Below are 72,089 nucleotides of genomic sequence, written 5' to 3' on the forward strand. Positions count from 1 at the left end.
TTTGCATCAAATTGTTCTAAAATTCATACTCACATTTGCTCATATTCACATACCCAAAGATCAAGTTTGACCAAAAGTTGACCAAATTTAACCACGGTTGACTAGGTTCAAAAAGAGTTTTGAAATAATTAAATAAAATTTTTTAATTAAATCTTGTACTTACTTCTAATTAATTAAGCGAAGTTATTTAATTAAATGAGAAGCCATTCCTAATTAATTAAATGAAGTTATTTAATTAAATAAGAAAAGTGTCTCTAATTAATTAAGGATTATTTAATTAAATAGAAAAAGTAATTATGAGAGCATATCTCATTTTATTAAATTAAATATCTCAACAAAATCTCTCTTTAGTTCAAAAAGGGAAATTTCCTGTTCACTATTGATCAAAAAAGAGTTAAATCATTTAACTCCTTTTTCTACTCAAATTGAATCAGTTAACTCCTTATTTTACTCAAATTAAATCTGTTAACTCCCTTTAATTTGGAAATCTCCCTTTATGACTGAACTTCACCTTGAATCCTGACCGTTGATTGAAATCAATCTCAACCGTTGATGAATTCCAAGAAAGTCTATTTAAGAGACCCTCATCTCTTCATTTTGAAAGGTTGAATGAGAATTTGCATCGAATTGTTGCTGGAATTCATACTCACATTTGCCCATATTCACGTATGCAAAGATTAAGTTGGACCAAAAGTTCACCATATTTAACCACGGTTGACTTGAGTTGACTAGTTTCAAATTTTTTTTTAAAATAATTAAACAAAATTATTTAATTAAATGGAGTACTTACTTCTAATTAATTAAACAAACTTATTTAATTAAATGAGAAGTCATTCCTAATTAATTAAACGAAGTTATTTAATTAAATAAGAAAATTGTCTCTAATTAATTAAAGATTAGTTAATTAAATAGAAAAAGTAATTATGAGAGGATATCTCATTTTATGAAATTAAATATGTAAACAAAATCTCTCTTCAGTTCAAAAAGGAAAATTTCCACTTCAATATTGATCAAAAATGAGTTAAATCAGTGAACTCCTTTCTCTAATCAAATTGAATCAGTTAACTCTTTATTTTACTCAAATTAAATCTGTTAACTCCCTTTAATTTGTAAATCTTCCTTTATGACTGAAGTTCCCCTTTAATCCCGACCATTGATTGAAATCGATCTCAACCGTTGATGAATTCCAAGATAGTCTATTTCAGAGACCCCCATCTCTTCATTTTGAAAGGTTCAATGAGAAATTGCATCGAATTGTTGCTAGAATTCATACTCCCATTTGCTCATATTCACATACACAAAGATTAAGTTTGACCAAAAGTTGACCAGATTTAACCATGGTTGAATTTAGTTGACTAGTTTTGAAAAGAATTTTCAAATAATTATATAAAATTATTTAATTAAATGGAGTACTTACTTCTAATTAATTAAATAAAGTTATTTAATTAAATAAGAAGTCATTTCTAATTAATTAAATGAAGTTATTTAATTAAATAAGAAAAGTGTCTCTAATTAATTAAGGATTACTTAGTTAAATAGAAAAATTAATTATGAGAGAATATCTCATTTTATTAAATTAAATATCTGAACAAAATCTCTCTTCAGTTCAAAAATGGAAATTTGCAGTTCACTATTGATCAAAAATGAGGTAAATCAGTTAACTCCTTTTTCTACTCAAATTGAATCAGTTAACTCCTTATTTTACTCAAATTAAATCTGGTAACTCCCTTTAATTTGGAAATCTCCCTTTATGACTGAACTTCACCTTTAATCCTGATCGTCGATTAAAATCAATCTCAACTGTTGATGAATTCCAGGAAAGTCTATTTAAGAGACACTCATCTCTTCATTTTGAAAGGTTGAATGAGAATTTTCATCGAATTGTTGCTGGAATTCATACTCACATTTGCTCATATTCACATATGCAAAGATCAAGTTTGACCAAATCTTGACCAGGTTTAACCACAGTTGACTTGAGTTGACTAGTTTCAAATTTTTTTTTTGAAATAATTAAATGAAATTATTTAATTAAATGGAGTAATTACTTCTATTTAATTAAACAAAGTTATTTAATTAAATGAGAAGCCATTCCTAATTAATTAAATGAAGTTATTTAATTAAATAAGAAAAGTGTCTCTAATTAATTAAAGATTACTTAATTAAATAAAAATAATAATTATGAGAGCATATCTCATTTTATTAATTTAAATATTTCAACAAAATCTCCCTTCAGTTCAAAAAGGGAAATTTCCAGTTCACTATTGATCAAAAAAGAGTTAAATCAGTTAACTCCTTTTTCTACTTAAATTGAATCAGTTAACTCCTTATTTTACTCAAATTAAATCTGTTAACTCCATTCAATTTGGAAATCTCCCTTTATGACTTAGCTTCACCTTTAATCCTGACCGTTGATTGAAATCGATCTCAACCATTGATGAATTCCACGAAAGTCAATTTAAGAGACCCTCATCTCTTCATTTTTAAAGATTGAATGAGAATTTGCATCGAATTTTTCTGAAATTCATAGTCACATTTGCTCATATTTACATACCCAAAAATCAAGTTTGACCAAAACTTGACCAGATTTAACCACAGTTGACTTGAGTTGACTAGTTTCGAAAATAATTTTGAAATAATTAAATAAAATTATTTAATTAAATGGAGTACTTACTTCTAATGAATTAAAAGAAGTTATTTAATTAAATGAGAAGCCATTCATAATTAATTAAATGAAGTTATTTAATTAAATAAGAAAAGTGTCTCTAATTAATTAATGATTATTTAATTCAATAGAAAAAGTAATTATGAGAGCATATCTCATTTTATTAAATTGAATATCTCAACAAAATGTCTCTTCAGTTCAAAAGCGAAAATTTCCAGTTCACTATTGATAAAAAATGAGTTAAACCAGTTAACTCCTTAGTTTACTCAAATTAAATTTGTTAACTCCCTTTAATTTGGAAATCTCCCTTTATGACTGAACTTCACCTTTAATGCTGACCGTTGATTGAAATCGATCTCAACCATTGATGAATTCCAGGAAAGTCTATTTAAAAGACCCTCATCTTTTCATTTTGAAAGGTTGAATGAGAATTTGCATCGAATTGTTGCTAGAATTCATACTCACATTTGCTCATATTCACATACGCAAATATCAAGTTTGATCAAAATTTGACCAAATTTTACCATGGTTGACTTGAGTTGACTAGTTTCGAAAAGAATTTTGAAATAAATTAAATTATTTAATTAAGTGGAGTTCTTACTTCGAATTAGTTAAAAAAAATTATTTAATTAAATGAAAAGTCATTCCTAATTAATTAAATGAAGTTATTTAATTAAATAAGAAAAGTGTCTCTAATTAATTAAAGATTACTTAATTAAATAGAAAAAATAATTATGAGAGCATACCTCATTTATTAAATTAAATATGTCAACGAAATCTCTCTTCCATTCAAAAAGGGAAATTTGCAGTTCACTATTGATAAAAAATGAGTTAAATCAGTTAAATCCTTTTTCTATTCAAATTGAATTAGTTAACTCCTTATTTTACTCAAACTAAATCTATTAACTCCCTTTAATATGAAAATATCTCTTTATGACTGAACTTCACCTTTAATCTTGACCGTTGATTCAAATCGATCTCAACCATTGATGAATTCAAGGAAAGTCTATTTAAGAGACCCTCATCTCTTCATTTTGAAAACTTGAATGAAAATTTTCATCGAATTATTTCTGGAATTCATAGTCACATTTTCTCATATTCACATACGCAAAGATCAAGTTTGACCAAATTTAACCACGGTTGACTTGAGTTGACTAGTTTCAATTTTTTTTTGAAATAATTAAATGAAATTATTTAATTAAAATTGAGTACTTACTTCTAATTAATTAAACAAAGTTATTTAATTAAATGAGAATCCATTCCTAATTAATTAAATAAAGTTATTTAATTAAATAAGAAAAGTGTCTCTAATTAATTAAAGATTACTTAATTAAATAGAAAAAGTAATTAATAGAGCATATATCATTTTATTAAATTAAATATCTCAACAAAATCTCTCTTCAGTTGAAAAAGGGAAATTTCCAGTTCACTATTGATCAAAAATGAGTTAAATCAGTTAACTCCTTTTTCAACTCAAATTGAATCAGTTAACTCCTTATTTTACTCAAATTAAATCTATAACTCCCTTTAATTTGGAAATCTCCCTTTATGACTGAAGTTCACCTTTAATCCTGACCGTTTATTGAAATCGATCTGAACTGTTGATGAATTTCAGGAAAGTCTATTTAAGAGACCCTCATCTCTTCATTTTGAAAGGTTAAATGAGAATTTGCATCGAATTGTCGCTGGAATTCATACTCACATTTGCTCATATTCACATACACAAAGATCAAGTTTGACCAAAAGTTGACCATATTTTACCACAATTGACTTTAGTTGACTAGTTTCGAAAAGAATTTTGAAATAATTAAACGAAATTATTTAATTAAATGGAGTACTTACTTCTAATTAATTAAATGAGAAGCCATTCCTAATTAATTAAATGAAGTTATTTAATTAAATAAGAAAATTGTCTCAAATTAATTAAAGATTATTTAATTAAATAGAAAAAATAATTATAAGAGCATATCTCTTTTAATTAAATTAAATATTTCAACAAAATCTCTCTTCAGTTTAAAAAGCAAAATTTCCAGTTCTCTATTGATCAAAAATGAGTTAAATCAGTTAACTCCTTTTTCTACTCAAATTAAATTAGTTAACTCTTTATTTTACTCAAATTAAATCTGTTAACTCCCTTTAATTTGGAAATCTCCCTTTATGACTAAACTTCACCTTTAATCTTGACCGTTGATTGAAATCGATCTCAACCGTTGATGAATTCCAAGAAAGTCTATTTAAGAGACCCTCATCTCTTCATTTTGAAAGGTTGAATGAGAATTTGCATCGAATTGTTCTGAAATTCATACTCACATTTGCTCATATTCACATACCCAAAGATCAAGTTTGACCAAAAGTTTACTAGATTTAACCACTGTTGACTAGTTTCAAAAAGAATTTTGAAATAATTAAACGAAATTATTTAATTAAATCTTGTACTTACTTGTAATTAATTAAGCAAAGTTATTTATATAAATGAGAAGCCATTCCTAATTACTTAAATGAAGTTATTTATTTAAATAAGAAAAGTGTCTCTAATTAATTAAAGATTATTTAATTAAATAGAAAAAGTAATTATGAGAGCATATCTCATTTTATTAAATTAAATATCTCAACAAAATCTCTCTTCAGTTCAAAAAGGGAAATTTTCTGTTCACTATTGATCAAAAAAGAATTAAATCAGTTAACTTCTTTTTCTACTCAAATTGAATCAGTTAACTCCTTATTTTACTCAAATTAAATCTGTTAACTCCCTTTAATTTAGAAATCTCCCTTTACGATTGAACTTCACCTTTAATCCTGATCGTTGATTGAAATCGATCTCAACCATTGATGAATTTCAGGAAAGTCTATTTAAGAGACCCTCATCTCTTCATTTTGAAAGGTTGAATGAGAATTTCCATCAAATTGTTGCTAGAATTCATACTCACATTTGCTCATATTCACATATGCAAAGATCAAGTTTGACCAAAAGTTGGCCAGATTTAACCACGGTTGACTTGAGTTGACTAGTTTCGAAAAAAATTTTGAAATAATTAAACGAAATTATTTAATTAAATGGAGTACTTACTTCTAATTAATTAAACAAAGTTATTTAATTAAATGAGAAGCCATTCATAATTAATTAAATGAAGTTATTTAATTAAATAAGAAAATTGTCTCTGATTAATTAATTAATGATTACTTAATTAATTGCAAAAAGTAATTATGAGAGCATATCTTATTTTATTAAATTAAATATCTTAACAAAATCTCTTTTAGTTCAAAAAGGGAAATTTACAGTTCACTATTGATCAAAAATGAGTTAAATAAGTTAACTCGTTTTTCTACTCAAATTGAATCAGTTAACTCCTTATTTTACTCAAATTAAATTTGTTAACTCCTTTTAATTTGGAAATGTAATGCCCCGCCAAGGGATCCAAAGAATTCCACTAAGTTTTCCAAACAATTTTTTTTTTAAACATGAAAGTAAAACTATACACAACACTTGCAGAAGCAATAGTAACATCCAACTGAAAATAACATAACATAAGAGATTACATTCTTTAAAGATCCTTTAACGTTGAATTACTTCTAATCATAACTTATTCATATAACATTACATCCTTAACAATGAAATAACAATGATACATCCAATGTTCTTAAACAATATACAAGTGTACATTTTAGATTGCTCAATCATCCACTATACATGTTACCAGGTATGAAAAGCTTAAAAGAATAAACATCCATGTAAATAAAATACATCATCATCTAATATTAATCCATGATGCAATAACATAAATGAAACCACATATCATACATGATACATCATCATAGAAGATGTAAACATCCATCATAAAAGATAACCATATATCACAACATAACTAACTAAGTGCACGGTTCCTCCCAACCGTAGATAGCATCATTAGACCATCGTGGATCTTAGCCATCCCTCCGTGCAAAAAATTTCAAAGCACCGAAGAGATCATCGACTAGAAATATAGTAGGAATGTCACGCCTAAAACATCCTACTAACATACCAACCAAGAATGCTCCAGCCATGGTGTCTCAGATGGATCTCAAATGATAAGAGTGGAAAAACACTACCACCTGATCGCGTGGAACCTAAGTGGTCCACTCCCACCGTGCTGAGGAGATAATCTCAAGTCCCAAATATGATATCAAAACCACATGTCACAAATCTCTATAACTCTAAGAATCCTAAAAGTATACTAACTCAAAGGTTCCATCACACAAAACTGACATCTAATTCCCAGAGGCACACAATGACATGTAGGAAACTTACTCTGCAAGCGGGAAAGTGTCATTGCATTTATCTCGTACAAGTTACCCTGGTCATTAGCTAAACTCCACGGGTCCATACAGATCTCATGCGGCCACTAGTATCCTCTCATACTGACGATGCATACTATGGAATGCAAGGTCACAACTATGCATTCTCACTACTCCCATACTAGCTTGTACAAGTGCTCAAGGCATGGGCGAGAACATCAAAACAATTATCTTTTTAGGTTCATTTAATCCCCATTTAGTTGTGTAAATATTATCACTTATTAACCAAACTTACAATGAGTTACCTTGGCAGCCACTTAGGGCCCCGGCCCCCATTGCAAGCCACTTCCCAACACTACAAGTAGATTACTTACCCTAAGCTCATGCAATCATAATCACCACAGTCCTGTACAAGTGACTGTAAAGAAAATCCAAAAGATAATTCATAAAAAGAATCATCAAATATCCATGATAAAAGCGTCAAATATCCACAATAAGAATCATCAAATCTCCAAGATAAGAATCATCAAAATCTCCATGAGCATCTGGAAAAACTTCCATAGAAAATCATGACCACAACAATTCTCTACTGTCAACTGAATGTATCACTGATAATCATATGTATCAATTGGTTCTCAATAACCAAAATAAATCATCACATCCATTGGTTATCAAAAAGCAACCAAGAATATCTCAAAATCATCCTGATCGAAGACTCCAAAATGGTTGAGTCAAACATGTCACAACATGACATCATCAAGAATAAATCCACATTATAGTCCCATCATGGTGACTAGAAAATAAACCAAAGATAACTGATCGATGACTCAAAAATGATTAGCTCAAGTATCTCATACACATACATCTTAGCTTCACACATGAAGACTGATGAACAAATACAAACATTTTATAGAGCATACGATCACATTACCATGGTTGGGCTTATAAAGATCGAGACCAAATAAGATCAACATGCCAACACATCTCATAACCTCCGAGCCTTTGGTAACAACCTAGGATTGGTCATCACTAGTCAACCCAAAAAACCCAAAGCAAGAAGCATATAGAATACACGATGCAAACACATGTTTTGGTTTTTCTATTATCTCATGGTTGAATTAAGTGTAGAGCTTCGGTTTTCATTTCAAGTATACTTCAAGTGTCTAAGTTTCATCATTTGACCTACAAGTCAACCCATTTGTTCTTCCGATAGCATTATCCTTCTATTATTAAGAATTATATTCTAAGAATAACTTAAGGATAAATATTCACCAAACTGATCATCATTGACCCTTAATCAACTTGTTCTTTTTGATTAACTTTCCTATAATGTTACTTTAATTTTTAACATAACCCAAGGATCATTATTCGTCAAAATGTAAGAAAGTCAATTACTAGTCTTCGAATAAGAAGATTATAACTTTATTAAAATGATCAATTTAACCAATCAATTAACATAGATATACCATCCATGACCTATCAACATTCTAATAGTCTTCAATTAGAAACTTAATTAAGTATTACTAAAGTTTGAGTCTTTTAATTTAATCATTATCATCGTTGACAACCATATAACATCTAAGGTCATAATTCAAGTCATAAAACTTATCAATTTTGATATCAATATTTCTACAATCTCATTAAAAGAATTATATCAATTAAATCTCTACTACGTAACTTAATTATTAATTAAATCTAATTAACTCTCATTAATTTAATTAATAATTACATATCCAAGGCAACGTTCCAATTAATATCAGTTGACTAATAACTAACTAAAATTCTGTAAGATAAAAGTCAACTATAATTCAATACTCAAATGATCATATTAATAATTCAATAGTAATAATTTGTTAATATTTATTAACAAGCTATATTGAAAATCTTAATAATAATCTTGTAACATCCATATTCGTCTTACTAATATTTTCTTAACAATTTCGTATTAATGATAATAATTTTGAGTTAAAACTCTATCGCATTTAATTATATTGACAATTCATTAATTGATTAAGATCAATCATAACCCAAATCCATAAATTATTATCTTTTGCAAAACTTCAATCAATAAATAATCTCCACTAGATTAACTTTAATCAGATTATTTGATATATATTTAAACTATTTATTATTTATTAATAGTTTGTTAGACCCAACAAACATTAATAAATAAACTAATCACAACTATAAATAGTCGATCTAGAGAATCTTTACATAAACTTCATTAGTTAATATTTAACTAACTCTTACTATGATTAAGGTATAAGAATAAGATACCTAATAATTCAAATGTATTAACATTATCATAACAATGTTATAATGTAACCATGACCCCTGGTTAATAGATCTTAACCAATATCGTTAAAGTCTCTTCATTTAAAAAACATAATACAAAATTACCATATCTAAATTATATATTAAATAGTATTTAATATACATTATAAAAATTCCACTATATAAACTGTATTAAAATATCTTTTCTCTTAATTTTCTTTCATTTAAAAAATCAATTTACTTAGATTGACTAATAATTAATTACACTTTTTCTACTATTTACTAATCTTAATTAAATTTGATTTAAATAGATTAGATAATAAACCATATAAAACTAATGCATATTAATAAAATTTCTAATAAAGAAAGACTACAATAACATCTTTAATTCATTCCATGCTTTGATATATTATTTTTGTTAAGTTTAAGCATAAAGAACTCTTGGTTATGGAAAATGAAAAAATATCTGTCATTGAATAAAATAGTCTCAGTACGACAGCATTATCTCCCCAATAAACTATTCGATCGGGCTAAAATTTAAATATGTTGGAGAGGGCCAAGTTGTGCCAATTCAGACTGAAGCGATTGAATAAATTCGATCACAATAAAAAGTTATGAATGACTGAGTTTGGGTCTATCCAAGGGGCAGTGACAGGACAATTTGTGATGAATTAAGAATTTCTCCTAAAAGGCAATTGTTCTCTAAATTTATCCAATAATTTTACTAATGGATTTGGCCATAAATCTTGAAACCATTTTTAAATCTATTTCAATTTGATTCTAATTAGAACCCAAACCCGTTTAGATCTAATTTCCTTCCTATATTGAAACTAGGGTTTTCCTATTGTTTTCTTTGCAACCAAATAGAATATCTAGATACCAATTTTCAATTATAGATTCAATCACAAGAGTATTCAGACACATAGACATGATAAAGACAAGAAGAGAAATAGTGCAAAGAGAATATGTGATTATCACGAGTGCACCTGGACACTGATGCTAATGTTTTCATGCCTCAGAAGTCCATAGAAAATCTTTTCCTTCTCCATCATTCGCAATCCCTCGAAGATCCAAGCCAATCGAATCCTCCAAGTGACTAGAAATGCTAGAAGGAGCATAGAGCAAGTAGAAAATATATGAACTTATGAATCCTCTCCAATGCATGTAAGCTTTGAAGCTTCCATTTTAGCTTGAAGCTTGTAGTTTCCATTAAGCTTCCATAAGGCTTTCATTTTTGCTTGTCCAAACACACTAGGGGAGCCTCTATTTAAAGGCCTCTAAGATGCATCTAGAGTGTCTTTACAGACAACTAGAAGATAAGTATGACAACCAAGTATGGGTCTTCTCCAACCTTCTAGATAATTCCTAAGGTTGTAGACACCATGTGCTCAAATAAAATGCTAACTTCTAAGTGTAGACAATTTGTGCAAACTTAGAGTGCAAACTCCAGTGTTGTCTACATGACAACTCTCAAGAATTTGCCAACTCCTATGAGAGAAAATATTAAAATAATACACATTAATTAATATAATAATTAATTTATTCTTCCCAATTTAATTTATTTATTTATTAAATCTCATGCACAAACTTTAATAATTCCACTTTTCAATCTTAATATATTTATATTTTAGTCATATAAAGTTTAGAATCTTTTATTAGTTTTAAATATATTTTTCACTTTTAAATTTTCTATTCCAAAACCTAATTGCTAAAATATTTATTAGCTTTAATAATATTATTATTTAGACATTTATTTAAAAATGAGCTCCAAATATACTATTATTAAAATAAATATTGCCACATTCCAAGTTTAAACTTTAAACTTTTATTTTCAAATTTAATTATTTTATTTAATTAATTTTCTAATTAATTAAATAAAATAAATATTAAAATATCATATTAATTTTCCATTTAATTAAACCATCAATTAAATCTTTTAGTTAGGCTTAATTTATAGAAAATACATCAAAGACTCACAAGGTAAATATATGAAAACCCATCATAGCCAAAATACATACAAAATCAAACCAAGGGTTAATATCACGAATTACGTTATCCAACGTATTCAGAGGGTACTCAACTCAGATACTTGTCCTAATTTTTCAATTAGAACAAATGGCTTAAAGGGTTGGGATTTGGACTTGAGAATTTATCTCCCCTCTCTTATCATTGAGATAATGTGACAGGGTACGCTCATCCTGAAAATTCAAGGAAGTCGATACCCGGTACCTGCAACCTGCATAAAAACCACGCATGTACAAGCAAAATATATACTAAGCTAAACAGGCAATGGCAAAAAGTGGTGCGTCGTGTAGATCCTGATTAGCAGGTGACTACGACTCCCTTCTTTAACCACATCAGACACGCCATTTAAAAGTAAACACACACACCATACACATGCAAGTATGGGGTAAGTATCCATAATAAAACACATCTGATAATAAATCATCTTACTAATCATCATTAATAACTACAAACACTGAAAATAATCATCATACATACATGAAATGTAGAGTCTAAGTAATCTCATCACATAATAAAATGAATCCATAGCACAATATCTGATAATCGCAAAACAATGCTCCTAAACATCAACATAAAACTAGCTCCAAAAGAGTTCAGCAATGATAACAAAATGCGAACTAGGGTCAGGCACTACAGGAAATCTCTCTTTATGACTGCACTTCAACTTTAATTCTGACCGTTGATTGAAATCGATCTCAACCATTGATGAATTCCAGGAAAGTCTATTTAAGAGATCCTCATCTCTTCATTTTGAAAGGTTGAATGAGAATTTGCATCACATCATTGCTGAAATTCATACTCACATTTGCTCATATTCACATACGCAAATATCAAGTTTGACCAAAACTTGACTAGATTTAACCACGGTTCACTTGAGACTACTAGTTTCGAAAAGAATTTTGAAATAATTAAACGAAATTATTTAATTAAATGGAATACTTACTTCTGATTAATTAAACAAAGTTAATTAAATGAGAAGCCATTCCTAATTAATTAAATGAAGTTATTTATTTAAATAAGAAAAGTGCCTCTAATTAATTAAAGATTATTTAATTAAATAGAAAAAGTAATTATGAGAGCATATCTCAACAAAATCTCTCTTCAGTTCAAAAAGAGAAATTTCCAGTTCACTATTGATCAAAAATGAGTTAAATCAGTTTAATCTTTTTTCTACTTAAATTGAATCAGTTAACTTCTTATTTTACTCAAATTAAATCTATTAACTCCATTTAATTTAAAAATATCCCATTTATGACTGAACTTCACCTTTAATCCTGACCATTGATTGAAATCGATCTCAACCGTTGATGAATTTCAGGAAAGTCTATTTAAGAGATCCTCATCTCTTCATTTTGAAAGGTTGAATGAAAATATGCATCAAATTGTTGCTAGAATTCATACTCACATTTGTTCATATTCACATACGCAAAGATCAAGTTTGACCAAAAGTTGACCAGATTTAACACGGTTGACTTGAGATGACTAGTTTCAAAATTTTTTTTAAAATTATTTTAAAAAATTATTTAATTAAATGGAGTACTTACTTCTAATTAATTAAACAAAGTTATTTAATTAAATGAGAAGCCATTCCTAATTAATTAAATGAAGTTATTTAATTAAATAAGAAAAGTGTATCTAATTAATTAAAGATTATTTAATTAAATAGCAAAAGTAATTATGAGAGCATGTCTCATTTTATTAAATTAAATATCTCAACAAAATCTCTCTTCAATTCAAAAAGAGAAATTTCCAGTTCACTGTTGATCAAAAATGAGTTAAATTAGTTAACTCCTATTTCTACTCAAATTGAATCAGGTAACTAGTTATTTTACTCAAATTAAATATGTTAACTCCAATTAATTTGGAAATCTCCCTTTATGACTTAACTTCACCTTTAATCCTGATCGTTGATTGAAATTGATCTCAACCGTTGATGAATTTTAAAAAAGTCTATTTAAGAGACCCTCATCTCTTCATTTTGAAAGGTTGAATGAGAATTGGCATCGAATTGTTCCTAGAATTCATAATCACATTTGCTCATATTCACATACGCAAAGATCAAGTTTGACCAAAATTTGACCAAATTTAACCACAGTTGACTTCAGTTGACTAGTTTCGAAAAGAATTTTAAAATAATTAAATGAAATTATTTAATTAAATAGAGTACTTACTTCTAATTAATTAAACAAAGTTATTTAATTAAATGAGAAGCCATTCCTAATTAATTAAATGAAATTATTTAATTAAATAAGAAAGGTGTCTCTAATTAATTAAAAATTAGTTAATTAAATAGAAAAAGTAATTATGAGAGCATATCTCATTTTATTAAATTAAATATCTCAACAAAATCTCTCTTCAGTTCAAAACGAAAAATTTCCAGTTCACTATTGATAAAAACTGAGTTAAATCGGCGAACTCCTTCCTCTACTCAAATTGAATCAGTTAACTCCTTATTTTATTCAAATTAAATCTGTTAACTCCCTTTAATTTGGAAATCTCCCTTTATGACTGAACTTCCCCTTTAATCGCGACCGTTGATTGAAATCGATCTCAACCGTTGATGAATTCCAGGAAAGTCTATTTTAGAAACCCTCATCTCTTCATTTTGAAAGGTTGAATGAGAAATTGCATCGAATTTTTGTTGGAATTCATACTCACATTTGCTCATATTCACATACGCAAAGATTAAGTTTGATCAAAAGTTGACCAGATTTAACTACGGTTGACTTTAGTTGACTAGTTTCGAAAAGAATTTTAAAATAATTATATAAAATTATTTAATTAAATGGAGTACTTAGTTCTAATTAATTAAAAATAGTTATTTAATTAAATGAGAAGCCATTCTTAATTAATTAAATAAAGTTATTTAATTAAATGAGAAAAGTGTCTCTAATTAATAAAAGATTACTTAGTTAAAAAGAAAAAGTAATTATGAGAGCATATCTCATTTTATTAAATTAAATATCTCAACAAAATCTCCTTTTAGTTCAAAAAGGAAAATTTGAAGTTCACTATTAATAAAAAAATGAGTTAAATCAGTTAACTCCTTTTTCTACTCAAATTGAATAAGTTAACTCCTTATTTTACTCAAACTAAATCTGTTAACTTCCTTTAATTAGGAAATCTGCCTTTAAGACTGAACTTCACCTTTAATCCTGACCGTTGATTGAAATCGATGTCAACCGTTGATGAATTCTAGGAAAGTCTATTTAAGATACCCTCATCTCTTCATTTTGAAAGGTTCAATGAGAATTTTCATCGAATTGTTGCTAGAATTCATACTCACATTTGCTCATATTCACATACGCAAAGATCAAGTTTGACCAAAATTTGACCAGATTTAACCACGGTTGACTTGAGTTGACTAGTTTCAAATTTTTTTTTGAAATAATTAAACAAAATTATTTAATTAAATGGAGTACTTACTTCTAATTAATTAAAAAAAGTTATTTAATTAAATGAGAAGCCATTCTTAATTAATTAAATGAAGTTATTTAATTAAATAAGTAATGTGTCTCTAATTAATTAAAGATTACTTAATTAAATAAAAAAAGTAATTATGAGAGCATATCTCATTTTATTAAATTAAATATCTCAACAAAACCTCTCTTTGGTTCATAAAGGGAAATTTCCAGTTCACTATTGATTAAAAGTGAGTTTAATCAATTAACTCCTTGTTCTACTCAAATTGAATTAATTAACTCCTTATTTTACTCAAATTAAATGTGTTAAATCCTTTTAATTTAAAAATCTTCTTTTATGACTAAACTTCACATTTAATCATGACCGTTGATTGAAATTGATCTCAAACGTTGATGAATTCCAAAAAAGTCTATTTAAGAGACACTCATCACTTCATTTTGAAAGGCTGAATGAGAATTTTCATCAAATTTTTGCTAGAAATCATACTCACATTTGCTCATATTCACATACGCAAATATCAAATTTGACCAAAAGTTGACCAGATTTAAGCACGGTTGACTTGAGTTGACTAGTTTCGAAATAAATTTTGAAATAATTAAACAAAATTATTTAATTAAATGGACTACTTACTTCTAATTAATTAAAAAAAGTTATTTAATTAAATGAGAAGCCATTCTTAATTAATTAAATGAAGTTATTTAATTAAATTAAAAAAGTGTCTCTAATTAGTTAAAAATTATTTAATTAAATAGAAAAAGTAATTATGAGAGCATATCTCATTTTATTAAATTAAATATCTCAACAAAATCCCTCTTCGGTTCAAAAAGGGAAATTTCTAGTTCACTATTGATCAAAAATAAGTTAAATCAGTTAACTCCATTTTCCACTCAAATTGAATCAGTTAACTCTTTTTTTTACTCAAATTAAATCTCTTAACTCCCTTTTATTTGGAAATCTCCCTTTATGACTGAACTTCACCTTTAATCATGATCGTTGATTGAAATCGATCTCAACCGTTGATGAATTCCAAAAAAGTCTATTTAATAGACCCTCATCTCTTCATTTTGAAAGGTTGAATCAGAATTTGCATCGAATTGTTGCTGGAATTCATATTCACATTTGTTCATATTCACATACACAAAGATCATGTTTGACCAAAAGTTGAACAAATTTAACCACAGTTGACTTGAGTTGACTAGTTTCAAAAAGAATTTTAAAATAATTACACGAAATTATTTAATTAAATGGAGTACTTAATTCTAATTAATTAAAAAAAGTTATTTAATTAAATGAGAAGCCATTCTTAATTAATTAAATGAAGTTATTTAATTAAATAAATAAAGTGTCTCTAATTAGTTAAAGATTATTTAATTAAATAAAAAAAGTAATTATGAGAGCATATCTCATTTTATTAAATTAAATATCTCAACAAAATCTCTCTTCAGTTCAAAAATGGAAATTTCCAGTTCACTATTGATCAAAAATAAGTTAAATCAGTTAACTCCTTTTTCTACTCAAATTGAATCAGTTAACTCCTTATTTTACTCAAATTAAATCTCTTAACTCCCTTTAATTTGGAAATCTCCCTTTATGACTGAACTTCACTTTTAATACTGACCGTTGATTGAAATCGATCTCAACCATTGATGAATTTTAGGAAAATGTATTTAAGAGACCCTCATCTCTTCATTTTGAAAGGTAGAATGAGAATTTGTTTTGAATTGTTTCTGAAATTTATACTCACATTTGCCCATATTCACATGCGCAAAGATCAAGTTGGACCAAAAGTTGACCAGATTTAACCACAGTTGACTTGAGTTGACTAGTTTCAAAAAGAATTTTGAAATAATTAAGCGAAATTATTTAACTAAATAGAGTATATACTTCTAATTAATTAAATAAAGTTATTTAATTAAATGAGAAGTCATTCCTAATTAATTAAATGAAGTTATTTAATTAAATAAGAAAATTGTCTCTAGTTAATTAAAGATTATTTAATTAAATAGAAAAAGTAATTATGAGAGCATATCTCATTTTATTAAATTAAATATCTTAACAAAATCTCTCTTTAGTTCAAAAAGAGAAATTTGCAGTTCACTATTGATCAAAAAATGAGTTAAATCAGTTAAATTCTTTTTCTACTCAAATTGAATCAGTTAACTCCTTATTTTCCTCATATTAAATTTGTTAACTCCCTTTAATTTGGAAATCTCCCTTCATGACTGAACTTCAACTTTAAACTTGATCGTTGATTGAAATCGATCTCAAATGTTGATGAATTCCGGGAAAGTCTATTTAAGAGACCCGCATCTCTTTAGTTTAAAAGGTTGAATGAGAATTTACATCAAATCGTTGTAGGAATTCATACTCACATTTGCTCACATTTACATACGCAAAGATCAAGTTTGACCAAAAGTTGACCAAATTTAACCACAGTTGACTTGAGATGACTAGTTTCGAAAAAAAATTTGAAATAATTAAAATAAATTATTTAATTAAATGGAGTACTTACTTCTAATTAAATAAACAAAGTTATTTAATTAAATGAGAAGCCATTCCTAATTAATTGAATGAAGTTATTTAATTAAGTAAGAAAAGTGTCTCTAATTAATTAAAGACTACTTAATTAATTGGAAAAAGTAATTATGAGAGCATATCTCATTTTACTAAATTAAATATCTCAACAAAATCTCTCTTTAGTTCAAAAATTGAAATTTTCAGTTCACTATTGATCAAAAATGAGTTAAATCAATTAATTCCTTTTTCTATTCAAATTGAATCAGTTAACTCCTTATTTTACTCAAATTAAATCTATTAACTCTTTTTAATTTCGAAATCTCCCTTTATAACTGAACTTCACCTTCAATCCTAGCCGTTGATTGAAATCGATCTCAACCGTTGATGAACTCCAGGAAAGTCTGTTTCAGAGACCCTCATCTCTTCATTTTGAAAGGTTGAATGAGAATTTGCATCGAATTGTTGCTAGAATTCATACTCACATATGCTCATATTCACATACGCAAAGTTCAAATTTGACCAAAAGTTGACCAAATTTAACCACAGTTGACTTGAGTTGACTAGTGTCGAAAAAAATTTGAAATAATTAAAAGAAATTATTTAATTATATGGAGTACTTACTTCTAATGAGTTAAAAAAAGTTATATAAATAAATGAGAAGCCATTCCTAATTAATTAAATGAAGTTATTTAATTAAAAAAGAAAAGTGTCTCTAATTAATTAAAGATTACCTAATTAAATAGAGAAAGTAATTATTAGAGCATATCTCATTTTATGACTGCACTTCAACTTTAATTCTGACAGTTGATTGAAATCGATCTCAACTATTGATGAATTCCAGGAAAGTCTATTTAAGAGACCCTCATCTTTTCATTTTGAAAGGTTGAATAAAAATTTGCATCACATCGTTGCTGGAATTCATACTCACATTTGCTCATATTCACATACGCAAATATCAAGTTTGACAAAAACTTGACCAGATTTAACCACAGTTCACTTGAGACTACTAGTTTTGAAAAGAATTTTGAAATAATTAAACAAAATTATTTAATTAAATGGAGTACTTACTTCTGATTAATTAAACAAAGTTAATTAAATGAGAAGCCATTCCTAATTAATTAAATGAAGTTATTTATTTAAATAAGAAAAGTGCCTCTAATTAATTAAAGATTATTTAATTAAATAGAAAAAGTAATTATGAGAGCATATCTCAACAAAATCTCTCTTCAGTTCAAAAAGAGAAATTTCCAGTTCACTATTGATCAAAAATGAGTTAAATCAGTTTAATCTTTTTTCTACTCAAATTGAATCAGTTAACTTCTTATTTTACTCAAATTAAATCTATTAACTCCATTTAATTTAAAAATCTCCCATTTATGACTGAACTTCACCTTTAATCCTGACCATTGATTGAAATCGATCTCAACCGTTGATGAATTTCAGGAAAGTCTATTTAAGAGATCCTCATCTCTTCATTTTGAAAGGTTGAATGAAAATATGCATCAAATTGTTGCTAGAATTCATACTCACATTTGCTCATATTCACATACGCAAAGATCAAGTTTAACAAAAAGTTGACCAGATTTAACACGGTTGACTTGAGATGACTAGTTTCGAAATTTTTTAAAAAATAATTAAACAAAATTATTTAATTAAATGGAGTACTTACTTCTAATTAATTAAACAAAGTTATTTAATTAAATGAGAAGCCATTCCTAATTAATTAAATGAAGTTATTTAATTAAATAAGAAAAGTGTATCTAATTAACTAAAGATTATTTAATTAAATAGCAAAAGTAATTATGAGAGCATGTCTCATTTTATTAAATTAAATATCTCAACAAAATCTCTCTTCAATTCAAAAAGAGAAATTTCCAGTTCACTGTTGATCAAAAATGAGTTAAATCAGTTAACTCCTATTTCTACTCAAATTGAATCAGTTAACTAGTTATTTTACTCAAATTAAATATGTTAACTCCAATTAATTTGAAAATCTCCCTTTATGACTTAACTTCACCTTTAATCCTGATCGTTGATTGAAATTGATCTCAACCGTTGATGAATTTTAAGAAAGTCTATTTAAGAGACCCTCATCTCTTCATTTTGAAAGGTTGAATGAGAATTGGCATCGAATTTTTCCTAGAATTCATAATCACATTTGCTCATATTCACATACACAAAGATCAAGTTTGACCAAAACTTGACCAAATTTAACCACAGTTGACTTCAGTTGACTAGTTTCGAAAAAAATTTTAAAATAATTAAATGAAATTATTTAATTAAATAGAGTACTTACTTCTAATTAATTAAACAAAGTTATTTAATTAAATGAGAAGCCATTCTTAATTAATTAAATAAAATTATTTAATTAAATAAGAAAGGTGTCTCTAATTAATTAAAAATTAGTTAATTAAATAGAAAAAGTAATTATGAGAGCATATCTCATTTTATTAAATTAAATATCTCAACAAAATCTCTCTTCAGTTCAAAACAAAAAATTTCCAGTTCACTATTGATAAAAACTGAGTTAAATTGGCGAACTCCTTTCTCTACTCAAATTGAATCAGTTAACTCCTTATTTTATTCAAATTAAATCTGTTAACTCCCTTTAATTTGGAAATCTCCCTTTATGACTGAACTTCCCCTTTAATCGCGACCGTTGATTGAAATCGATCTCAACCGTTGATGAATTCTAGGAAAGTCTATTTTAGAGACCCTCATGTCTTCATTTTGAAAGGTTGAATGAGAAATTGCATCAAATTTTTGCTGGAATTCATACTCACATTTGCTCATATTCACATACGCAAAGATTAAGTTTGATCAAAAGCTGACCAGATTTAACTACGGTTGACTTTAGTTGACTAGTTTCAAAAAGAATTTTGAAATAATTATATAAAATTATTTAATTAAATGGAGTACTTAGTTCTAATTAATTAAAAATAGTTATTTAATTAAATGAGAAGTCATTCATAATTAATTAAATAAAGTTATTTAATTAAATGAGAAAAGTGTCTCTAATTAATCAAAGATTATTTAGTTAAAAAGAAAAAGTAATTATGAGAGCATATCTCATTTTATTAAATTAAATATCTCAAAATCTCTGTTTGATTCATAAAGGGAAATTTCCAGTTCACTATTGATTAAAAGTGAGTTTAATCAATTAACTCATTTTTCTACTGAAATTGAATCAATTAACTCTTTATTTTCCTCAAATTAAATGTGTTAAATCCTTTTAATTTGAAAATCTTCTTTTATGACTAAACTTCATATTTAATCAATACCGTTGATTGAAATTGATCTCAAACGTTGATGAATTCCAAGAAAATCTATTTAAGAGACACTCATCTCTTCATTTTGAAAGGCTGAATGAGAATTTTCATCAAATTTTTGCTAGAAATCATACTCACATTTGCTCATATTCACATACGCAAATATCAAGTTTGACCAAAAATTGACCAGATTTAAGCACATTTGACTTGAGTTGACTAGTTTCGAAATGAATTTTGAAATAATTAAACAAAATTATTTAATTAAATGGACTACTTACTTCTAATTAATTAAAAAAAGTTATTTAATTAAATGAGAAGCCATTCTTAATTAATTAAATGAAGTTATTTAATTAAATTAAAAAAGTGTCTCTAATTCGTTAAAGATTATTTAATTAAATAGAAAAAGTAATTATGAGAGCATATCTCATTTTATTAAATTAAACATCTCAACAAAATCCCTCTTCAGTTCAAAAAGGGAAATTTCTAGTTCACTATTGATCAAAAATAAGTTAAATCAGTTAACTCTATTTTCCACTCAAATTGAATCACTTAACTCCTTTTTTTACTCAAATTAAATCTCTTAGCTCCCTTTAATTTGGAAATCTCCCTTTATGACTGAACTTCACCTTTAATCACGATTGTTGATTGAAATCGATCTCAGTCGTTGATGAATTCCAGGAAAGTGTATTTAAGAGACCCTCATCTCTTCATTTTGAAAGGTTGAATGAGAATTTGCATCGAATTGTTGTTGGAATTCATATTCACATTTGTTCATATTCACATACGCAAAGATCATGTTTGACCAAAAGTTGAACAAATTTAACCACGATTGACTTGAGTTGACTAGTTTCAAAAAGAATTTTAAAATAATTACACGAAATTATTTAATTAAATGGAGTACTTAATTCTAATTAATTAAAAAAAGTTATTTAATTAAATGAGAAGCCATTCTTAATTAATTAAATGAAGTTATTTAATTAAATAAATAAAGTGTCTCTAATTAGTTAAAGATTATTTAATTAAATAGAAAAAGTAATTATGAGAGCATATCTCATTTTATTAAATTAAATATCTCAACAAAATCTCTCTTCAGTTCAAAAATGGAAATTTCCAGTTCACTATTGATCAAAAATAAGTTAAATCAGGTAACTCCTTTTTCTACTCAAATTGAATCAGTTAACTCCTTATTTTACTCAAATTAAATCTCTTAACTCCCTTTAATTTGAAAATCTCCCTTTATGACTGAACTTCACTTTTAATACTGACCGTTGATTGAAATCGATCTCAACCATTGATGAATTTTAGAAAAGTGTATTTAAGAGACCCTCATCTCTTCATTTTGAAAGTTTGAATGAGAATTTGTTTTGAATTGTTTCTGAAATTTATACTCACATTTGCCCATATTCACATACGCAAAGATCAAGTTGAACAAAAAGTTGATCAGATTTAACCACAGTTGACTTGAGTTGACTAGTTTCAAAAAGAATTTTGAAATAATTAAGCGAAATTATTTAACTAAATAGAGTATATACTTCTAATTAATTAAACAAAGTTATTTAATTAAATGAGAAGTCATTCCTAATTAATTAAATGAAGTTATTTAATTAAATAAGAAAATTGTCTCTAGTTAATTAAAGATTATTTAATTAAATAGAAAAAGTAATTATGAGAGCATACCTCATTTTATTAAATTAAATATCTTAACAAAATCTCTCTTTAGTTCAAAAAGAGAAATTTGCAGTTCACTATTGATCAAAAAATGAGTTAAATCAGTTAACTTCTTTTTCTACTCAAATTGAATCAGTTAACTCCTTATTTTTCTCATATTAAATTTGTTAACTCCCTTTAATTTAGAAATCTCCCTTTATGACTGAACTTCAACTTTAAACTTGATCGTTGATTGAAATCGATTTCAAATGTTGATGAATTCTGGGAAAGTCTATTTAAGAGACCCGCATCTCTTCAGTTTAAAAGGTTGAATGAGAATTTACATCAAATCGTTGTAGGAATTCATACTCACATTTGCTCACATTCACATACGCAAAGATCAAGTTTGACTAAAAGTTGACCAGATTTAACCACGGTTGACTTGAGATGACTAGTTTCGAAAAAAAATTTGAAATAATTAAAAGAAATTATTTAATTAAATGGAGTACTTACTTCTAATTAATTAAACAAAGTTATTTAATTAAATGAGAAGCCATTCCTAATTAATTGAATGAAGTTATTTAATTAAGTAAGAAAAGTGTCTCTAATTAATTAAAGATTACTTAATTAATTGGAAAAAGTAATTATGAGAGCATATCTCATTTTACTAAATTAAATATCTCAACAAAATCTCTCTTCAGTTCAAAAATTGAAATTTTCAGTTCACTATTGATCAAAAATGACTTAAATCAATTAATTCCTTTTTCTATTCAAATTGAATCAGTTAACTCCTTATTTTACTCAAATTAAATCTGTTAACTCTTTTTAATTTGGAAATCTCCCTTTATGACTGAACTTCACCTTCAATCCTGGCCGTTGATTGAAATCGATCTCAACCGTTGATGAACTCCAGGAAAGTCTATTTCAGAGACCCTCATCTCTTCATTTTGAAAGGTTGAATGAGAATTTGCATCGAATTGTTGCTAGAATTCATACTCACATATGCTCATATTCACATACGCAAAGTTCAAATTTGACCAAAAGTTGACCAAATTTAACCATAGTTGACTTGAGTTGACTAGTGTCGAAAAAAACTTTGAAATAATTAAAAGAAATTATTTAATTATATGGAGTACTTACTTCTAATGAGTTAAAAAAAGTTATATAAATAAATGATAAGCCATTCCTAATTAATTAAATGAAGTTATTTAATTAAAAAAGAAAAGTGTCTCTAATTAATTAAAGATTACCTAATTAAATATAGAAAGTAATTATTAGAGCATATCTCATTTTATTAAATTAAATATCTCAACAAAATCTGTCTTCAGTTCAAAAAGGAAAATTTCCAATTCACTATTAATAAAAAATGAGTTAAATCGGTTAACTCATTTTTCTACTCAAATTGAATCAGTTAACTCCTTATTTTACTCAAATTAAATTTGTTAACTCCATTTAATTTTGAAATCTCCCTTTATGACTGAACTTCACCTTTAATCGTAACCGTTGACTGAAATCGATCTCAACCATTGATGAATTCAAAGAAAGTCTATTTAAGAGACGCTCATCTCTTCATTTTGAAAGGTTGAATGAGAATTTTTATCAAATTGTTGCTAGAATTCATACTCACATTTGCTCATATTCACATACGCAAAGATGAAGTTTGACAAAAAGTTGACGGAATTTAACCACGGTTGACTTGAGTTGACTAGTTTCAAAAAAAAATTGAAATAATTAAATAAAATTATTTAATTAAATAGAGTACTTACTTCTAATTAATTCAACAAAGTTTTTTAATTAAATGAGAAGCCATTACTAATTAATTAAATGAAGTTATTTAATTAAATAAGAAAAGTGTCTCTAATTAATTAAAGATTATCTAATTAATTAGAAAAAGTAATTATGAGAGCATATCTCATTTTATTAAATTAAATATCTCAACAAAATCTCTCTTCAGTTCAAAAAGTGAAATTTCTAGTTCACTATTGATAAAAAATGAGTTAAATTAGTTAAGTCCCTTTTCTATTCAAATTGAATCATTTAACTCCTTATTTTACTCAAATTAAATCTGTTAACTCTTTTTAATTTGGAATTCTCCCTTTATGAATGAATTTCACCTCCAATCCTGACCATTGATTGAAATTGATCTGAACCGTTGATGAATTCCAGGAAAGTCAATTTCAGAGACCCTCATCTCTTCATTTTGAAAGGTTGAATAAGAATTTGCATCGAATTGTTGATAGGATTCATACTCACATTTGCTCATATTCACATACGCAAAGATCAAGTTTGACCAAAAGTTGACCAGATTTAACCACGGTTGACTTGAGTTGACTAGTTTCGTAAAGAATTTTGAAATAGTTAAATAAAATTATTTAATTAAATGTAGTACTTACTTCTAATTAATTAAACAGAGTAATTTAATTAAATGAAAAGCCATTCCTAATTAATTAAATAAAGTTATTTAATTAAATAAGAAAAATGTCTCTAATTAATTAAAGATTACTTAATTAAATTGAAAAAGTAATTATCAGAGCATATCTCATTCTATTAAATTAAATATCTCAACAAAATCTCTCTTTAATTCAAAAAGGGAAATTTCTAGTTCACTATTGATCAAAAATGAGTTAAATGAGTTAACTCTTTTTTCTACTCAAATTGAATCAGTTAACTCTTTATTTTACTCAAATTAAATCTGTTAACGCCCTTTAATTTGGAAATCTCCCTTTATAACTGAACTTCACCTTTGATCCTGACCGCTGATTGAAATCGATCTCAACCGTTGATAAATTCCAAGAAAGTCTATTTAAGAGACCCTCATCTCTTCATTTTGAAATGTTGAATGAGAATTTGCATCGAATTGTTCCTGAAATTCATACTCACATTTGCTGATATTCCCATACGCAAAGATCAAGTTTGACCAAAAGTTGACCAGATTTAACCACGGTAGACTTTAGTTGACTAGTTTCGAAAAGAGTTTTGAAATAATTAAATGAAATTATTTAATTAAATAGAGTACTTACTTCTAATTAATTAAACAAAATTATTTAATTAAATGAGAAGTCATTCTTAATTAATTAAATGAAGTTATTTAATTAAATAAGAAAAGTGTCTCTAATAAATTAAAGATTACTTAATTAAACAGAAAAAGTAATTATGAGAGCATATCTCATTTTATTAAATTAAATATCTCAACAAAATCTCTCTTCAGTTCAAAAAGGGAAATTTCCAGTTCATTATTGATCAAAAATGAGGTAAATCAGTTAACTCCTTTTTCTGCTCAAATTATATTAATTAACTCCTTATTTTACTCAAATTAAATCTGTTAACTCCCTTTAATTTGGAAATCTCCTTTTATGACTGAACTTCACCTTTAATCCTAACCGTTGATTGAAATCGATCTCAACCGTTGATGAATTTCAAGAAAGTCTATTTAAGAGACCTGTTAGTGTAGTTTTTTATTTTTTCCTATTTTGCTAGGTTTTTCCTACACTTTTAATAATCTCGCTTAGGTTAATAAAGCATGTCTTATTAGGTGAATGGTTGTGAGCTGTCACCTTCCTACATGTGAGCATTCATTAGCTATCTTGGGAAGATACTTTGCTATCTTTAGTCCGATAGATGGTTGCTCCTCATTGGTTGGTGTTGCCACCTCCTCTCTCTTCCTAGCCTATATAAGCATGCTACCTGGCTTGTATTGATATCTCTTGTTTTTGCATCCTCTTAATGCTATTTTGCTTCCAGCATTTGCATTACTCTCTTGGAGACTAACTCTATGATGCTATTTTGATTTTGTATCATTTGCATTCATAGTTTAGATATTTACTCTTTGCACTAGTTTTCTGGGTTATTAATCTTTTCAGATTCTAACATGGTATCAGAGCTTTTCTATGTGCAAGAGTAGATTTTAGTTTCCTTATTTGAGAGATTCGGGGGGGGGGGCAAATAAACTTTATTTTAGTTTTTTGAAAAAAGAAGTATGCTCTTCTCTTGCATCTTTGGATGACCTTGAGAATCAGAAAAGTTTTGATAAAAATAGTTTTTCTCTGGGGTTTCAATCTCAAATCTGACAACCAACTTGCATATTTGGAGTTTTCAATCAGTTTTGCAGGTTCCAGCATGCCATTGATGGACTTGAGAAGCTGATCTAGCATTTGCATGTCAAATTTTGGTTGCTGGGGTCGTTTTCTGATTTTTGGAGCCATTTTTTTCTGTTAAAGGCGTCTGATTTACACTATAGCAACATCTTCTGTTCATCAAGAAGAAAAACGCTTTCTGGGTTTTGTTCGCAGCCCCAAAAAACCATCTGGGTATCTTTTAGATTTTGCATGCAAGCTGCATATTTTTTAAAATCGAGCATGCAAAGCTACAGCCATACCCCTCTCCGTTGGCAGCCGCAGATTTGAATGCAGTTTTCAAATGTCTCGTTCTTGCTCATACGGACTCCGATTTTGATGATTCTTGTTATGAACTTGGCTATTTTTTTGTGCTCTATCCACTATTGGAGTTATTTTTTGATTTTCATGCATGAATTCTTCAGAAATTGTAGATTCTCAGCCGTGACTGTGCACAATTCTTGTTTTGGAAACTTCGGAGGATCATAACTTTCTCATACGACCTCATATCGAGGCGATTCTTTTTTTGAAAGTGCATGATTTTTTGAGTAGATCGCAGTGGTGCTATTCATTTCCTTGATTATTGTGCCCAAGTTTCACTTTTAACATATGCTCTTCATGAGGGTTTGTAATGCATTGAAATCAAGACCTACTTGTGGTTTTTTGGCCATAAATTTTGCATATGGAGGTATTTTTTCGATCCGAAAAAATAGCCAGAAAGCTGGTTCTGAGATGGAGATGCTGGTACAGGTGTTTTTGAGTTTTGATTTAGTTTGGTTGCCTGTTATGGCAGTCGAAGCCGGATGTTCTATTTTGCACTCCGGGAGGCGTATCTTGAGATTTTGATCTCCAATTTTGGACTTCTTTATATCATTGGAAAGCTCTTTCTGTGATCTTTCCAGTGATGCTTGTTGTTGTTCCAGATTCTATTCCAAACACATCCTATTCAGTCTTTTGCATTTTAGCATTCTGGTGGATATTCTGTTTGTTTCAGCTCCGGAGATCGATTTTGTTACTTCAGTTGCTTCATTTTGGGCTTTAATTTCTATTGTTTCAGCCTTATATTTTTTTTGATCATTGTTGATATTCACTGTAAGCATCTTTATGCAACGCACTGAAATAAAGTGCCACTCTTGCATTTTGGGATCCTTTTCATCATTGTGATTCGTTGTACTCGCACTATTATATAAAGTGCCATGGGGGGGATAGTTGTTTGCTGCTTATAGGCTCTCTTTCTCTAATTCCTCATGCAGTTTCGACGATACATGCCTTTATTTGTGTTTGTACCTCACTCTCGTGAGTTTGGCTCCTGTGTTGTAGGAGATTTTTGGCCCATCTTTTCAGCTGCCTGTCACCTCACCTACCTTAAGGGGAGGTTATATTGTTGTTCTATGCTTCTTTGGTTGATGGTTCGTGCCTTCTATTTCCATGGAGGTTCCTTTGGTTGATGGTTCGTGCCTTCTATTTCCATGGGGGTTCTACAAATCAGCATTTTGACAGAGTTTTGTAGTTCTTCATGCTTCAGTGATGCTGCTTCTTCATGATCACTCCTTGTTCCTATTTTAGGGGACAATTTCCTTAGCGGGAGACTTCTTCAGTTCTTCACTAGGTTCTTACCTCTTTTTGGGGGAGAGATTTTCCCTTGTGGTTTTCTCTCTTTCCCCCCTTTCAGAGGTTGCATCTTCTTGCATTGTACTTGGGTACCTAACATGGCCTCGTTGCTGGGACCCATTTCTACATCCACCTAAGCTTCGCTTATGGGGGGGTGTTAGTGTAGTTTTTTATTTTTTCCTATTTTGCTAGATTTTTCCTACACTTTTAATAATCTCGCTTAGGTTAATAAAGCATGTCTTATTAGGTGAATGGTTGTGAGCTGTCACCTTCCTACATGTGAGCATTCATTAGCTATCTTGGGAAGATACTTTGCTATCTTTAGTCCGATAGATGGTTGCTCCTCATTGGTTGGTGTTGCCACCTCCTCTCTCTTCCTAGCCTATATAAGCATGCTACCTGGCTTGTATTGATATCTCTTGTTTTTGCATCCTCTTAATGCTATTTTGCTTCCAGCATTTGCATTACTCTCTTGGAGACTAACTCTATGATGCTATTTTGATTTTGTATCATTTGCATTCATAGTTTAGATATTTACTCTTTGCACTAGTTTTCTAGGTTATTAATCTTTTCAGATTCTAACAAGACCCTCATCTCTTCATTTTGAGAGGTTGAATGAGAATTTGCATCAAGTTGTTATTGAAATTCATACTCACATTTGCTCGTAATCACATACGCCAAGATCAAGTTTGACCAAAAGTTGACCAGATTTAAACACAGTTGACTTGAGTTGACTAGTTTCGAAAAGAATTTTGAAATAATTAAAAAAAATTATCTGATTAAATGGAGTACTTTCTTCTAATTAATTAAACAAATTTCTTTAATTAAATGAGAAGCCATTCCTAATTATTTAAAGATTACTTAATTAAACAAAAATAATAATTACAAGAGCATATCTCATTTTATTAAATTAAATATCTGAACAAAATCTCTCTTCAGTTCAAAAAGGGAAATTTTCAGTTCACTATTGATCAAAAATGAGTTTAATTAGTTAACTCCTTTTTCTACTCAAATTGAATCAGTTAACTCCTTATTTTACTCAAATTAAATCTGTTAACTCCCTTTAATTTGAAAATCTTCCTTTATGATTGAACTTCACCTTTAGTCCTGACCCTTGATTGAAATCGATTTCATTTATTGATGAATTCTAGGAAAGTCTATTTAAGAGACCCTCATCTCTTCATTTTGAAAGGTTGAATGAGAATTTGCATCGAATTGTTGTTGGAATTCATACTCACATTTGCTCATATTCACATACGCAAAGATCAAGTTTGACCAAATGTTGTCCAGATTGAACCATGGTTGACTTGAGTTGACTAGTTTCGAAAAGAATTTTGAAATAATTAAACAAAATTATTTAATTAAATGGAGTACTTATTTTTAATTAATTAAAAAAAGTTATTTAATTAAATGAGAAGCCATTCCTAATTAATTAAATGAAGTTATTTAATTAAATAAGAAAAGTGTCTCTAATTAATTAAAGATTATTTAATTAAATAGAAAAAGTAATTACGAGAGCATATCTCATTTTATTATATTAAATATCTCAACAAAATCTCTCTTCAGTTCAAAAATGGAAATTTCCATTTCATTATTGATAAAAAATGAGTTAAATGAGTTAACTCCTTTTTCTACTCAAATTGAAGCAGTTAACTCATTTTACTCAAATTAAATCTGTTAACTCTTTTTAATTTGAAAATCTCTCTTTATGACTGAACTTCACCTTTAATCCTGAGCGTTGATTGAAATCGATCTCAACCGTTGATGAATTCTAGGAAAGTCTATTTAAGAGACCTTTATCTCTTCATTTTGAAAGGTTGAATGAGAATTTGCATCGAATTGTAGCTAGAATTCATACTCACATTTGCTCATATACACATATGCAAATATCAAGATTGACCAAAAGTTGACCAGATTTAACCACGGTTGACTTGGTTGACTAGTTTCGAAAAGAATTTTGAAATAATTAAACGAAATTATTTAATTAAGTGGAGTACATACTTCTAATTAATTAAACAAAGTTATTTAATTAAATGAGAAGCCATTCTTAATTAATTAAATGAAGTTATTTAATTAAATAAGAAAAGTGTCTTTAATTAATTAAAGATTATTTAATTAAATAAAAAATGTAATTACAAGAGCATATCTCACTTCATTAATTAAATATCTCAACAAAATCTCTCTTCAGTTCAAAAAGAGAAATTTTTAGTTCACTATTGATCAAAAATGAGTTAAATCACTTAACTCCTTTTTCTACTCAAATTGAATCAGTTAACTCCTTATTTTACTCATATTAAATCTGTTAACTCCCTTTAATTTGGAAATCTCCCTTGATGACTAAACTTCACCTTTAATTCTAACCGTTTATTGAAATCGATCTCAACCGTTGATGAATTTCAAGAAGGTCTATTTAAGAGACCCTTATCTCTTCATTTTGAAAGGTTGAATGAGAATTTGCATCGAATTGTTGCTGGAATTCATACTCACATTTGCTCATATTCACATACGCAAAGATCAAGTTTGACCAAAAGTTGACCAGATTTAACTATGGTTGACTTGAGTTGACTAGTTTTGAAAAGAATTTTTAAATAATCAAACTAATTAAATGGAGTACTTACTTCTAATTAATTAAACAAAGTTATTTAATTAAATGAGAAGCCATTCCTAATTACTTAAATGAAGTTATTTAATTAAATAAGAAAAGTGTCTCTAATTAATTAAAGATTATTTAATTAAATAGAAAAAGTAATTACAAGAGCATATCTCATTTTATTAAATTAAATATCTCAACAAAATCTCTCTTCAGTTCAAAAAGGGAAATTTTCAGTTCTGAAGCAGGAGCATCTTGCATGAGAAAAAAAAAAAAAAAAATTTGGAGGAGAGAGAAAGTGACGAAAATTAGAGGAGAAATAATAAAAAAATAAAAAAAAGGAAAAAGGGAGAAAAGAAAGAAAAAGGTGTTTTCTATTTTCGAGGTGCATAGGTGGCATAATAGAAAAAAATAAAAAAAGTAAACGGTTGTCATTCCATTTATCGAGGTGAGTGGATAGAATTCTAGAAAGTTATGAATATTGTAGAAAGTTTTGGAAGTTGTAGAAGGTTGTGGAGGAATTCTAGAATGTTGTGGATAAGTCATGCATAGGGTGGTAAGTGCCTATTTAAGCAAGGCATATGAGCATTTCTAATTAAGCTCAAAGAGAAGTTTGAAGAGTGGAAGCTCAAGGAGAAGCTTGAGAGGTGGAAGCTCAAGGAGAAGCTTGAGAAGGGGAAGCTTGAGGAGTAGAAGCTCAAGGAGAAGCTCGAGAAGGAGTAGCTTGGGAAGTAGAAGCTTAGAAGGCTTCAAGGTGTAAAAGAGAACTAGGAAGTGAAGAGTGAGTTTTCCTAAGTCTGTGGACAGAGTGCCGAATGTGAGGCAGTTTACAGCAGGATTATGGTAGAGTTGTGAGTGTAGACAGAGCACCGAATGTGAGGCAGTTTACGCTTGGATCTTGGATAAAGTTGGAGAAGAGCTAGTGACTGCGGTTTAGAAACAAGGAGTTTGCTTAGTGGCTTGCGAGCACAAGTTGAGATCTCAGAGGTTTCTACCAAAGTGTGGATCTGGACTAGCTTGGGTTTGGATTGGATCTTGAGAGATCTTGGAAAAATGTTATTGTAATTGCTATTGAATTTTCAGGTATAATAAAATTGTCTTCATATTGTTGCATTATTGGTTGTGAGTTGGTAAGGGTGGTGTGGCCCTTCGTCAGTTGTATCAGAGCGTACCTACATTAGTGGTATCAGAGCAGGAGATCCTGAGTGTACAAGTAGATCACCGAAGTGTGAGGCAATTTGTATCAAGACCTTGGTTGGGTGAAATTTATCAGAGCAAGAGTTGCTGAGTGTACAAGAAGATCGCCGAAGTGTGAGGCAGTTTGTACCAGGATCTTGGTTGGGTGAAGTTTATCAGAGTGGGAGTTCTTGAGCGTGTAAATAGATCGCCGAAGCTGAGGCAGTTTGCACCAGGACCTTGGGAGGTCATGTAGATTGATCGATGGATGCAGAGATGGAAGACTAAATTTTTTGAGGCATGATTGTGGAGAGCTGGTGGATTGTAGATCTGTTGTCCTAGACTTGTGATGTGGTTCTTGATTGTTCGTGCGAGGTGGCAGGTTGCAATCTGACTTGCAAACAATTTGAGGTTGTCACAAGGAGCGTGGGAAGGATTTGTTGCAGAGGGTTTACAAAGATCTTGAGAGATAGCTCCAAGACGATTGGACCCAAGATGATTGCGAAAATCCATGATATAGTGGAGAGGAATTTTTCTAAGATGTTTGCTTGGTTGGATGCTAAAGCTAAGAAGGTCAAGGTGGAAGAAGATGGTTTTGCTGATCAATTTGTGGAGCTTGATACAGAACCTGTAGAGAAACTAGAGGTTGTTGCTAAAGATATTCCTAATGTTGTTGATGTTGGGACAGATGTTGGTTTTCATGATCAATTGGTTGAGGAGATTGTGGAGCACTCGGTTGTGGATGATCTAGTTGATGTTGGTGGTGACTTGTATGTTGCAAAGCACTTGGTCGTGGATGATCCAATTGTTGGAGGTGAGTTATGTATTGCAGAGCATCTTTTTGTAAGCAATGAGGTTGTTGATGTTGAGATTTTGGAATGTGTTGATGGAGATCTACATGTGGCTGCTGATGAGGAGTTTATTGTTGCTGATGTGGGGTTCGTTGCTATGGGTGTGAATTCACTAGTTGCTGATGTGAATGAGGGTTTGTTGATGAAGAATTATGTTCAGTTTGTTTCTGGGAGTGAGCACGCTGATTGGATGGTTGAGATTCTGGTGTTTGATAGAGTGATGCAGATGTTGAAGATTTGTATGGTGGTTTTCTTGTCTCTATTGAGTTGGAAACCTTTGGTGAAGATGAAGATGGTGGTAGATATTTCTTTTGGCATCAAAGTGTGGGACACACTTTTCTATTTATCGGGGGAGTTTGATGCAGGAGCATCTTGCATGGAAAAAAAAAAAAAAATTGAAAAAAAAAAAAAAAAAAATTGTGGAGGAGAGAGAAAGTGACGAAAATTAGAGGAGAAATAATCAAAAAATAAAAAAAAGGAAAAAGGGAGAAAAGAAAGGAAAAGGTGATTTCTATTTTCGAGGTGCATAGGTGGCATAATAGAAAACAATAAAAAAATAAATGGTTGTCATTCCATTTATCGAGGTGAGTGGATAGAACTCTAGAAAGTTATGAATATTGTAGAAAGTTTTGGAAGTTGTAGAAGGTTGTGGAGGAATTCTAGAAGGTTGTGGATAAGTCATGCATAGGGTGGTAAGTGCCTATTTAAGGCATATGAGCATTTCTAATTAAGCTCAAAGAGAAGTTTGAAGAGTGGAAGCTCAAGGAGAAGCTTGAGAGGTGGAAGCTCAAGGAGAAGCTTGAGAAGGGGAAGCTTGAGGAGTAGAAGCTCAAGGAGAAGCTCGAGAAGGAGTAGCTTGGGAAGTAGAAGCTTAGAAGGCTTCAAGGTGTGAAAGAGAAGTAGGAAGTGAAGAGTGAGTTTTCTTGAGTCTGTGGACAGAGCGCCGAATGTGAGGCAGTTTACAACAGGATTATGGTAGAGTTGTAAGTGTAGACAGAGCGCTAAATGTGAGGCAGTTTATGCTTGGATCTTGGATAAAGTTGGAGAAGAGCTAGTGACTGCGGTTTAGAAACAAAGAGGTTGCTTAGTGGCTTGCGAACAAAAGTTGAGATCTCAGAGGTTTCTACCAGAGTGTGGATCTGGACTAGCTTGGGTTTGGATTGGATCTTGAGAGATCTTGGAAAAATGTTATTGTAATTGCAATTGAATTTTCAGGCATAATAAAATTGTCTTCATATTGTTGCATTATTGGTTGTGAGTTGGTAAGGGTGGTGTGGCCCTTCGTTAGTGGTATCAGAGCGTACCTATATTAAGTTCACTATTAATAAAAAATGAGTTAAATCAGTTAACTCCTTTTTCTACTCAAATTGAATCAATTAACTCCTTATTTTACTCAAATTAAATCTGTTAACTCCCTTTAATTTGGAAATCTCCCTTTATGACTATTTAAATATCTCAACAAAATCTCTCTTCAGTTCAAAAAGGGAAATTTCTAGTTCACTATTGATCAAAAATGAGGTAAATTAGTTAACTCCTTTTTCTACTCAAATTATATCAGTTAACTCCTTATTTTACTCAAATTAAATCTGTTAACTCCCTTTAATTTGGAAATTTCTCTTTATGACTGAACTTCACCTTTAATCCTAACCGTTGATTGAAATCGATCTCAACCGTTGATGAATTTCAGGAAAGTCTATTTAAGAGACCCTCATCTCTTCATTTTGAAAGGTTGAATGAGAATTTGCATCAAGTTGTTGTTGGAATTCATACTCACATTTGTTCATAATCACATACGCAAAGATCAAGTTTGACCAAAAGTTGACCAGATTTAAACACAGTTGACTTGAGTTGACTAGTTTCAAAAAGAATTTTGAAATAATTAAAATAAATTATCTAATTAAATGGAGTACTTACTTCTAATTAATTAAACAAATTTATTTAATTAAATGAGAAGCCATTCCTAATTATTTAAAGATTACTTAATTAAACAGAAAAAATAATTACGAGAGCATATCTCATTTTATTAAATTAAATATCTGAACAAAATCTCTCTTTAGTTCAAAAAGGGAAATTTTCAGTTCACTATCGATCAAAAATGAGTTTAATTAGTTAACTCCTTTTTCTACTCAAATTGAATCAGTTAACTCTTTATTTTACTCAAATTAAATCTGTTAACTCCCTTTAATTTGGGAATCTTCCTTTATGATTGAACTTCACCTTTAGTGCTGACCCTTGATTGAAATCGATTTCATTCATTGATGAATTCTAAGAAAGTCTATTTAAGAGACCCTCATCTCTTCATTTTGAAAGGTTGAATGAGAATTTGCATCGAATTGTTGCTGGAATTCATACTCACATTTGCTCATATTCACAGATGCAAAGATCAAGTTTGACCAAATGTTGACCAGATTTAACCACGGTTGACTTGAGTTGACTAGTTTCAAAAATAATTTTGAAATAATTAAACAAAATTATTTAATTAAATGGAGTAACTATTTCTAATTAATTAAACAAAGTTATTTAATTAAATGAGAAGCCATTCCTAATTAATTAAATGAAGTTATTTAATTAAATAAGAAAAGTGTCTCTAATTAATTAAAGATTATTTAATTAAATAGAAAAAGTAATTACGAGAGCATATCTCATTTTATTATATTAAATATCTCAACAAAATCTCTCTTCAGTTCAAAAATGGAAATTTTCATTTCATTATTGATAAAAAATGAGTTAAATCAGTTAACTCTTTTTTCTACTCAAATTGAAGCAATTAACTCCTTATTTTACTCAAATTAAATCTATTAACTCCTTTTAATTTGGAAATCTCTCTTATGACTGAACTTCACCTTTAATCCTGGCCGTTGATTGAAATTGATCTCAACCGTTGATGAATTCTAGGAAAGTCTATTTAAGAGACCTTTATCTCTTCATTTTGAAAGGTTGAATGAGAATTTGCATCAAATTGTAGCTGGAATTCATACTCACATTTGCTCATATACACATACGAAAATATCAAGATTGACCAAAAGTTGACAAGATTTAACCACGGTTGACTTGAGTTGACTAGTTTCGAAAAGAATTTTGAAATAATTAAACAAAATTATTTAATTAAGTGGAGTACTTACTTCTAATTAATTAAACAAAGTTATTTAATTAAATGAGAAGCCATTCCTAATTAATTAAATGAAATTATTTAATTAAATAAGAAAAGTGTCTTTAATTAATTAAAGATTATTTAATTAAATAGAAAATGTAATTACGAGAGCATATCTCATTTTATTAATTAAATATCTCAACAAAAACTGTCTTCAGTTCAAAAAGAGAAATTTCTAATTCACTATTGATGAAAAATGAGTTAAATCACTTAACTCCTTTTTCTACTCAAATTGAATCAGTTAACTCCTTATTTTACTCATATAAAATCTGTTAACTCCCTTTAATTTGGAAATCTCCCTTTATGACTAAACTTCACCTTTAATCCTAACCGTTGATTGAAATCGACCTCAACCGTTGATGAATTCCAAGAAGGTCTATTTAAGAGACCTTTATCTCTTCATTTTGAAAGGTTGAATTAGAATTTGCATCGAATTGTTGCTGGAATTCATACTCACATTTGCTCATATTCACATACACAAAAATTAAGTTTGACCAAAAGTTGATCAGATTTAACTATGGTTGACTTGAGTTGACTTGTTTCAAAAAGAATTTTTAAATAATCAAACTAATTAAATGGAGTACTTACTTATAATTAATTAAACAAAGTTATTTAATTAAATGAGGAGCGATTCCTAATTACTTAAATGAAGTTATTTAATTAAATAAGAAAAGTGTCTCTAATTAATTAAAGATTATTTAATTAAATAGAAAAAGTAATTACAAGAGCATATCTCATTTTATTAAATTAAATATCTCAACAAAATCTCTCTTCAGTTCAAAAAGGGAAATTTTCAGTTCTGATGAAGGAGCATCTTGCATGGAAAGAAAAAAAAAAATTTGTGGAGGAGAGAGAAAGTGACGAAAATTAGAGGAGAAATAATAAAAAAATAAAAAAAAGGAAATAGGGAGAAAAGAAAGGAAAAGGTGATTTCTATTTTCGAGGTGCGTAGGTGGCATAATAGAAAAAAATAAAAAAATAAATGGTTGTCATTCCATTTATCGACGTGAGTGGATAGAATTCTAGAAAGTTATGAATATTGTAGAAAGTTTTGGAAGTTGTAGAAGGTTGTGGAGGAATTCTAGAAGGTTGTGGATAAGTCACGCATAGGGTGGTAAGTGCCTATTTAAGCAAGGCATATGAGCATTCCTAATTAAGCTCAAAGTAAGTTTGAAGAGTGGAAGCTCAAGGAGAAGCTTGAGAGGTGGAAGCTCAAGAAGAAGCTTGAGAAGGGGAAGCTTGAGGAGTAGAAGCTCAAGGAGAAGCTCGAGAAGGAGTAGCTTGGGAAGTAGAAGCTTGGAAGGCTTCAAGGTGTGAAGGAGAAGTAGGAAGTGAAGAGTGAGTTTTTCTGAGTCTGTGGATAGAGTGTCGAATGTGAGGCAGTTTACAGCAGAATTATGGTAGAGTTGTGAGTGTAGACAGAGCACCGAATGTGAGGCAGTTTACACTTGGATCTTGGATAAAGTTGGAAAAGAGCTAGTGACTGCGGTTTAGAAACAAGGAGTTTGCTTAGTGGCTTGCGAGCACAAGTTGAGATCTCAGAGGTTTCTGCCAGAGTGTGGATCTGGACTAGCTTGGGTTTGGATTGGATCTTGAGAGATCTTGGAAAAATGTTATTGTAATTGCAATTGAATTTTCAGGCATAATAAAATTGTCTTCATATTGTTGCATTATTGGTTGTGAGTTGGTAAGGGTGGTGTGGCCCTTCGTTAGTGGTATCAGAGCGTACCTATATTAAGTTCACTATTAATCAAAAATGAGTTAAATCAGTTAACTCCTTTTTCTACTCAAATTGAATCAATTAACTCTTTATTTTACTCAAATTAAATCTGTTAACTCCCTTTAATTTGGAAATCTCCCTTTATGACTATTTAAATATCTCAACAAAATCTCTCTTCAGTTCAAAAAGGGAAATTTCCAGTTCACTATTGACCAAAAATGAGGTAAATTAGTTAACTCCTTTTTCTACTCAAATTATATCAGTTAACTCCTTATTTTACTCAAATTAAATCTGTTAACTCCCTTTAATTTGGAAATCTCTCTTTATGACTGAACTTCACCTTTAATCCTAACCGTTGATTGAAATCGATCTCAACCGTTGATGAATTTCAGGAAAGTCTATTTAAGAGACCCTCATCTCTTCATTTTGAAAGGTTGAATGAGAATTTGCATCAAGTTGTTGTTGGAATTCATACTCACATTTGTTCATAATCACATACGCAAAGATCAAGTTTGACCGAAAGTTGACCAGATTTAAACACAGTTGACTTGAGTTGACTACTTTCAAAAAGAATTTTGAAATAATTAAAATAAATTATCTAATTAAATGGAGTACTTACTTCTAATTAATTAAACAAATTTATTTAATTAAATGAGAAGCCATTCCTAATTATTTAAAGATTACTTAATTAAACAGAAAAAATAATTACGAGAGCATATCTCATTTTATTAAATTAAATATCTGAACAAAATCTCTCTTTAGTTCAAAAAGGGAAATTTTCAGTTCACTATCGATCAAAAATGAGTTTAATTAGTTAACTCCTTTTTCTACTCAAATTGAATCAGTTAACTCTTTATTTTACTCAAATTAAATCTGTCAACTCCCTTTAATTTGAGAATCTTCCTTTATGATTGAACTTCACCTTTAGTGCTGACCTTTGATTGAAATCGATTTCATTCATTGATGAATTCTAAGAAAGTCTATTTAAGAGACCCTCATCTCTTCATTTTGAAAGGTTGAATGAGAATTTGCATCGAATTGTTGCTGGAATTCATACTCACATTTGCTCATATTCACAGATGCAAAGATCAAGTTTGACCAAATGTTGACCAGATTTAACCACGGTTGACTTGAGTTGACTAGTTTCGAAAATAATTTTGAAATAATTAAACAAAATTATTTAATTAAATAGAGTACTTATTTCTAATTAATTAAACAAAGTTATTTAATTAAATGAGAAGCCATTCCTAATTAATTAAATGAAGTTATTTAATTAAATAAGAAAAGTGTCTCTAATTAATTAAAGATTATTTAATTAAATAGAAAAAGTAATTACGAGAGCATATCTCATTTTATTATATTAAATATCTCAACAAAATCTCTCTTCAGTTAAAAAATGGAAATTTTCATTTCATTATTGATAAAAAATGAGTTAAATCAGTTAACTCCTTTTTCTACTCAAATTGAAGCAATTAACTCCTTATTTTACTCAAATTAAATCTGTTAACTCCTTTTAATTTGGAAATCTCTCTTATGACTGAACTTCACCTTTAATCCTGGCCGTTGATTGAAATTGATCTCAACCGTTGATGAATTCTAGGAAAGTCTATTTAAGAGACCTTTATCTCTTCATTTTGAAAGGTTGAATGAGAATTTGCATCAAATTGTAGCTGGAATTCATACTCACATTTGCTCATATACACATACGCAAATATCAAGATTGACCAAAAGTTGACAAGATTTAACCACGGTTGACTTGAGTTGACTAGTTTCGAAAAGAATTTTGAAATAATTAAACAAAATTATTTAATTAAGTGGAGTACTTACTTCTAATTAATTAAACAAAGTTATTTAATTAAATGAGAAGCCATTCCTAATTAATTAAATGAAATTATTTAATTAAATAAGAAAAGTGTCTTTAATTAATTAAAGATTATTTAATTAAATAGAAAATGTAATTACGAGAGCATATCTCATTTTATTAATTAAATATCTCAACAAAAACTGTCTTCAGTTCAAAAAGAGAAATTTCTAATTCACTATTGATGAAAAATGAGTTAAATCACTTAACTCCTTTTTCTACTCAAATTGAATCAGTTAACTCCTTATTTTACTCATATTAAATCTGTTAACTCCCTTTAATTTGGAAATCTCCCTTTATGACTAAACTTCACCTTTAATCCTAACCGTTGATTGAAATCGACCTCAACCGTTGATGAATTCCAAGAAGGTCTATTTAAGAGACCTTTATCTCTTCATTTTGAAAGGTTGAATTAGAATTTGCATCGAATTGTTGCTGGAATTCATACTCACATTTGCTCATATTCACATACGCAAAAATCAAGTTTGACCAAAAGTTGATCAGATTTAACTATGGTTGACTTGAGTTGACTTGTTTCAAAAAGAATTTTTTAAATAATCAAACTAATTAAATGGAGTACTTACTTATATTTAATTAAACAAAGTTATTTAATTAAATGAGGAGCGATTCCTAATTACTTAAATGAAGTTATTTAATTAAATAAGAAAAGTGTCTCTAATTAATTAAAGATTATTTAATTAAATAGAAAAAGTAATTACAAGAGCATATCTCATTTTATTAAATTAAATATCTCAACAAAATCTCTCTTCAGTTCAAAAAGGGAAATTTTCAGTTCTGATGAAGGAGCATCTTGCATGGAAAGAAAAAAAAAAAAATTGTGGAGGAGAGAGAAAGTGACGAAAATTAGAGGAGAAATAATAAAAAAATAAAAAAAAGGAAATAGGGAGAAAAGAAAGGAAAAGGTGATTTCTATTTTCGAGGTGCGTAGGTGGCATAATAGAAAATAAAATAAAAATAAATGGTTGTCATTCCATTTATCGACGTGAGTGGATAGAATTCTAGAAAGTTATGAATATTGTAGAAAGTTTTGGAAGTTGTAGAAGGTTGTGGAGGAATTCTAGAAGGTTGTGGATAAGTCACGCATAGGGTGGTAAGTGCCTATTTAAGCAAGGCATATGAGCATTTCTAATTAAGCTCAAAGTAAGTTTGAAGAGTGGAAGCTCAAGGAGAAGCTTGAGAGGTGGAAGCTCAAGAAGAAGCTTGAGAAGGGGAAGCTTGAGGAGTAGAAGCTCAAGGAGAAGCTCGAGAAGGAGTAGCTTGGGAAGTAGAAGCTTGGAAGGCTTCAAGGTGTGAAGGAGAAGTAGGAAGTGAAGAGTGAGTTTTTCTGAGTCTGTGGATAGAGTGTCGAATGTGAGGCAGTTTACAGCAGGATTATGGTAGAGTTGTGAGTGTAGACAGAGCACCGAATGTGAGGCAGTTTACGCTTGGATCTTGGATAAAGTTGGAAAAGAGCTAGTGACTGCGGTTTAGAAACAAGGAGTTTGCTTAGTGGCTTGCGAGCACAAGTTGAGATCTCAGAGGTTTCTGCCAGAGTGTGGATCTGGACTAGCTTGGGTTTGGATTGGATCTTGAGAGATCTTGGAAAAATGTTATTGTAATTGCAATTGAATTTTCAGGCATAATAAAATTGTCTTCATATTGTTGCATTATTGGTTGTGAGTTGGTAAGGGTGGTGTGGCCCTTCGTTAGTGGTATCAGAGCGTACCTATATTAAGTTCACTATTAATCAAAAATGAGTTAAATCAATTAACTCCTTTTTCTACTCAAATTGAATCAATTAATTCCTTATTTTACTCAAATTAAATCTGTTAACTCCCTTTAATTTGGAAATCTCCCTTTATGACTATTTAAATATCTCAACAAAATCTCTCTTCAGTTCAAAAAGGGAAATTTCCAGTTCACTATTGATCAAAAATGAGGTAAATTAGTTAACTCCTTTTTCTACTCAAATTATATCAGTTAACTCCTTATTTTACTCAAATTAAATCTGTTAACTCCCTTTAATTTGGAAATCTCTCTTTATGACTGAACTTCACCTTTAATCCTAACCGTTGATTGAAATCGATCTCAACCGTTGATGAATTTCAGGAAAGTCTATTTAAGAGACCCTCATCTCTTCATTTTGAAAGGTTGAATGAGAATTTGCATCAAGTTGTTGTTGGAATTCATACTCACATTTGTTCATAATCACATACGCAAAGATCAAGTTTGACCAAAAGTTGACCAGATTTAAACACAGTTGACTTGAGTTGACTAGTTTCAAAAAGAATTTTGAAATAATTAAAATAAATTATCTAATTAAATGGAGTACTTACTTCTAATTAATTAAACAAATTTATTTAATTAAATGAGAAGCCATTCCTAATTATTTAAAGATTACTTAATTAAACAGAAAAAATAATTACGAGAGCATATCTCATTTTATTAAATTAAATATCTGAACAAAATCTCTCTTTAGTTCAAAAAGGGAAATTTTCAGTTCACTATCGATCAAAAATGAGTTTAATTAGTTAACTCCTTTTTCTACTCAAATTGAATCAGTTAACTCTTTATTTTACTCAAATTAAATCTGTTAACTCCCTTTAATTTGGGAATCTTCCTTTATGATTGAACTTCACCTTTAGTGCTGACCCTTAATTGAAATCGATTTCATTCATTGATGAATTCTAAGAAAGTCTATTTAAGAGACCCTCATCTCTTCATTTTGAAAGGTTGAATGAGAATTTGCATCGAATTGTTGCTGGAATTCATACTCACATTTGCTCATATTCACAGATGCAAAGATCAAGTTTGACCAAATGTTGACCAGATTTAACCACGGTTGACTTGAGTTGACTAGTTTCGAAAATAATTTTGAAATAACTAAACAAAATTATTTAATTAAATGGAGTAATTATTTCTAATTAATTAAACAAAGTTATTTAATTAAATGAGAAGCCATTCCTAATTAATTAAATGAAGTTATTTAATTAAATAAGAAAAGTGTCTCTAATTAATTAAAGATTATTTAATTAAATAGAAAAAGTAATTACGAGAGCATATCTCATTTTATTATATTAAATATCTCAACAAAATCTCTCTTCAGTTCAAAAATGGAAATTTTCATTTCATTATTGATAAAAAATGAGTTAAATCAGTTAACTCCTTTTTCTACTCAAATTGAAGCAATTAACTCCTTATTTTACTCAAATTAAATCTGTTAACTCCTTTTAATTTGGAAATCTCTCTTATGACTGAACTTACCTTTAATCCTGGCCGTTGATTGAAATTGATCTCAACCGTTGATGAATTCTAGGAAAGTCTATTTAAGAGACCTTTATCTCTTCATTTTGAAAGGTTGAATGAGAATTTGCATCAAATTGTAGCTGGAATTCATACTCACATTTGCTCATATACACATACGCAAATATCAAGATTGACCAAAAGTTGACAAGATTTAACCACGGTTGACTTGAGTTGACTAGTTTCGAAAAGAATTTTGAAATAATTAAACAAAATTATTTAATTAAGTGGAGTACTTACTTCTAATTAATTAAACAAAGTTATTTAATTAAATGAGAAGCCATTCCTAATTAATTAAATGAAATTATTTAATTAAATAAGAAAAGTGTCTTTAATTAATTAAAGATTATTTAATTAAATAGAAAATGTAATTACGAGAGCATATCTCATTTTATTAATTAAATATCTCAACAAAAACTGTCTTCAGTTCAAAAAGAGAAATTTCTAATTCACTATTGATGAAAAATGAGTTAAATCACTTAACTCCTTTTTCTACTCAAATTGAATCAGTTAACTCCTTATTTTACTCATATTAAATCTGTTAACTCCCTTTAATTTGGAAATCTCCCTTTATGACTAAACTTCACCTTTAATCCTAACCGTTGATTGAAAACGACCTCAACCGTTGATGAATTCCAAGAAGGTCTATTTAAGAGACCTTTATCTCTTCATTTTGAAAGGTTGAATTAGAATTTGCATCGAATTGTTGCTGGAATTTATACTCACATTTGCTCATATTCACATACGCAAAAATCAAGTTTGACCAAAAGTTGATCAGATTTAACTATGGTTGACTTGAGTTGACTTGTTTCAAAAAGAATTTTTAAATAATCAAACTAATTAAATGGAGTACTTACTTCTAATTAATTAAACAAAGTTATTTAATTAAATGAGGAGCGATTCCTAATTACTTAAATGAAGTTATTTAATTAAATAAGAAAAGTGTCTCTAATTAATTAAAGATTATTTAATTAAATAGAAAAAGTAATTACAAGAGCATATCTCATTTTATTAAATTAAATATCTCAACAAAATCTCTCTTCAGTTCAAAAAGGGAAATTTTCAGTTCTGATGAAGGAGCATCTTGCATGGAAAGAAAAAAAAAAAATTTGTGGAGGAGAGAGAAAGTGACGAAAATTAGAGGAGAAATAATAAAAAAATAAAAAAAAGGAAATAGGGAGAAAAGAAAGGAAAAGGTGATTTCTATTTTCGAGGTGCGTAGGTGGCATAATAGAAAAAAATAAAAAAATAAATGGTTGTCATTCCATTTATCGACGTGAGTGGATAGAATTCTAGAAAGTTATGAATATTGTAGAAAGTTTTGGAAGTTGTAGAAGGTTGTGGAGGAATTCTAGAAGGTTGTGGATAAGTCACGCATAGGGTGGTAAGTGCCTATTTAAGCAAGGCATATGAGCATTTCTAATTAAGCTCAAAGTAAGTTTGAAGAGTGGAAGCTCAAGGAGAAGCTTGAGAGGTGGAAGCTCAAGAAGAAGCTTGAGGAGTAGAAGCTCAAGGAGAAGCTCGAGAAGGAGTAGCTTGGGAAGTAGAAGCTTGGAAGGCTTCAAGGTGTGAAAGAGAAGTAGGAAGTGAAGAGTGAGTTTTTCTGAGTCTGTGGATAGAGTGTCGAATGTGAGGCAGTTTACAGCAGGATTATGGTAGAGTTGTGAGTGTAGACAGAGCACCGAATGTGAGGCAGTTTACGCTTGGATCTTGGATAAAGTTGGAGAAGAGCTAGTGACTGCGGTTTAGAAACAAGGAGTTTGCTTAGTGGCTTGCGAGCACAAGTTGAGATCTCAGAGGTTTCTGCCAGAGTGTGGATCTGGACTAGCTTGGGTTTGGATTGGATCTTGAGAGATCTTGGAAAAATGTTATTGTAATTGTAATTAAATTTTCAGGCATAATAAACTTGTCTTCATATTGGTGCATTATTGGTTGTGAGTTGGTAAGGGTGGTGTGGCCCTTCGTCATTGTTATCAGAGCGTACTTACATTAAGTTCACTATTAATAAAAAAATGAGTTAAATGAGTTAACTCCTTTTTCTACTCAAATTGAATCAATTAACTCCTTATTTTACTCAAATTAAATCTGTTAACTCCCTTTAAGTTGGAAATCTCCCTTTGGAATTCTAGGAAAGTCTATTTAAGAGACCCTCATCTCTTCATTTTGAAAGGTTGAATGAGAATTTCCATCAAATTGTTGCTAGAATTCATACTCACATTTGCTCATATTCACATACGCAAAGATCAAGTTTGACCAAATGTTGACCAGATTTAACCACGGTTGACTTGAGTTGAGTAGTTTCGAAAAAAACTTGAAATAATTAAACGAAATTATTTAATTAAATAGAGTACTTACTTCTAATTAATTAAACAAAGTTATTTAATTAAATGAGAAGCCATTCCTAATTAATTAAATGAAGTTATTTAATTAAATAAGAAAAGTGTCTCTAATTAATTAAAGATTACTTAATTAAATAGAAAAAGTAATTATGAGAGCATATCTCATTTTATTAAATTAAATATCTCAACAAAATCATTCTTCAGTTCAAAAAGGGAAATTTCCAGTTCACTATTGATCAAAAATTAGTTAAATGAGTTAACTCCTTTTTCTACTCAAATTGAATCAGTTAACTCCTTATTTTTCTCTAATTAAATCTGTTAACTCTATTTAATTTGGAAATCTCTCTTTATGACTGAACTTCACCTTTAATCTTGAACGCTGATTGAAATCGATCTCAACCGTTGATGAATTTCAAAAAAGTCTATTTAAGAGACTCTAATCTCTTCACTTTGAAAGGTTGAATGAGAATTTGCATCGATTGTTTCTAGAATTCATACTCACATTTGCTCATATTCACATACGCAAAGATCATGTTTGACCAAAAGTTGACCAGATTTAACCATGGTTAATTTGAGTTGACTAGTTTCGAAAAGAATTTTGAAATAATTAAACGAAATTATTTAATTCAATTGAGTACTTACTTATAAATAATTAAACAATGTTATTTAATTAAATGAGAAGCCATTCCTAATTAATTAAATGAAGTTATTTAATTAAATAAGAAAAGTATCTCTAATTAATTAAAGATTACTTAATTAAATATAAAAAGTAATTATGAGAGCATATCTCATTTTATTAAGTTAAATATATAAACAAAATCTCTCTTCAGTTCAAAAATAGAAATTTTCAGTTCACTATTGAGAAAAAATGAGTTAAATCAGTTAACTCCTTTTTCTACTCAAATTGAATCAGTTAACTCCTTATTTTACTCAAATTAAATCTGTTAACTCCCTTTAATTTAGAAATCTCACTTTATGACTGAACTTCACCTTTAATCCTGACCGTTGATTGAAATTGATCTCAATTGTTGATGAATTCCAGGAAAGTCTATTTAAGAGATCCTAATCTCTTCATTTTGAAAGGTTGAATGAGAATTTGCATCGAGTTATTGCTGGAATTCATTCTCACATTTTCTCATATTCTCATACGCAAAGATCAAGTTTCACCAATAGTTGACCAGATTTAACTATGGTTGACTTGAGTTGACTAGTTTCGAAAAGAATTATGAAATAATTAAACGAATTTTTTTAATTAAATGGAGTACTTATTTCTAATTAATTAAACAAAGTTATTTAATTAAATGAGAAGCCATTCCTAATTAATTAAATGAAGTTATTTAATTAAATAAGAAAAGTGTCTCTAATTAATTAAAGATTATTTAATTAAATAAAAAAATTAATTATGAGAGCATATCTCATTTTATTAAAATAAATATCTCAACAAAATCTATCTTCAATTTAAAAAGGGAAATTTCTAGTTCACTATTGATCAAAAATGAGTTAAATTAGTTAACTCCTTTTTCTATTCAAATTAAAGCAGTTAACTCCTTATTTTACTCAAATTAAAGCTGTTAACTCCCTTTAATTTGGAAATCTCCCTTTATGACTAAACTCCACCTTTAATCCTGACCGTTGAGTGAAATTGATCTCAACCGTTAATGAATTTCAAAAGAGTCTATTTAAGAGAACCTCATCTTTTCATTTTGAAAGGTTGAATGAGAATTTGCATCGAATTGTTGCTGGAATTCATACTCATATTTTCTCATATAAACATACATAAAGATCATGTTTGACCAAAAGTTGACATAATTTAACCATGGTTGAGTAGTTTCAAAAATTTTTTTTAAATAATTGAATGAAATTATTTAATTAAATGGAGTATTTACTTCTAATTAATTAAAAAAAGTTATTTAATTAAATGAGAAGCCATTCCCAATTAATTAAATGAAGTTATTAAATTAAATAAGAAAAGTGTCTCTAATTAATTAAACATTATTTAATTGAATAGAAAAAGTAATTATGAGAGCATATCTCATTTTATTATATTAAATATCTCAACAAAATCTCTCTTCAGTTCAAAAAGAGAAATTTACAATTCACTATTGATAAAAAATGAGTTAAATCAGTTACTCCTTTTTCTAGTCAAATTGAATTAGTTAACTCTTTATTTTACTCAAATTAAATATGTTAATTCCATTTAATTTGGAAATCTCCTTTTATGACTGAATTTCACCTTTAATCCTGATCGTTGATTGAAATCGATCTCAACCGTATATGAATTTCAGGAAGGTCTATTTAAGAGACCCTCATCATTTCATTTTGAAAGGTTGAATGAGAATTTGCACCGAATTGTTGCTGGAATTCATACTCATATTTGCTCCTATTCACATACGTAAAAATCAAGTTTGACCATAAGTGACCAGATTTAACCATGATTGACTTGAGTTAATTGTTTCAAAAAGAATTTTGAAATAATTAAACGAAATTATTTAATTAAATGGAGTACTTACTTCTACTTATTTAAGCAAAGTTATTTAATTAAATGAGAAGCCATTCCTAATTAATTAAATGAAGTTATTTAATTAAATAAGAAAACTGTTCCTAATTAATTAAAGATTATTTAATTAAATAGAAAAAGTAATTATGAGAGCATATCTCATTTTATTAAATTAAATATCTTAACAAAATCTCTCTTCGGTTCAAAAAGGGAAATTTCCAGTTCACTATTGATAAAAAATGAGTTAAATCAGTTAACTCCTTTTTCTAATTACTCAAATTGAATTAGTTAACTCCTTATTTTACTCAAATTAAATATGTTAACTCTCATTAATTTGGAAATCTCCCTTTATGAGTGAAATTCACCTTTAATCCTGACCGTTGATTGAAATCGATCTCAACCATTGATGATTTTCAGAAAAGTCTATTTAAGAGACCCTCACCTCTTCATTTTGAAAGGTTGAATTAGAATTTGCATCAAATTATTTCTGGAATTCATACTCGTATTTTCTCATATTCACATACGCAAAGATCAAGTTTAACCAAAAGTTGACTAGATTTAACTACGGTTGACTTGAGTTGACTAATTTCGAAAAGAATTTTGAAATAATTAAATGAAATTATTTAATTAAATGGAGTACTTACTTCTAATTAATTAAATAAAGTTATTTAATTAAATGAGAAGCCATTCCTAATTAATTAAATAAAGTTATTTAATTAAATAAGAAAAGTGTCTCTAATTACATAAAGATTATTTAATTAAATAGAAAAAGTAATTATGAGAGCATATCAAATTTTTTTAAATTAAATATCTCAACAAAATCTCTCTTCAGTTCAAAAAGGAAAATTTCCAGTTCACTATTGATAAAAAATGAGTTAAATCAGTTGACTCCTTTTTCTACTCAAATTGAATCAGTTAACTCCTTATTTTACTCAAATTAAATCTGTTAACTCCCTTCAATTTGAAAATCTCCCTTTATGACTGAACTTCACCTTTAATCCTGACCGTTGATTGAAATCGATCTCAACCGTTGATTAATTCCAAAAAAGTGTATTTAAGAGACTCTCATCTCTTCATTTTGAAAGGTTGAATGAGAATTTGTATCGAATTGTTGCTAGAATTCATACTCACATTTGCTCATATTCACATACGCAAAGATAAGGTTTGACCAAAAGTTGACCAGATTTAACCACGGTTGACTTGAGTTGATTAGTTTCAAATTTTTTTTTGAAATAATTAAACAAAATTATTTAATTAAATGGAGTACTTACTTCTAATTAATTAAACAAAGTTATTTAATTAAATGAGAAGCCATTCCTAATTAATTAAATAAGAAAAGTGTCTCTAATTAATTAAAGATTATTTAATTAAATAGAAAAAGTAATTATGAGAGCATATCTCATTTTATTAAATTAAATATTTCAACAAAATCTCTCTTCAGTTCAAAAAGGGAAATTTTTGGTTCACTATTTATCAAAAATGAGTTAAAATAGTTAACTCCTTTTTCTATTCAAATTGAATCAGTTAACTCCTTATTTTACTCAAATTAAATCTGTTAACTCCGTTTAATTTGAAAATCTCGCTTTATGACTGAACTTCACCTTCAATCCTGACCGTTGATTGAAATCAATCTCAACCATTGATGAATTCCAGGAAAGTCTATATAAGAGACCCTTATCTCTTCATTTTGAAAGGTTGAATGAGAATTTGCATCGAATTGTTTCTGGAATTCATACTCGCATTTTTCTCATATTCACATACACAAAGATCAAGTTTGACCAAAATTTGACCAGATTTAACTACGGTTGACTTGAGTTGACTACTTTTGAAAAGAATTTTGAAATAATTAAATAAAATTTTTAAATTAAATAGAGTAATTTCTTCTAATTAATTAAATAAAGTTATTTAATCAAATGAGAAGCCATTCCTAATTAATTAAATTAAGTTATTTAATTAAATAAGAAAAGTGTCTCTAATTAATTAAAGATTATTTAATTAAATAGAAAAAGTAATTATGAGAGCATATCTCATTTTATTAAATTAAATATCTCAACAAAATCTCTCTTCAATTCCAAAAGGGAAATTTCCAGTTCACTATTGATCAAAAATGAGTTAAATCAGTTAACTTCTTTTTCTACTCAAATTGAATCTATTAACTCCTTATTTTACTCAAATTAAATCTGTTAACTCCCTTTAATTTGAAAATCTTCCTTTATGATTAAACTTCACCATTAATCATGATCGTTGATTGAAATCGATCTCAACTGTTGATGAATTCCAAGAAAGTTAATTTAAAAGACCCTCATCTCTTCATTTTGAAAGGTTGAATGAGAATTTGCATCGAATTGTTGTTGGAATTCATACTCACATTTGCTCATATTCACATACGCAAAGATCAAGTTTGACCAAAAGTTGACCAAATTTAACCACGGTCGACTTGAGTTGACTAATTTCAAAGAGAATATTGAATTAATTAAACAAAATTAGTTTAATTAAATGGAGTACTTCTAATTAATTAAACAAAGTTATTTAATTAAATGAGAAGTCATTCCTAATTAATTAAATCAAGTTATTTAATTAAATAAGAAAAGTGTCTCGAATTAATTAAAGATTATTTAATTAAATGAAAAAAGTAATTATGAGAGCATATCTCATTTTGTTAAATTAAATATCTCAACAAAATCTCTCTTCAGTACAAAAAGGGAAATTTCCAGTTCACTATTGATAAAAAATGAGTTAAATCAGTTAACTCCTGTTTCTACACAAATGGAATACGTTAACTCTTTGTTTTACTCAAATTAAATCTGTTAACTCCCTTTAATTTGGAAATCTCCCTTTATGACTGAACTTCACCTTTAATCCTTACCGTTGATTGAAATCAATCTCAACCGTTGATGAATTTCAGTAAAGTCTATTTAAGAGACCCTCATCTATTCATTTTGAAAGGTTGAATGAGAATTTGCATCGAATTGTTACTGAAATTCATACTCACATTTGTTCATACTCACATTTGCTCATATTCACATACGCAAAGATCAAATTTGACCAAAAGTTGACCAGATTTAACCACGGTTGACTTGAGTTGACTAGTTTCGAATTTTTTTTTGAAATAATTAAACAAAATTATTTAATTAAATGGAGTACTCACTTCTAATTAATTAAACAAAGTTATTTAATTAAATGAAAAGCCATTCCTAATTAATTAAATGAAGTTATTTAATTAAATAAGAAAAGTGTTGATGAATTTCCGAAAAGTCTATTTAGGAGACCCTCATCTCTTCATTTTGGAAGGTTGAATGAGAATTTGCATCTAATTGTTGCTAGAATTCATTCTCCCATTTGCTCATATTCACATACACAAAGATCAAGTTTGACCAAAAGTTGACCAGATTTAACCATGGTTGACTTGAGTTGACTAGTTTCAAAAAGAATTTTTAAATAATTAAACAGAATTATTTAATTAAATAGATTACTTACTTTTAATTAATTAAACAAAGTTATTTAATTAAATGAGAAGCCATTCTTAATTAATTAAATGAAGTTATTTAATTAAATAAGAAAAGTGTCTCTAATTAATTAAAGATTATTTAATTAAATAGAAAAAGTAATTATTAGAGCATATCTCATTTTATTAAATTAAATATCTGAACAAAACTTCTCTTCAGTTCAGAAAGGGAAGTTTACAGTTCACTATTAATAAAAAATGAGTTAAATAAGTTAACTCTTTTTTCTTCTCAAATTGAGTCAGGTGACTCTTTATTTTACTCAAATTAAATCTGCTAACTCCCTTTAATTTGAAAATCTTCCTTTATGACTGAACTTCACCTTTAATCCTGATCGTTGATTGAAATCGATCTCAACCGTTGATGAATTCTAGGAAAGTCTATTTAAGAGACCCTCATCTCTTCATTTTGAAAGGTTGAATGAGAATGTGCATCGAATTGTTGCTAGAATTCACACTCACATTTGCTCATATTCACATACGTAAAGATCAAGTTTGACCAAAAGTTGACCAGATTTAACTACGGTTGACTTGAGTTGACTAATTTTGAAAAGAATTTTGAAATAATTAAACGAAAATATTTAATTCAATGGAGTACTTACTCCTAATTAATTAAACAAAGTTATTTAATTAAATGAGAAGCCATTCCCAATTAATTAAATGAAGTTATTTAATTAAATAAGAAAAGTGTCTCTAATTAATTAAAGATTATTTAATTAAATAGAAAAAGTAATTATGAGAGCATATCTCATTTTATTAAATTAAATATCTCAACAAAAATTTTCTTCAGTTCAAAAAGGAAAATTTCCATTTCACTATTCATCAAAAATGAGTTAAATCAGTTAACTATTTTTTCTTCTCAAATTGAGTCAGTTAACTCCTTATTTTACTCAAATTAAATCTATTAACTCCCTTTAAATTGAAAATCTCCCTTTATGACTGAACTTCACCTTTAATCCTGACCATTGATTGAAATCGATTTCAACCATTGATGAATTTCAGGAAACTCTATCTAAGAGACCCTCATCTCTTCATTTTGAAAGGTTGAATGAGAATTTGTATCGAATTGTTGCTGGAATTTATACTCACATTTGCTCTTATTCACATACGTGAAAATCAAGTTTGACGAAAAGTTGACCAGATTTAACCACGGTTGACTTGAGTTGACTAGTTTCAAAAAGAATTTTGAAATAATTAAATAAAATTATTTAATTAAATGGAGTACTTACTTCTAATTAATTAAACAAAGTTATTTAATTAAATGAGAAGTCATTCCTAATTAATTAAATGAAGTTATTTAATTAAATAAGAAAAGTGTCTCTAATTAATTAAAAATTATTTAATTAAATAGAAAAAGTAATTATGAGAGCATATCTCATTTTATTAAATTAAATATCTCAACAAAATCTCTATTCAGTTTAAATAGGGAAATTTTCAGTTCACTATTGATCAAAAATGAGTTAAATCAGTTAACTCCTTTTTTTACTCAAATTGAATCAGTTAACTCCTTATTTTACTCAAATTAAATCTGTTAACTCCCTTTAATTTGGAAATCTCCCTTTATGACTGAACTTCACATTTAATCCTGACCATTGTTTGAAATCGATCTGAACTGTTGATGAATTTCAGGAAAGTCTATCTAAGTGTCCCTCATCTCTTCATTTTGAAAGGTTGAATGAGATTTTGCATCGAATTGTTGCTAGAATTCATACGCACATTTTCTCATATTCACATAAGCAAAGATCAACTTTGACCAAAAGTTGGTCAGATTTAACCACGGTTGACTTGAGTTGACTAGTTTTGAAAAGAATTTTGAAATAATTAAATGAAATTATTTAATTAAATGGAGTACTTACTTTTGTAATCGAAATTATTTAATTAAATATTACTAAGTCTCACCATTAAAATATTTAAGGTCATTGTTCAAGTCATTAGAATAAGACTTATCAACTTTGATATCAATATTTTTTTCAACAATCCCGTTAAAATATTTTTATCAATTTAAATCTCAATTACATAACATATTTATTAATTAAATCTAATTAATTCTAGTTAATTGATTTAATTAATAACTACACAACCATACCCTCAACTCAATGAATATCAGTTGACCATTAACTAACTAGAATTCTATAAGATAAAAGGCAACTATAATTCAATACTCAAATGATTATATCAATAATACAATAATAATATCTTGATAATATTAAAATAAAAGCTATATTGAGAATCTTAATAATAATTCCATGTGACCACATTTGTCATTTCTCAAAGAATACCAACATTCCCTTGACAAATTCGTATTATCATGAATCACTACAAATAAAACTTTATCACACAACTTAATTAGTAATATCATAGTTATAATATCAACTCAATGAATATTAATTGATTACAAATCCATTATACTTCAAATCCAAAAACTAATATCTTTAGAAAACTTTAATCATTAAATAATCTCCACTAGATTAAATCTAATCGAATTCATTGATAACTATCTACACCATTATTTATTAATAGTTTGTTAGACCCAACTAATTATAATTTGTAAGTTATAAGTCAACTACTATTTTTAAATTTAAAATATTTTCTAGGTAGAAGAGATTCTTGATTCCACCCATTTTTATATTTAAATGATAAGTGCAATTACTCGTAGTAATTGATTATTTTAAACTATCAAAATAATGCTTATCAATTTTCAATTAATCAATCTATTGCACAACTTAATTGATAACTCAATGATTATTATCAAGCAAGAAGACTTCCTTTAACCCTATAGTTATCCCATTTAAATAGTATAATCCTTGTAATATTTTGAAATCAATCTTCCTAAACTCAACTAAGGGTAAATGTTTGAATCATTATAATTTATTGTTCTCTCAAGAGATGATTCCGATTTAATCGTAGTATAATGAATTTCTTTTCCTCTATCTCGACCAATTAGTCTCGTTAAAAACTATTTATACCATCACTCATTAACAATCTTATCCATTAAATAATGATCTCATTAATAATTCAATTATTTAATTCTACTTATTAATCTCTTTTCTTTTACTTTTTTCTCATTTAAAAATCTATTTACTTAGATTGACTAATAATTAATTACACTTCTTCTACTATTAACTAATCTTAATTAAATTTAATTTAATTAGATTAGATAATAAATCATATAAAACTAATACATATTAATAAGATTCTAATAAGGGAAGATTGCAATAATATCTTTAATTCATTCCATGCTTTGATATATTATTTTTGTGAAGTTTAAGCATAAAGAACTCTTCATTATGAGAAATGGAGAAATATCTGTCATTGAATAAAACAGTCCTAGTACGAGGGCCATATCTCCCTAATGAACTATTAGATTGGGCTGAAATTGAAATATGTTGGAGAGGGCCAAGTTGCTTCAATTCTAACTGGAGCGATCGAATAAATTCGATCACGATAAAAAGTTATGAATAACTGAGTTCGGGTATATCCAAGGGGCAACGACAGGACAATTTGTGATGAATTAAGAATTTCTCTTAAAATAATTGTTCTCTAAATTTAACCATAAAAGGGTTTGTTCATATGCATCTAAAAATATAATTGATAGAAAGATTACATCTAATCATTTGACTTTTCACCATAAAGTTTCTATTGTAATTCTAAATCTTGTCTTTCTAATTTAATATAAATTTGAACCCAAACCCGATTCATACCTAATTATTTCTGCATAACTGGATCTAGGATTTTTTTTTAATTTTCTTTTCAACCAAATAAAATATCTAGATTCCAATTTTAAATTATAGATTCAATCACAGAGAGTATTCAAACACATATAACAAACACGATGAAGATAGGAAGAGAAAAGGTGCAAAGGAAATATGAGAATATCACGAGTGCACCTAGACATTGATGCTAACTTTTCATGCCTCAGAAGTCCATAGAAAATCTCTTCCTTCTCCATCATTCATAATTCCTCCAAGATTCAAGCCAACCGAATCCTCCAAGTGACTAGAAATACTTGAAGAAGCATAAGAACATGTAGAAACATATGAGCATGCACATGTAGAAGCATATGAGCATGTAGAAGCATATGAGCTTCTCAAATGCATATAAGCTTTGAAACTTGAAGCTTCCATTTTTTTAGCTTGTAGCTTGTAGCTTCCATTCAACTTGTCAAAACACACTAGGAGAGCCTCTATTTAAAGGCCTCTAAGATGCATCTAGAATGTGTCTAAAAAACTAGAAGATAAGCATGACAACCAAGCATGGGTTTTCTCCAACCTTCTAGATGAGTCTTAAAGTTGTAGACACCATGTGCTCAGATAAAATGCTAACTTCTAAGTGTAGACAACTTAGTGCATTCTTAGAGTGCAAACCCTTGTATTTTCTACATGACAACTTCCATTTGCAAACTCCTAAATATTAAAATAATGCACAATAATTAATATAATATTTAATTTACTCTTTCCAATTTAATTTATTTATTATTAAATCTCATGCACTAACTTTAATAATTCCACTTTTCAATCATAATATATTTATATTTTAATCACATGAAATCTAGAATCTTTTAATAATTTAAAATATATTTTCCACTTTTAAATTTTTTTTTTCTAAAACTTAATTGCTAAAATATTTATTAGCTTTAATAATAATATTAGTCATTTATTTAAAAATGAACACTAAATATATTATTATTAAAATAAATATTGTCACATTCCAAATTTAAACTTTTAACTTTTATTTTTAAATTTAATTATTTTATTTAATTAATTTCTCAATTAATTAAATAAAATAAATATTAAAATATCATATTAATTTTCTATTTAATTAAACCATTAATTAAATCTTTTAATTAGGCTTAATTAATAGAAAATACATCAAAGACTCACAAGGTAAAAATATGAAAACCCATCATAGCCAAAATATATACAAAATCAAATATCATGAATTACATCATCTGACGCATTCGGAGGGTAGTCAACTCAGATACTTGTCCTAATTTTTCAATTAAAACAAATGGCTTAAAGGGTTGGGATTTGGACTTGAGAATTTATCTTGCGTCTCTTATCATTGAGATAATGTGATAGGGTACGCTCATCCTGAAAATTCAAGAAAGTTGATACTCGGTACCTGTAACCTGCATAAAAAAATTTATGCATGTACAAGCACAATATATACTAAGTTATATAGGCAATGGCAAGAAGTGGTGCATCGTGTAGATCCCGGTTAGCAGGTGACTACAACTCCTTTCCTTAACCACATCAAACATGCCATACAAAAGCAAACACGCACACCATACACATGCAAGTGTGGGGTAAGTATCCATAAGAAAACACATATGATAATAAAAATCATCTAGCTAATAACCATCAATAATTGAAATCACTGAAAATAATCATCATGCATACATGAAATATAAAGTCTAAGTGATCTCATCACATAATAAAGTGAATCCATAGCACAATATCTAATATTCTCGAAACAATGTTGCTAACCATCAACATGAAACTAGCCCCAAAAGAGCTTGACAATGACAGCAAAAATGCAACCCAAGGGCAGGCACTACATCCACCCCCCCTGGGATTAGGCTTACTCTCAGAAGCCTACAAGAAGGAAAAACTAAGATACTCACTATGCGGGTCTCGTTGAACCGTTTCCCTCTTATAGGAAAATATGATTCCACTGGTGACACTACAATTCACTCAGAGCAATATGATTTTGGTTTAATGGTAAACTGAAAATCATATCGATCCAACATTCATTCTTTTAACTACTACTAAACTAGATCTCCTAATACATTCTAAACAAGAGCAACTTAATGCTTGCAAAGATAATCAAGGACATACTATCTCAAAGCATAGATAAAAGATACATGTTTTGCAACTATAATGAGTTTCAATTTTTTCAGTTTTACCCTCATCTAGGATTAAGTAGAATTTTTATTTTTGAAAGCTAAGTGTTGAAGTATGAAAAATATGCAAGTAACAATTTTAAGTTCTATTTAAATTCTCCTAGTTTCAAATTTTCAGTTTGAAAGAGATACACATGATAGTTCAAAGTCTTTGTTTTTGTTCAACTAGTTAACGACTAGTGCCATTCCAATATACCTAGAGCTCCCAATGTTGAAATTAGGCTCTAATACCAAATGTAATGCCCCACCAAGGGACCCAAAAGAATTAACCTAAAGTTTGCCAAACTTTTTTTTTTTTTTTTTTAAACATGAAAGATAAACCATTCATAACATCTATGGAAGCAATAGTAACATCCAACTGAAAGTAAACATAACATAACAGATTACCTTCTTTAAATATCCCTTAATGTTGAATTACATTTAAATCAACCATTTATCTAACATCACATCCTTATGAAATAACAATGATACATCCAACATTCTTAAGCCATATACAAGTGTCCTTTTCGTAACTACATTTTAGTTTAGCTCAATCATCTACTGTACATGTTACAAGGTATGAAAAGCTTGAAAGAATAAACAACCTTGTAAATAAAGTACATCATCATCCAATATTAATGCATGATGCAATTAAAGTAAATGAAACCACATGCCATACATGATACATCATCACAAAAGATATAAACATCCATCATAAAATATAACCATATCTCACAAACGTAAATAACTAAGTGCATGGTTCCTCCCAACTGTTAATAGCATTATTAGACCATCGTGGATCCTAGCCATCCCTTTGTGCTTAACATTCCAAAGCACCAAAGAGATCATCGGTATTATCATAGTAGGAATGTCACTCCTAAAACATCTTACTAACATGCAAAGTAAAGCATAAGATACCATCATCTAACATATGCAAATCATCAATATAAGAAACATAACAGTAAATACATCCATCATAAGGTATATCATCTATCATAATGCTCCAAGATCATAATGAAGATAAATACCAAACAAAAAAGCATCAGCCACGATGTCTCAGATGGATCTCAAATGATAAGAGTGGAAAATATACTACCACCTGACCACGTGGAACCTAAATGGTCCACTCCCACTGTGCTGAGGAGATAATCTCAAGTCTTAAACAGGATATCAAAATCACATAGCATAATACTCTTTAAGTCCAGGAATCCTAAATGTATACTAACTCAAAGGTTTCAATCACAAAATCGACATCTAATTCCAGAGGCACAACAAAGACTACAGAGAAGACTCAAAATCTATAGAGGAGACTCAGGCTACATACTAGGGAGTGTCATCACATGGCTACTTGAGTTACCTTGGACTGGTCTCTCATTAGACCCCGGACCCTCAAGCGTTGAGTTACCCTAGACTGGTTACTCTAAACTCCAGACCCTCAATGTGGCACATGTGGAAATCAAAAAGCCCTCTCAAGAAGACGAGACACTTCTCCCATCCTTTGTCTATACAAGCAGTCAAGGCATGGGTGGTTTAAATATCTCTAACTTATCTTTTTAGTGTGTTTTACCCCCATAAATTTTAATTACTAGATTATCACTTATTATATAACTTGGATTAGGTTACCCTGGTACTGACCACTTTGGGCCCCAAACCCCTATGCAAGCCACTCCCATAGTCATGTACCTAAACAACCTCTCCTAAACACATAAATCCACAATTGTGTCCCATACCACAACACTCATAAAGATCAAATCCGTTCCTTAACAGGCAACCTGATAATAAGATGGTTCTCTCATCCAAGAATACATAAACCTCATGAATATGAATCACAATATCCATTGGTTCTTAACAAGTAATCAAGAATATCTCAAAATAATACTGATCAAAGACTCCAAAATGGTTGAGTCAAACATGTCACAACATGACATCATCAATAAATAAATCAACACTTCAGTCCCATTATGGTGACTAGAAAGCAATCCAAGGATAACTGATCAATGACTAAAAAATGATTAGCTTAAGTGTCTCATACACATACATCTCAGCTTCACACATGTAGACTGATAAACAATAACAATCAGTAAATACAAATATTTCATAGAGCATACGATCTCATAACCATGGTTGAGTTTATAAAATTCTGAATACGACATCATCATGACATCACAATCATAACCCCCAAGCCTCTGGTAGACGTCCTATAACTGGTCAACACTAGTCAACCCAAAACTCAAAACAAGAAGCATAGAGAAAACACGATGCAGACACATATTTTGGTTTATTAAAATCACATAGTTGAATAATGTGTAGAGCTTCAATTGTCGTTTCAAATATAAATGTGTAAGGTTTTTCATTTGACCTACACATCAACCTATTTGTTTCTCTGATAACATTATCCTTTTCATCATTAAAATAATATTCTAAGAATAGCTTAAGGGTAAATACTTTACTCATTAAACTGATCATCATTGACCTTTAATTAACTTGTTTTCTTTATTTAACTATGATCCATTGTCTAATTGATTAACTCTTCTCTAATGTTACTACAACTTTTCGAGATAATTAAAGGATCATTATTCGTTAAATTATAAGAGAACCAATTATCAATCTTTGAATAAAATGATTATAACTTTATTTATCTCAATCAATTAACACAAGTACACAATCCATGACCTTTTAACCTTCTAATAGTTCTCAATTAAATATTATTAAGTCTGACCATTAAAATATTTAAGGTCATTGTTCAAGTCATTAGAATAAGACTTATAAACTTCGATATCAATATTTTTTTCAACAATCTCGTTAAAAGATTTTTATCAATTTAAATCTCTATTACATAACATATTTATTAATTAAATCTAATTAATTCTAGTTAATTGATTTAATTAATAATTACACAACCATACCCTCGACCCAATGAATATCAGTTGACCATTAACTAACTAGAATTTTATAAGATAAAAAGTCAACTATAATTTAATACTCAAATGATCATATTAATAATTCAATAATAATATCTTGATAATATTAAAATAAAAGCTATATTAGAAATCTTAATAATAATTTCGTGTGACCACATTTGTCATTTCTCAAAGAATACCAACATTCCCTTGACAAATTCGTATTATCATGAATCACTACAAATAAAACTCTATTGCACAACTTAATTATTAATATCATAGTTATAATATCAACTCAATGAATATCAATTGATTACAAATCCATTATACTTCAAATCTAAAAATTAATATCTTTACAAAATTTTAATCATTAAATAATCTCCACTAGATTAAATCTAATCTAATTCATTGATAACTATCTACAACATTATTTATTAATAGTTTGTTAGACCCAACAAACATTAATAAATAATAAACTCATCAAAACTATTATTAATTGATCTTAAAGAAGCCCTTCAAACTACTATTTTTAAATTTAAAGTATTTTCTAGGTAGAAGAGATTCCTAATTCCACCCATTTTTATATTTAAATGATAGGTGCAATTACTCGTAGTAATTGATTATTTTAAATTATCAAAATAATGCTTATCAATTTTTAATTAATCAATCTATTACATAACTTAATTGATAACTCAATCATTATTATCAAGCAAGAAGACTTCTTTTAACCCTATAGTTATACCATTTAAATAGTATAATCATTGTAATATTTTGAAATCAACCTTCCTAAACTCAACTAAGGGTAAATGTTTGAATCATTATAATTTAATGTTTTCTAAAGAGATGATTCCAATTTAATCGTAGTATAATTAATTTTTTTTCCTCTATCTCGACCAATTAGTCTCATTAAAAGCTATTTATACCATCACTCATTAACAATCTTATCCATTAAATAATGATCTCATTAGTAATTAAATTATTTAATTCTACTTATTAATATCTCTTTTCTTTTAATTTTCTCTCATTTAAAAATCCATTTACTTAGATTGACTAATAATTAATTACACTTCTTCTACTATTAACTAATTTTAATTAAATTTGATTTAATTAGATTAGATAATAAATCATATAAAACTAATACATATTAATAAGATTCTACTAAGGGAAGATTGCAACAATATCTTTAATTTATTCCATGATTTGATATATTATTTTTGTGAAGTTTAAGCATAAAAAACTCTTGGTTATGGGAAATGGAGAAATATTTGTCATTGAATAAAACAGTCCCAGTATGAGGGCCATATCTTCCTAATAAATCGTTAGATCGGGTTGAAATTGAAATATGTTGGAGAGGGCCAAGTTGCGCCAATTTTAACTGGAGTGATCGAATAAATTCGATCACGATAAAAAGTTATGAATGACTGAGTTTGGGTCTATCCAAGGGGCAGCGACAGGACAATTTGTGATTAATTAAGAATTTCTCTTAAAATAATTGTTCTCTAAATTTAACCATAAAAGAGTTTGTTCATATGCATCTAAAAATATAATTGATAGAAAGATTACACCTAATCATTAGAATTTTCACCATAAAATTTTTATTTTAATTCTAAATCTTGTCTTTCTAATTTAATATAAATTCAAACCCAAACCCGATTCAAATCTAATTATTTCTCCTTAATTGTATCTAAGGTTTTTTATTATTTTCTTTTCAACCAAATAAAATATCTAGATTCCAATTTCAAATTATAGATTCAATCACAGAGAGTATTCAAACACATATAACAAACACGATGAAGACAGGAAGAGAAAAGGTGCAAAGGAAATATGAGAATATCACGAGTGCACCTAGACATTGATCCTAACTTTTCATGCCTCAAAAGTCCATAGAAAATCCCTTCCTTCTCCATCATTCGTAATTCCTCCAAGATCCAAACCAACGGAATCCTCCAAGTGACTAGAAATACTTGAAGAAGCATAAGAACATGTAGAAACATCTGAGCATGAGCATGTAGAAGCATATGAACAAATTTAACCATAGTTGACTTGAGTTGACTAATTTAGAAACAAATTTTGAAATAATTAAACGAAATTATTTAATTAAATGGAGTACTTACTTCTAATTAATTAAAAAAAGTTATTTAATTAAATGAGAAGCCATTCCTAATTAATTAAATGAAGTTATTTAATTAAATAAGAAAAGTGACTTTAATTAATTAAAGATTATTTAATTAAATAGAAAAAGTAATTATGAGAGCATATCTCATTTTATTAAATTAAATATCTCAACAAAATCTCTCCTCAGTTCAAAAAGAGAAATTTCCAATTTACTATTGATAAAAAATGAGTCAAATCAGTTAACTCTTTTTTCTACTCAAATTAAATTAGTTAACTCCTTATTTTATTCAAATTAAATCTGTTAACTCTCTTTAATTTAGAAATATCCCTTTATGACTGAACTTCACTTTTAATCCTGACCGTTGATTGAAATCAATCTCAACCATTGATGAAATCTAGGAAAGTATATTTACGAGACCCTCATCTCTTCATTTTGAAAGGTTGAATGAGAATTTGCATCGAATTGTTGCTGGAATTCATAATCACATTTGCTCATATTCACATACGCAAAGATCAAGTTTGACCAAAAGTTGACCAGATTTAACCACGGATGACTTGAGTTGACCAGTATCAAAAAGATTTTTGAAATAATTAATCAAAATTATTTAATTAAATGGAGTACTTACTTCTAATTAATTAAACAAATTTATTTAATTAAATGAGAAGCCATCCTAATTAATTAAATGAAGTTATTTAATTAAATAAGAAAAGTGTCTCTAATTAATTAAAGATTATTTAATTAAATAGAAAAAGTAATTATCAGAGCATATCTCATTTTATTAAATTAAATATCTCAACAAAATCTCTCTTCATATCAAAAAGAGAAATTTTCAGTTCACTATTGATCAAAAATGAATTAAATCAGTTAACTCTTTTTTCTTCTCAAATTGAATTAGTTAACTCCTTATTTTACTCAAATTAAATCTATTAACTCCTTTTAGTTTGGAAATCCCCCTTTATGACTGAACTTCACCTTTAATCCTGACCGTTGATTGAAATCGATCTCAACCGTTGATGAATTCTACAAAAGTCTATCTAAGAGACCCTCATCTCTTCATTTTGAAAGGTTGAATGAGAATTTGCATCAAATTATTACTAAAATTCATACTCACATTTGCTCATATTCACATATGCAAAGATCACGTTTGACCAAAAGTTGACCAGATTTAACCACGGTTGAATTGAGTTAACTAGTTTCGAAAAGAATTTTGATATAATTAAAAGAAATTATTTAATTAAATGGAGTACTTACTTATAATTAATTAAACAAACTTACTTAATTAAATGAGAAGTCATTCCTAATTAATTAAATGAAGTTATTTAATTAAATAAGAAAAATGTCTGAAATTAATTAAAGATTATTAATTAAATAGAAAAAGTAATTATGCTAGCATATCTCATTTTATTAAATTAAATATCTCAACAAAATATCTCTTCAATTCAAAAAGGTAAATTTCTAGTTCACTATTCATCAAAAATGAGTTAAATCAGTTAACTCCTTTTTTTACTCAAATTGAATCAGTTAACTCCTTATTTTACTGAAATTAATCCTGACCGTTGATTGAAATTGACCTCAACCGTTGATGAATTCCAGGAAAATCTATAGAAGAGACCCTCATCTCTTCATTTTAAAAGGTTGAATGAGAATTTGCATCAAATTGTTTCTGAAATTCATACTCACATTTCCTCATATTCACATACGCAAAGATCAAGTTTGATCAAAAGTTGACCAGATTTAACCACGGTTTACTTGAGTTGGCTAGTTTAGAAAAGAATTTTGAAACAATTAAAAAAAATTATTTAATTAAATAGAGTACTTACTTCTAATTAATTAAACAGAGTTATTTAATAAAATAAAAAGCCATTCTTAATTAATTAAATGAAGTTATTTAATTAAATAAAAAAGTGTCTCTAATTAATTAAAGATTATTTAATTAAATAGAAAAAGTAATTATGAGAGCATATATCATTTTATTAAATTAAATATCTCAACAAAATCTCTCTTCAATTCAAAAAGGGAAATTTCCAGTTCACTATTGACGAAAAATGTTAAATCAGTTAACTCCTTATTTTACTCAAATTAAATCTGTTAACTCCCTTTAATTTGGAAATCTCCCTTTATGACTGAACTTCACCTTTTATACTGACCGTTGAATGAAATCAATCTCAACCGTTGATGAATTCCAGGAAAGTCTATTTAAGAGACCCTCATCTCTTCATTTCAAAAGGTTGAATGAGAATCTGCATCGAATTGTTGCTGGAATTCATACCCGCATTTGCTCATATTCACATAAGCAAAGATCAAGTTTAACGAAAAGTTGACTAGATTTAACCATGGATGACTTGAGTTGACTAGTATCAAAAATATTTTGAAGTAATTAAATGAAATTATTTAATTAAATAGAGTACTTACTTCTAATTAATTAAAAAAAGCTATTTAATTAAATGAGAAGCCATTCCTAATTAATTAAATGAAGTTATTTAATTAAATAAGAAAATTGTCTCTAATTAATTAAAGATTATTTAATTAAATAGAAAAAGTAATTATGAGAGCATATCTCATTTTATTAAATTAAATATCTCAATAAAATGTCTTTTCCGTTCAAAAAGAGAAATTTTCAGTTCACTATTGATCAAAAATGAGTTAAATCAGTTAACTCTTTTTTATTCTCAAATTAAATCAGTTAACTCCTTATTTTACTCAAATTAAATCTGTTAACTTGTTTTAATTTGGAAATCTCCCTTTATGACTGAACTTCACCTTTAATTCTGACCATTGATTGAAATCGGTCTCAACCGTTGATGAATTTAAGGAAAGTCTATTTAAGAGACCCTCATCTCTTCATTTTGAAAGGTTGAATTAGAATTTGCATCAAATTGTTGCTGGAATCCATACATACATTTGCTCATATTCACATATGCAAAAGATCAAGTTTGACCAAAAGTTGACCATATTTAACCACGGTTGACTTGAGATGACTAGTTTCTAAATTTTTTTTGAAATAATTATACGAAATTATTTAATTAAATGGAGTACTTCTAATTAATTAAACAAAGTTATTTAATTAAATGAGAAGCCATTCCTAATTAATTAAATGAAGTTATTTAATTAAATAAGAAAAGTGTCTCTAATTAATTAAAGATTATTAAATTAAATAGAAAAAGAAATTATGAGATCATATCTAATTTTATTAAATTAAATATCTCAAAAAAATTTCTCTTCAGTTCAAAAAGGGAAATTTCCAGTTCACTATTGATAAAAAATGAGTTAAATCAGTTAACTCCTTTTTCCACTCAAATTGAAACAGTTAACTCCTTATTTTAATCAAATTAAATCTGTTAACTCCCTTTAATTTGAAAATCTCCCTTTATGACTAAACTTCATCTTTAATCTTGAGCGTTGATTGAAATCGATCTCAACCATAGATGAATTCCAAGAAAGTCTATTTAAGAGACCCTCATCTCTTCATTTTGAAAGGTTGAATGAGAATTTACATCAAACTTTTGCTCGAATTCATACTCACATTTACTCATATTCACATACACAAAGATCAAGTTTGACCAAAAGTTGACCAGATTTAACCACGGTTGACTAGTTTCAAAAAGAATTTTGAAATAATTAAACGAAATTATTTAATTAAATGGAGTACTTAATTCTAATTAATTAAACAAAGTTATTTAATTAAATTAGAAACCATTCCTAATTAATTAAATGAAGTTATTTAATTAAATAAGAAAAGTGTCTCTAATTAATTAAAGATTACTTAATTAAATAGAAAAAGTAATTATGAGAGCATATCTCATTTTATTAAATTTAATATGTCAACAAAATCTCTCTTCAGTTCAAAAAGGAAAATTTTCAGTTCACCATTGATAAAAAATGACTTAAATCAATTAACTCATTTTTCTACTCAAATTGAATCAGTTAACTCATTATTTTACTCAAATTAAATCTGTTAACTCCCTTTAATTTGAAAATCTCGCTTTATGACTGAACTTCACCTTTAATGCTGACCGTTGATTGAAATCGATCTCAACCATTGATGAATTTCAGGAAAGTCTATTTAAGAGACTCTCATCTCTTCATTTTGAAAGGTTGAATGAGAATTTGCATCAAATTGTTGCTGGAATTCATACTCAAACTTGCTCATATTCACATACGCAAAGATCAGGTTTGACCAAAAGTTGACCAGATTTAACCATGGTTGACTTGAGTTGACTACTTTTGAAAAGAATTTTGAAATAATTAAATGAAATTATTTAATTAAATAGAGTACTTACTTCTAATTAATTAAACAAAGTTATTTAATTAAATGAGAAGCCATTCCTAATTAATTAAATGAAGTTATTTAATTAAATAAGAAAAGTGTCTCTAATTAATTGAAGATTATTTAATTAACTAGAAAAAGTAATTATGAGACCATATCTCATTTTATTAAATTAAATATCTCAACAAAATCTCTCTTCAGTTCAAAAAGGGAAATTTCTAGTTCACTATTGATCAAAAATGAGTTAAATCAGTTAACTCCTTTTTCTACTCAAATTGAATCATTTAACTCCTTGTTTTACTCAAATTAATTATGCTAACTCCCTTTAATTTGGAAATCTTCCTTTATGACTAAACTTTACCTTTAATCCTGACCGTTGATTGAAATCGATCTCAACTGTTGATGAATTTCAGGAAAGTCTATTTAAGAGACCCTCATCTCTTGATTTTGAAAGGTTGAATGAGAATTTGCATCGAATTGTTGCTAGAATTCATACTCACATTTGCTCATATTCACATAAGCAAAGATCAAGTTTGACCAAAAGTTGACCAGATTTAACCACGGTTGACTTGAGTTGACTAATTTCAAAAAGTATTTTGAAATAATTAAAAGAAATTATTTAATTAAATGGAGTACTTATTTCTAATTAATTAAACAAAGTTATTTAATTCAATGAGAAGCCATTCCTAATTAATTAAATGAAGTTATTTAATTAAATAAGAAAAGTGTCTCTAATTAATTAAAGATTATTTAATTAAATAGAAAAAGTAATTATGAGAGCATATCTTATTTTATTAAATTTTCATTTCACTATTGATCCAAAATGAGTTAAATCAGTTAACTCCTTTTTCTACTCAAATTGAATCTGTTAACTCCTTATTTTACTCAAATTAAATCTGTTAACTTGTCATGCCCAAACTACGAGGGCAAAAAAACACAAATATTTTTTTTAATTCAATAAATAAAGTGCTTAAAGATGAAATGATTGAGATAACATTTTACGAAAAGTTTCCCTACGACCTCCTTGTTTTAAATTTTTTTTTTTTCTGGAGGAATACATCGATAGGATTTTGAAGTACTTTGGTATTAGATTGATATCAATGCTTACTTGATTCGTTGTGACATTGCTTAAATAATCATGTGAAAATTATTTAAATAACAAATAAATTAACTCACATAATTAACTAAAACTAAACTTATTTTTAACATTACATAAAACATAATTCAAATTTAATAAACTACCCATTAAACTTACTAACGCAAACCTATACCCTAACCCCCTACATGCCTACCCCTACTAACCCTTTGGCAAGCACTTCCCAAGGAGCGCTACCCAAGCGTTGTCCTTGGGACAACGATCTGCCCCAAAAAGCCTACACAGGTCTCTTTTAAGGGTGGGCATTCAGCAAGGTAAGCAACAAGTTTATAAGATTTATGCATACCTTACTTTTTATAAAACAAAGGAACTAATAACTGCATTGATCTCCCACCTAAGAATGAGGGCAACATGCCAAGCAAGGTGGTGAGGATAGGATGTGGTGACAGGTGATGTCACCCTCCCATCATGGCAATTTGACTTGCCAAAACAAAACTAATTTTTTTAAATTAAACCAAAACTGACGTCCATCATTGCCAATGGTAATGCAATAACTCAAAAAGTTTTATAGGTGAGAAAGAGATATTCTTTTGAATTTTTCCTTTGTTAATCTAACATGTATATTAATGTTCTTTTCTTTTTGTCTATTTTGTTTTAAATCAAAATTTTAAAAAAAGAATAAATGGGGTAGAATATTCTCTGCTCTTCAGAACTGATTAATTTGCTCCTCTCATACAAAAGACAGAGAGTTTTTACTCTCTTGGAATACTTCTTTTTTTTTTCGGCAAGTATATATATATATTTAGTCTATATTTTTTAATAGAATTAAAACACAGATACAATAGTTTGAGGTATAATAATACCATATTCAATATGATCTCCTATGCAAATTTGAATTGCAATGTATCAACCATAGACGTTATTTTCCTTCTTGAACATAATTATCATTCTAAACATATAAGGAACATACAAAGAACTCGAAAATTTTCTTAATCAAATTTAATCTAAATCCATGATATCATTTTCATTTTCAAGATAGAAGTAAACTTGAAATTTGCCTAATTAACTCAATCTCCATTTCCATCCTATTTTGATGTGCATCCTTCCAAATTTAAAGTTTACAATTAAATCACATGACAAGCAATTATACTCAACACCAATTTTATTGGCCAACCTAATTCAAGGCTCTGTCGGGAAAGAATTAGGAAGAAAACCTGGCTTCGCTGCCAATTACAACAAGGTTTAAAATACAATTTACAATAGGATCTCAATCCCAAATTTCAACAATTTAATCAAATTTTCTTCATGACCCTAATCAAGAAATTTATAATGTTTTTTGCAACTCATTTTTAGAACCATGGAGGAAACAAAATATGATCAGGTGACCAAAACATGAACAAGAACAATTCAAAACATGTATATTTATACAAGGTTTTCACAACAAGATCTATAATAAATCAACACTAGGGAAAGGTGGATTCTTTGAACTAGGAGAAGTCGAGCACAACACCAAATCAAATGCCCAATCAGGGCTATTAATCAAGAACTTCCGTTCTTCCATTTAGAAATGCCATACTCATACGAGGTTTGTGCTCATGGGTAGGGGCCCATAACACCCTACCCTTTCTCCCTCTTCTCATCCTAAGAAGAGACTCTACACTGGTTGGAGTCCAACTAAACAGACCTTTCCCAAAATTGGTCACTTCTACCCTCTCCAAGGGTGAGTAATACCAAAACACCCATACAAGAAAACTCTCAAAAATTGCAAACAATAAACATGAAAGGGAAACATCCAAAATAACATGATTTTCAAATCTTCCCAACATACCCACAAACATACAAACATTGAAACAACAACAAGGTAGCATAAGCATGAAACAAACATGAAAACTGAATAAGGGAGATGAGAATTTCCTACCTTCACAAGGAGGTAATTGCAATGAACAAATTTGAGTAGAGTTTCCACTTCCTTCCTTCAATCTTCAAGAACTCCTCTCTAAATGTAGAGATTGGGTAACAACTTCACAAGTCTAAGAAGGGCCTCTAAATAGGCCTCAAACTCAACCACCAAAAGGGGCAATAACTATTTCCACCCACTAGCAATTTTAGAAACTCCTAACTCAACCTACACTATGGTTAAACCCCAAGTGGAGATGAGGTGAGGTAACACAAGATACCCATGGTCAATTTTCGCACAAAGGTAAAAAGAGAGTTTTTGAGTGACCTCAAAAGTCAATAAAAGGGGCTTAGGGGTTGGAAAAGACCCCTAACCCATACCCATACCCTTTGGGTATAATAATATCAAGTTTTAAGCCTTAGGAAAGAGGTTTAGAGCCAAATAAAATTTAAGAATAAAATAGGACCATCTAACTACTCTAACCTTGCAGATTAAACACTAATCTAGATTAAGGGATGACTAACCTCGATAAATAACCCAATAGCAAACTGACACCAACTAAAACAACTTGGGTCCAAAGGTTAAACAACAAACCCTAAATAGCACACTGAAGCACATAAAAATTTCATGAGTGTCAAGCGACACTGAAAGAACATAATTACGAACAACAAGGTCTCCAAAATTAGCACAAGGAGATCAGTTATGTTCCTCTGTAGGGTTTCTCGGCTAAATATCTGCACACTCATTGCAAACATCAGTAGTCCCATAAAATCACATGTACATAAATGTATATGTATCAAAAATTCACATAAACCAAAACATACATCAATAAGGGTTTCTTCATCCTACTTAATTCTTAATCATTTAAAATCTCTTAAATCAAAGTCTCAATCTTACATTTACTGATTTCATCAACATCAATATACATGAAACATTAAATGATGATCATCAAATATATCTAAAAGTAACATCACACACCATGAAATAATAAAGTATGTTCTAAGCATTAGATAATTTCTTGACATCTCGAGTCGTGAATATTAAAATAATAGTAATGTATCACTATGCTACGATGGGTCAGGGCGAGGCCTCACATCCTCCCCCACTAGGCATGAACTTCATCCTAGAGTTCATCAAAAGGTACGGGTAATGAGATCACATTTGCACTGCATCCTCCCATGAAGCTGTGACCTCATCGTAACAATCTCATTAGATCCTAACCTGGTCCAGCTCTCGGCCTTGAAGTGCTAGGGTCCGTCGGGCAATAATGCGGATAGGCTCCAATGCTATCTGTCCTTCTGACTCCACCTGTAAAGAATCCCAATATATAATATGAGACTCATCATAAATGTATCCTCTAAGTACTAAAATATGAAACACATCGTGGATGCGTAACAGGCTAGGTGGAAAAGCTAAATGGTATGCAATAGGTCCTATCCTCTCTAAGATCTCGAACGGCCCAAGAAATCGGGGTGCCAACTTAGAGCCCTTTCCGAATTGAATTAAACTCTTATGTAGGCGCACCCTCAAGAACACTCTATCACCAACCTAATACTCTCGATCTGTCCTCTTCACATCAGCATACTTCTTTTGCCTATCATGTGCCTCTTTCAGGCGCTGTCTAATCAGGGTCACCTACTGCTCCATCTCCTTTACTAACTAGGGACCAATAGAGACTCGATCCTCGATCCTATCCCAACTCAAGGGTGTCCTGCATGGTCTCCCGTATAAGGCCTCATAAGGCGGCATACCTATAGAAGAATGGTTTCCATTGTTATAGGTAAACTCGATAAGATGTAGGTATTCTTCCCATTTGACCTGATGGTCCATCACGTACATATGTAGCATGTCCTCCAAAACTTGATTTACTTGCTCCATTTGGCCATCGGTCGGAGGATGGTACACTATACTAAAATTGAACCTAGTGCCCAAAGCTGACTACAAATCTCTCCAAAATGAAGAAGTGACCAAAGAGTCTCTATCGGAGATGATCTTACAGGGAACACCATGAAGTCTAACAATGTCCCACAAGAACACCTGAGCTATGTCTCATGCTGTGAATGTAGTATGCACGAGTGAAAAATTGGCAACCTTGGTCAATGTGTCAACTATCACCAAAATGGCATCATGGAAACGAGATGACGTAGGAAGACCAACAATAAAATCCATAGATATAGTGTCCCATTTACACACTGCAATCTCATGCAGCTGGAGAAGCCCGCCAGGATGACGGTGCTCCGCCTTCACCCTCTGGCACTCAAGGCATCTCACAACCATGCTAGAAATATGCACTCTCATGCCTGGCCAATGATACAACTGCCTCAAATTTTAATGTAACTTCTTAACATCGGGGTGCGCTGCATAAGGTGCTTTGTGAGCCTCATGAGCTCGTGCAAGTCCCCAATGGAAGGTACATACATACGTCCTCTGTGATGCAAAAGTCCATCAGACTCCAAGGAATACTCTACAAGCTTCCCTTCCAAGGGTCTCTTAGAATGTACTAAGTACCTAACTTCTACATAAAGCTCATCAGCTGGTAAGTGTTGCAAGATCCGCTCTCTCAAGTCAGTGCAAGTAGTCACAGATGAAAGCTCATGGCGCCTTCTACTTAAGGCATCTATAACCACATTCTCCTTTCCCTTGATGTAATGAACATCAAAATCATAGTTACACGGAAACTCCATCCACCTTCTTTGCCTAGAATTAAAGTTTGGCTGAGAAAATATGTACTACAAGCTCTGGTGATCGAAGTGAAGCTCAAATCTATGACCCAGAAGGAAATATCACCATCTCACCAAGGCATGAACCACTACCGCTACTTGTAGGTCATGAGTAGGATACTTGAGTTCATGAGTCTTCAACTTCCTAGACTCAAAGGAAATAGGTCGTCCTTCCTGCATAAGGACTGCCCCTAAACCATCTAAAGATGCATCGGTGCACACCACAAAATCTGTAATAAGATCTGGTACTGCAAGAATTGGTGCACTCATGAGGGCTCTCTTGAGATCTTCAAAAGCTCTACCACACTTCTCTATCCACTCGTACTTCTTCCCCTTTTCTGAAGAGATGTGATGGGGTGTGCCAATCTAAAGAATCCTGAAATGAAGCGTCGGTAATATCCTGCTAGCCC

This window comes from Cupressus sempervirens, chromosome 9 (genome assembly GCF_028749045.1).
Source record: "Cupressus sempervirens isolate cs-2001-9-10 chromosome 9, ASM2874904v1, whole genome shotgun sequence".
Taxonomy (NCBI): Eukaryota; Viridiplantae; Streptophyta; class Pinopsida; order Cupressales; family Cupressaceae; genus Cupressus; species Cupressus sempervirens.